The following is a 72089-nucleotide window of genomic DNA, read 5'->3' on the forward strand; positions in this document are numbered from 1 at the left end:
TGGAGCTTGAGCCTGGGCTGGAGCACTAGACACCTTAGCCTAGATGGGTACTGTAGTTGGGGCGAGGAGGACACGGCAGACCTTCCTGGATGGTAAACTGAGGTGGTAAGTAAGGTGGTGAGTCAGGTGAAGGGCTACTGGAAGGTAGGGTTTTGAGGGTAGACTTGCACTTTTAGGCTTTAAGTCTATGAAAAATCCGCGGAAGATATCGTGATGGTTGTTCTGATCCCAGTTTTGCAGTTTGCTTCTCTCTGTGATCAAAGAGATTTGGAAATATACATCCTCAGTGATTAGCCTGTCATATTAGAGATCATATAAGTGTATAATGTACTTTTACTAACAAACTTTTAGCATGTAGAGAAAAAAAAGCAATGCTATAAATTTGTGGGATAGATATCAAAGATAGATATATACATCTTGTTTCTTACGAGAGATTATCTATATCATTAAAATAAATCCTTTACATGCACATAGACACAAGCTACTCAGGACTCTTATTTCAGAGTACAAGGCAAAGCTTACCAGGGGGGTATTCCATCAACATCGCTAAAGGACAATCCAGGCTTATTTTGATAAATCCCGCAAGATTTATACAAAAATCCAGCCTTATAAGTCTTGCGAGACTTATCAAAATAAGCCTGGATTTCCCTTTAGTGACGTTGATAGAACACCCCCCAGGAACTGAATAGTGTCTCTGAAAATACATGGACAAATATTGACAATTTCTGTCCAACGTCATCCTACAGTACAAATAACACACTCATAATTAGTTTGCTTAATAAAGTAGTACGTAGTTCAACACAACATTTAAAATATACTTACAAACAGGGGATATAAATATTCCAAGTGTAGCTAAATGTAAAGTGATAGTTGTTCTAGTCCAGAGAAAGCAGTTGTTCTTCCCACTTAAGTTGTTTACATTTAAAATAGAGCCAGAGAGAGAGGGAGAGTTCCACAGCCTGGCTGCTATTAGGAGCGTCTGTGTGTTGTGAGGGCGGCTACAGGCTGTTTCTGCTCCCAGGGCTGTTTCAAGCCTAACCGGCATAACAGCTGTAGAGGCAGAGGGATGGTCAATGACAGTCTAAAGACACATGCAGTATGCACAGAGAGGGGGGGCGGGGGTTACTGTGCTCTCTGTCTCACTGGATCTAACTGGCTGTGAGCTGAATCCCTTTGTCTGGTGTCTGACAGAGGGCAGGTGGAGAGAGAGAGGGGTGGTGGAGAGAGAGAGGGGTGGTGGGTGGAGGGCAGCAAGCAGCACTGACAGTGGGGTGCAAACATTTGGGCACCCCCAGTCAACATGCCTTTTACTTTCAATTAATATCTGAAAGTGAAAAGAAGCAAACCTAACCTAAATGGTACAAAGTTAAACGTGACACATTTCATCACATTTTAAAGCAATATACATTTGTATGCACAAGTTTGGGAACCCTGTCAGCTAGTACTTTGTAACTCCTCCTCTGACAACTATAACAGCTTGCAAACGCTTCCTGTAGCCAGCTAAGAGTCTTTAAATTCTTGTTTAGTGTGCTTGCAGTATGCAAAACGCCACAGATCGGCCTCTGGGTGACGTAAAGACATGCGGTCTTTGCCGGGGGGTGCAGGGGACTTAGCTAACTAGCGCATAGCACTAGTTAGCTCGGCCCCTGGGTGAGCTAGAGAAATGCGGTCTTCGCCGGGGGTGCAGTGGAGTGGCCCAGAGCGAGCGGGGGGGGGGGGGCAAACACACACTTTACAATTTCCACAGGAATTGTACCTGTCTAGTTATAGCAAAATTTGCCCCGGCTACTCGTCCCAGTTTTGGCACTAGGTAGACATGAGAGGTGTCAAAACGTGCGGTTCATGGAAGGTTACGGCCTACGGTTTACCCACAATGCCCCGTTAAGGGGCCAAAAAAGTCCATAGACAATGAATGGGGCGATATTGAAAACGGCATAACTCGGCCTCTGGGTGACGTAAAGACACGCGGTCTTCGCTGGGGGGTGCAGGTGACTTAGCTAACTAGCGCATATCCATAACTAGCCTGCGCTAGTTAGCTCGGCCCCTGGGTGAGCTAGAGAAACATGGTCTTCACCGGGGGGTGCAGGGGACTTAGCTAACTAGCGCTAACTAGTTAGCTAGCGCTAGTTAGCTCGGCCCCTGGGTGAGCTAGAGAAACGCGGTCTTCGCCAGGGGGTGCAGGGGACTTAGCTAACTAGCACTAGTTAGTTAGTGCTAGTTAGCTCGGCCCCTGGGTGTTTTCTATGAAAAACATGTAAAAGGGAAGATTTAGGTTTTTTTGTACACATCCTACAATACCCCAACAAATGTATGTCCTTCATAAGATGTTCGGGTCATTTTGACCCAGTTACACAGAGACACACAGGAACATACACACTCACACTGACACTCACTCACACACCTTTGCTCTGGTTTTCCCGCGCCGAGAAGCCGTCTGCTCTCGCACTTTTTACCCTTTGAAGTGCAACATTGTAAACATTTTTTACATTTTCTTGCACTGTACAGAACGTATGCAGCAACTGCAAAAAGTACATTTGAGGTACACACACTGTCACATTCTGTGCTTCATGTGTTGTGTAGACAGGCATACCCATGCACACACAATTGTGCTTCTACTCATCCTGCTGTCCTTCGGCCCCACCTATTCCCAGGGGTCTGACGCTTTGTGGGTTGTTACTAAGCATCCTCTGCTCCAGCCTCTCCAAAGGCCAGCCCCTTAGATCCCCCAGAACAAAAGATATGCACTTTTGAATGTGTACACAGTACCCTGTTTGTACCCACAGGAGGCGCCCTTTAATATTATGGGCTATTTTGGGGCTTTCTTGCGCCCTGAGTATACTCCCTTGTACTCCCTTGGGACTAGGAGCACCGTGTCAGGACAAGTCCTTTTAAAACACCAATGATGCCCCGGGTCAATTTGACCCGAACAGTACCAAAGGGACCCAAAAATGAACATCACATTAAAGGGTTAAATATTACATAGAATATGTGTCTACGGTCAACATTCTGATCTCCACTGATGAATGTTGACCATTATGAATACTGTGAAAAGACATATGGTCTAAAAATGTGGGCTCGTCCGGGATTTGAACCCGGGACCTCTCGCACCCAAAGCGAGAATCATACCCCTAGACCAACGAGCCACTTCTGGAGGAGAAGAAACAGATCACAAGTTATAGTGTAATACCCAATGTGATTGCATATTATTTATAAATATTTGTATGGGTCGTTGAAATGCCACATAATATCTATCCACATTATGGACACTTCTCTGTTACTGAATTGTTAGCAGAGTAAAACAATAGATGGGCTCGTCCGGGATTTGAACCCGGGACCTCTCGCACCCGAAGCGAGAATCATACCCCTAGACCAACGAGCCACGTGCACAATGAAAGTCCTTTTCACTATATTATCTTGACACAGCATGGTGATATGTTCTGTATTCAGAATAGAAAACCCTGTCTTATTTTCATAAGTCTCACATTATAAGACTTAAATCAAAATAAGCCAGACTTCTCCTTCAGCGACGTGATGGAATACCCCCCAGGCTTCTGTGCATTGATATGTATTACTATACTATTTGTGATGTGTTCTGTATTCAGAATAAGAAGCTTATTTTCATAAGTCTCACAATGTTATAAGACATATCAAAATAAACCAGACTTCTCCTTAAGCGACGTGACGGAATACCCCCCAGGTTTCTGTGCATTGACATGTATTACTATACTATTTGTGATATGTAATGTTCTGTACTCAGAATAAAAAACTCCTGGCTTATTTTCACAAGTCTCACAATGATATAAGACTTATACGGAATACCCCCCAGGTTTCTGTGCAGTGACATTTATTACTATACTATTTGTGATATGTAATGTTCTGTACTCAGAATAAAAAACTCCTGGCTTATTTTCACAAGTCTCACAATGATATAAGACTTATATCAAAATAAGCCAGACTTTTCCTTTAGCGAAATGACGGAATACCCCCCAGGTTTCTGTGCGTTGATATGTGTTACAATACGATAGGTAACTATCGAACAGTAACACACTAGTAATAACGGTGGTTTATTACATCGCTTTTCGGCAGGAGCGTAGCGTCTCGCGGTGTCAGTCTCGTGACGGCTGATCGATCCGTGACCAATCCTAATGGAGTGTTCAAAACGTTCTAAGCACGAGAGCTCGTGACGTTAGAATGATAAGGTTCAATCTCCATTTTTGTCAACATTTTGTTTTTACTAGGCAACAGTCCAGTTGAAGTTCAGTTGCGGAACTATTCTTTGTTGGCGGAACCAAAATAAATGATTAAATAAACAAACAAATTATAATCTGTGGTCGCTGTTGTCCTATAATAACTGTCGTTATTTTCGGTGCAGCGTTTCGGTTACAGTTCAGTTTGTCTCTGTCAACACGGTACATTTATTACAACGTAACACACGTGCAAAAAGAGACAACGTGCGGGAGCCTTTTTCTACTAATCGTGAGCTCAGAATTCTAAGGTTCTAAACGGCCGTTTAGGGCAGTTCAGAGATATTGAGCGTCAAAGTTTTTACATTCCATTATGTTCTGTGAGATGGAACCTTTGTATTTTATTAATTACTAACTCAAACATGTCAACATTTAAAAAAAATAACACCACACAGGCATTAATAAACACCTAATGGATCAGATTATGTAAAAAACTCAATTTTGACAAAAATGGAGATAGAACCTTATAATTCTAACGTCACGAGTTGTCTCTGTCGCCACGTTACACTTATTAAAACGTAACACACGTGCAAGCAGAGACAATGTCAGAATACGGGAGCCTTTTTTGTCTACTAATGTTGTTGTTGTTAGCTAACGTTATCTATCTGTGTGGCGGTGGTGGTCAGCTGTCTCCAACCACGTATATTTACGTGGAAATGAATCAAGCTGGAACCCCACAAATGCCTCTAATTCGCTTTCTTTTCTGTCTGTATGGCAGTGAAATCCCTAATTTCATCACCTCAAGGATGACAACAATCTATATGGTGTCGCGAATAGGTCTAAAGTTCTATTCAAAGAGGTCTAAAAAGGTCTTACATTTGACTTGTTGAAACTTGTAGGAACTCTGTTAAATGTATTTGGCTAAGGTGGATGTAAACTTCCGACCTCGACTCTCTAAAAAGACATTGGACTTGTCGTGTCGGAGCTATTATCACCTCTCCTCTCCGAGTCTTCACGTCTTCAACCTTCATCACCTTCATTCCACCACTTGCCAACCCTTTAAAATATAAAACATTTCTGCATACAACATTTTAACATTTTAACATTTGAGGGTTAATTGCGGGGTCAGGATACGCTCATACGCATGGCGAGAAGGCCTTTGGTCTTCAACGTTCATCACCTTCCTTCCTTCTTTCCACCACTGAGATTACTTTGTAACAAAGCTTTAGCTGCGACACTTTAGAGCCAAACCCTTTAAACTATAAAACATTGTTGTTAATTGCGTTAAAAGACTCGTTAACAGGACCCGCTCATACGCATGGCACAGAGGTGCTCAGAGAATACTGACGTCGTGAACGTTCCTCACACGTGACATTCTAAACATTCTAGAACTAGACATCCCACAATGCCCTGCGCGCTGGGCGCTCGAAACTGTAAACACTGGCGACCCTGGGGGGTTATTCCATCAACGTCGCTAAAGGAAAAATCCTGGTTTATTTTTGATAACTCTCGCGAGACTTATCAGAATATGCCTGGATATTTTTAAAGAACTCTCGCGAGACTTATCAGACTAAACCTGGATTTGTCCTTTAGCGATGTTTGATGGAATACGTGAGTTAACCGCTTCTGTTGTTGTACATGTGAGTTGTTGCTTTTCTCATTGTTGCTGGTTTGTGTTTCAGCAAAGTGCGTTTGCCCTTGTCGGCCACCGTAGTAGCAAAGTGCTCAAAAGTAATGTTGACTACATTTCAAAAGGGAGGGAGACCTTCTGAGTAAGAAGCTATCATACTAGGATACTAGCTAATAGATAGTGATTGAATCCTGAAGGTTTTCAACTTGCTATTCAAGTTATTTAGCTATCTATAATCGAGCTATACACATATATCTCTCTATATATATTTAAAACAACTAACAACGTGTGTGTTAGTGTAGATGGATGCAGGGGTTAGTTAGCTTGCTCATGTTGGTGATAAACTGATAAAGTTAGTTTGTGTACAACAGAAGTTCTGCCTTCCTGACCACCACAGGTGGTTTTGACCTCTGCAGTGTTACACTCTGTCTACTGAGTGAGATGGACCTGAGGACATCACTTTATTGTATTAACTAACGACCATGTTGTCATACTGAGATATAAAGTCATTTATCTAGGATCATGGATGCATTTCTGGGATCCCTCCAAGACCATGATGTGAGGTAAGAGTCACAGTGAGATTGCAATTTAGATGGAGTGCTTATATATATATTCTCTCTCTCTCTCTCTCTCTCTCTCTCTCTCTCTGTCTCTCTCTCTCTCTCTCTCTCTCTCTCTCTCTCTGTCTCTCTCTCTGTCTCTCTCTGTCTCTCTCTCTCTCTCTCTCTCTCTCTCTGTCTCTCTCTCTCTCTCTCTCTCTCTCTCTCTCTGTCTGTCTCTCTCTCTCTCTCTCTCTCTCTCTCTCTCTCTCTCTCTCTCTCTCTCTCTCTCTATATATATATATATATATATATATATATATATATATTATTATTATTATAAGATATATTGATTCATCATAATATGGACACATTATTTGGACATTTGGACCTCAGGGTCATGTAGAAAGGCTGATGGTTTCCCTCTCCCCGGCTCTTAGCTCTGTCCTGACCTCCTGTGAGCCGGAGCTCCAGGAGCTGATGCGGCAGATCGACATCATGGTGAACCAGAAACGGACCGAGTGGGAGGCCGAGATCCAGGCCATGGACCTGCGTCTGCAGAGGGGCGAGGAGGACCTCCTGTCATCCAGAAACCTCATAGATCAGAGAAACTCAGAGGTACAGTTGAAGTGTGTTTGTGTACTTTGAGTTTGACCCTCACTTTCCATCTCTTTCCAGTGTTATGAGTGCAAACAGTCATATCTATGTGATCTATTCTAACCTGTGGTGTGTCACTCCTCCCTTGACGTCTTTGTCCTGGAAGATGTACAAAGTCAGAGAGGCTGTAGTTTCTCTGTTAGACCTCCAGGGCACTGGCTATCGGATGTTGAGGTTGGTAGTGGAGAAGAGACTGTTGCAGGTGAACCAGACGTGTGCCAGGCCTGTTTTGTGAGGCCGGCTTTTGTGCTGCTGCATGCAAGAGAGGCTTTCCATCAACATCACCTTAAAGTGTGGGGGCTTACAATATGAGCTTGAATCAACATCTTCATCTGAAGCACACTAATGCTTGTGGAATGAACTGACAGGTTGTTGACGGTGATATACATAATAGTAGAAATGAAGGTAAACAAACTAAGTAACGGCTCTCCTGTATACAGAAAAGGGAATACAGTGGGGTGCAAACATGTGGGCACCCCTGGATTAAATGTCTGTTACAATTCTCCATGTGATTGAAAGCAAACCTGAACACTAAGGGCCGGTTTCACAGACAAGGCTTAAGCCTAATCCTAGACTAAAAAGCATCTTGAGTGGAGATTTTCCATTGAAAGTGTTTTTTAGTCCAAGACTAGGCCTAAGCCTTGTCTGTGAAACCGGCCCTAAAAGTTTTTAAATGATAGAAAAGGAAAAGGGAACCCCTTTGGATTATTCGTTGTTACCTTTTGAGAAGATGATTACTAAGGCCCAGACCAAGGTGATTAACTCGTTAGGGCTTCAATGATCATGTATATATTCTGAAGTAACTCCATGCCTTCTTAAGTATCCGACTGTGGTGGCTGTTGTGTCTGGTGTTAAAAACCTCTAAACCATGGGTTCCTCTAAACCACGTGTCAAACTCAACACCTGCGGGCCGAATATAGATATAACATTTATGAAGATGCATCCTAGGAACAATTTGCGTGACTACAAAGCTCTTTTAATACACTCATTTTGCATGACAATGCTTTGTACTCTCTGTACCTTTTTTTCTTGCAGTCTGAACCCTGGCAGTAACCCCTTTACCCCTGCTTGTCTGTCCATAGGTGGGGGGGTTACGCAAACAGCTAGAAGAGGTGCAGGCTGGGAAGCAGGAACTAGTCACCAAGTATGAGGAACAACTGCAGCACGTCAGAGAGGAGGTCAGTAGTGTTTTAATGCAACACAACATGTCTTGGTCTATCAGCTTGTTGTTAACCTTTAGGGCATGACTATCGTGTGTGCAAAGCATGGAATATACAGAGAGGCTGCATTCATCCATACTTGTCCACTGTCTCTCTCTCTCTCTTTCTCTCTCTCTTTCTCTCTCTCTCTCTCTCTCTCTCTCTCTCTCTCTCTCTCTCTTCTCTCTCTCTCTCTATCTCTCTATCTCTCTCTCTTTCTCTCTCTCTCCCTCTCTCTCTCTCCCTCCCTCCCTCCCTCTCTCTCTCTCCCTCCCTCCCTCTCTCTTTCTCTCTCTCTCCCTCTCTCTCTCTCTCTCTCTCTCTCTCTCTCTCTCTCTCTCTTTCTCTCTCTCCGACTCTCCCTCCCTCCTCTCTCTCTCTCTCTCTCTCTCTCTCTCTCTCTCTCTCTCTCTCTCTCTCTCTCTCTCTCTCTCTCTCTCTCTCTCTCTCTCTCCCTACATACAGTTGTCTAAGCTGACGCGCAGCTACAAAAAGCTTCAAGGTAAACAGCTGAAGGAGGGTCGTGACGGAGCCAGGAGCAGAGAGGAGGACAGGTCAGAGGTCAGCCGCCTCAACAGCAAGATAGAGGTACGGTCCTCCTCCTCCTACCAGCCAGCTTCCTGTAGTATGGATTTCTGTTTCTGACCAGAACAGGTTTCTAGTGCTCTCTGCTGGTCGTTTGTTGCACATGATCATCCTCGACCTTTGACCTGTGCAGGAGTATGACAGGCGCTCGTCAGAGTGGGAGCAGCAGAGGGGTCAGTACCAGAGGCAGGTGGCGTCCCTGGAGGCTCAGAGGAAGAGCCTGGCGGAGCAGTTCACTAACACGAAGGTAACGAAATGAAAGTGACAGTGAAATAGTCAGTTTGTGCAAATGTAAACGCTGAATAAATACATTATACACACACACATGAGTGAATATATTCACTCACAGTGATCCGCAACGCCCCCACCCTGGACCCTGGACCCTCAAAACACATCTGTTCACCAAGGCCTTTGGCCCCTAGTCATTGTTTCAGTTTTGCTTTGTTTGTTTTCTGTTTTGTCTGTCTGATCATTCCCTTGAATTGTAAAGCGTCCTTGGGTCATTTGAATTTATTATTATTATTATTATTATTATTATTATTATTATTATTATTATTATTATTATTATTATACACATTTTGTCAGAAAGGACTGGAATTCAAAGCCCCTACAATGTGCCATGATGTGATTATAGTCACACTAGAGCAGGGGTCGGGAACCTTTTTGACTGGGAGAGCCATAAAAGCCAAATATTTCTAAATGTATTTCATTGAGAGCCATATAGTATTTTTAACATATAATACATTAAATATGTCTTACTTTTAATGCGATTTCTGGTGCTGCATGGTTTTGCTGATGTCCTTGTAGTCTGGTTCATACGTGGTGAGGTTGAGCTTCATGCAGGCGTTGAGGCTTCCATCAGTTAAACGTGAGCGTAGGTTGGTCTTAATGTTCCTCATATGCGAGAATGACTGCTCACATACATATTGTAATGTTTAGACCACCTACTGCCACCCGGTGGTAGACTCGATACACTGTCAAGAGTCAAGACCCGGTCATGCGCAGTCGGGAGTCAGAATGCATATGCTGTAATGCGTGCACATCGAATAACTAAAGAGTCCAATTGATATCCAGTGTGTGTCTCATCATTTATACATTATATTCTTGCTACACGTCAGAATATCACAATGGCGGCGAGGATTCAAAGTGGAAACGCCACCAGTGTCGATTTTTGAAGGAGGAAGAAGAAGAATCCGTCCGGAAAAGTCGAAGTGAGTAGTTAGCTAGCAAGAAGCTAAGCTAAGCTACCCAGGCTAACGCTAGTATCATGCAGTCGGCATTTTCGGGCCACATGGCCATACAGCCATTCGACACAGAAACCGATCCCAGTTCGCTTGGAACGCGATGGAACAAATGGATCAACCGATTTGAAAACTACACCGTAGCCACAAACATTACTCAAGAAATAAGGAAAAGGGCACTGCTGCTTCACTTAGCTGGAGAGAGAGTCCATGATATCTACGACACGCTGGCTGACGACAGTGATGACTATGAAAACACAAAGACGAAGCTCCACGGATATTTCTCACCGAAAAAGAACACACACTACCTTGTGTACAAGTTCAGACAAGCCATACAGCTTCCCGGTGAGTCTTTAGACACATTTCATACCAGACTGAGGATGCTAGCTAAAGATTGTGAATTTGCAGATGCAGACAGAGAAATAGTCGCGCAAATAATACAGAGCTGTACCTCATCACGGCTGCGCAGGAGAGCGCTCAGAGAGCCAAACATGACTTTGACTAATATGTTAGACCTAGGGAGAATGTTAGAGATCTCTGAACAACAGGCAGAAAGCATAGAAGAGAAGGCTGTCACCGCAATCAATGCACTGCATCTCAAGGGCGCCAAACAGCAACATGCAGCATACAGGCACAAAGAGAAGAGCTTGCAATGTAGAAACTGTGGAGGAAATTATCCACACGAGGGTGACTGTCCAGCCAGAGGGAAGGACTGCAGGGCCTGTGGAAAGCCTAACCACTATGCCAAACACTGCCGTGGTCAGAGATTTGCACATCAAAGCCAAGAGGAGGACACAGCTCACTACAAGCAGCGGAGCACTAAGAAAGTGAACCAGGTGACAGCATGCTCCGAGACCAAATCAAGAGACTCATCAAGTGGAGACGAAAGGTATGTGTATGTAATCAACAGCACAAGTATACAGCAACCCCAGACCAACATCAAGCTGAATGGTGTCAGTGTTAAAATACTGATTGATTCAGGAGCAGCTGTCAACATAATTAATGAAGATGTGTTAAACACACTTGACCCAAAGCCTATGCTCAGCACAGCCATGATCAAAATATTTCCATATGGGTCCAACAACGCTCTACCTATCATTGGTAAATTTGCATGCAAAGTACAGGCTACTAACAAGCGGACAGAGAGTGTGTTCTACGTTCTCAGAGGCGACGCCGGACAATCTCTGCTCAGCTACGCAACTGCCAGTGAACTAGGGCTGATCCAGATCATCAATATGGTGAACACGCCGCCAGTGATGCCACCCAGTGGGCGTACTGTCGCAGATGAGCTCGTGCAGAGCTACCCAGAGCTTTTCACCGGAATCGGAAAGCTGAAAGACTTCCAGGTGAAACTGCATATAGACCCCGACATCCAACCGACGTGCCAGCCGCACAGACGGGTCCCTTTCCATGTCCGTCAGAAGGTCGAGGCGGAGCTTCAGAAGCTGGAGAACGACGGTATCATTGAAACTATATCTGGACCAACACCCTGGGTTTCCCCGATCGTCACACCACCGAAGCCAAAAGACCCTGATAAAGTCCGAATCTGCGTTGATATGCGTCAGGCGAACACAGCAATTCAGCGAGAACGACATATCACCCCAACAATGGACGATGTAATACACGAGCTGAACGGTGCCAAGGTATTCTCGAAGTTGGACCTCACAGCAGGCTACCACCAGCTCGAGCTGCATCCAGAGAGTCGTTACATCACAACGTTCACAACACACCTCGGGCTAAGAAGATACAAACGCCTGAACTTCGGTATATCATCCGCCGCTGAAGTGTTCCAGAACGCCATCTGCCAGACGCTGCAAGGTATACCGGGCGTGAAGAACCTCAGCGATGACATCATCATCTATGGCGTCTCTCAGGAAGCACACGACGACACTCTGAGAGCAGTGTTTAAAAGACTGAAAGACAGTGGTTTGACACTCAATCGCAACAAATGCGAATTCAACAAGCAGCGCCTTGAATTCTTTGGGTTCATTTTTTCTGCCGACGGGATTTCTGCAGATCCAAAGAAGGTGTCAGCCATTCACGACGCCAGCGACCCCAAAGATCCAGGTGAGATCAGAAGTCTTCTGGGCATGGCCAACTACTGCGCCAGGTTCATAAAGGACTACTCAACCATCACTGCACCGCTCCGTGGGCTCACGAAGAAGGACGCTCCGTGGCAGTGGGGCAGTGATCAAGCTACGGCACTCCAGACGCTCAAGGACAGCCTGACGAGCGACACAACAATGTCATATTTCGATCCCAGGAAGGAGACGGAGCTCATTGTTGATGGAAGTCCGGTGGGGCTAGGCGCCATCCTCTGTCAGAAAGGAGGAGGGGGAGAGAAGCGCATCATAGCCTACGCCAGCCGCGCACTCAGTGATGTAGAAACGAGATACTCGCAAACAGAACGTGAGGCCCTAGCCATCATCTGGAGCTGCGAACATTTTCACCTGTATCTGTATGGACATCCATTCACCATGGTAACCGACCACAAACCATTGGAGATGATATGGAATAACCCGAGATCAAAACAACCTGCACGGATCGAGAGATGGGGCCTCAGACTACAGCCGTACAACTTCAGAGTGGAATATAGAAAAGGAGCTGACAATCCAGCTGACTACATGTCTAGACACCCTCTCCCGGTACAGTCGTCACAGAACACAAGAGCATCCAAGGTTGCAGAGGAGTACGTTAACTTCGTAGCACTTCAAGCAACACCCAAGGCGATGACACTACAAGAGATACAGCGAGAGACATTGAAAGACACACTCCTGCAACAGGTCAGTGCACACATCAGAAATAACTCATGGCGTTTAATCACAGACCGCTCACCAGGTGCTGCTGCACTGAAACCATACAAGCTCGTCAGTGATGAACTCACAGTGTCCACAGGTAACGACATCATACTGCGAGGCACCAGGATTGTCATACCTGCAGCTCTACAGCAGAGGGCGCTGCAGATTGCTCATGAAAGCCACCAGGGCGTAGCTAAGACAAAGGCCCTACTCAGAGAAAAGGTATGGTTCCCTACCATAGACCAACAGGTAGAGACCATCACCAAGACCTGCCTCCCATGTCAAGTGAACACTCCAGTTACCCGGACCGAACCACTCAAAATGTCTGAGCTGCCAGACGCACCATGGCACAGTGTTAGTGCTGACTTTTATGGCCCACTCCCATCGGGAGAATACCTGTTAGTTATAGTCGATGACTACACACGATACCCAATTGTTGAGCCAATTCGATCTACCTCAGCAAACACAGTCATACCAGTCATGGACAAAGTCTTCTCCATGTTTGGAATCCCAAGAATTGTTAAGACTGACAACGGACCTCCTTTCAACAGCAACCAGTTCGCTGAGTTTGCCAACTACCTAGGGTTCAAGCACAGGAAGATAACACCTCTATGGCCACAAGCTAATGCCACAGCTGAGAGATTCATGCGCACCGTCGGGAAAGTACTCAGAATCGTCCAGATGCAGAGGATGCCATGGAAACAACAGCTGCACGTCTTCCTGCGTGAGTACAGGTCCACTCCCCACAGCACGACGAACACGTCACCTGCCGAGTTACTATTCCAACGGAAGATGACCACCAAGCTACCCTCAGCAGACACAATCACCATCCCTGCTGACGAAGAGATACGCAGAATCGACAGAGAGGCCAAGGCAAAGATGAAAGCTCTCTCAGATGCTCGACGACACGCTACGCCTTCTGACATCAAGCCAGGAGACACCGTCCTGTGTCGTCAACCAAAACAGAACAAGCTTACTACGCCTTACAACGCAGAGCCGCTCACAGTAATCGATGTCAAAGGTTCCATGATAACAGCTGGAAGAAGTGGTTACACCACCACTAGGAACAGTTCATTCTTTAAGAAGATTGTCCGAGACAACCCAGACACTCTAATGGACTTAAGTTCAGAGGTCAGTGAGGAAGTAGGCCCAGCTACGCCTCCACCCGCACCTCCGCCGAGGTATCCAGTTAGGGAGAACAGACAACCTCCCGCATACCTGCGTGACTTCGATTAAAGAGCAGGAGTACCAAAGGACTGTTAACATGTTCTTCCGAGTTAACAATGTTCCAAGTTAATGGACTGTTTGAATGTTATGCACTTTATCATTTATTAAAAAAAAAGGAGTGATGTAATGTTTAGACCACCTACTGCCACCCGGTGGTAGACTCGATACACTGTCAAGAGTCAAGACCCGGTCATGCGCAGTCGGGAGTCAGAATGCATATGCTGTAATGCGTGCACATCGAATAACTAAAGAGTCCAATTGATATCCAGTGTGTGTCTCATCATTTATACATTATATTCTTGCTACACGTCAGAATATCACACATATGTAGAGCCAAACATGGTCAATACGGCAATACTAACACGCTGCATTGTGTGGTATGTCACAGGAAGCTCGTTCCAAGTTTTCAGAATCAGCTGGTCTTCAGGTTGAAGTTTTTTCATTTCTGTCCACTTGTGTTCCCTCGCCAGCTCTGCTCGCTGTCGCGCAAGACTTTCCAACTCTCCATTAAGTGTCTTGAACTTACTCATCCACATGTCTGATGCCTTCAGGTCAGCAACTTCCAGCTCAAAGTCTCCCATAGAGACCCCAGGGATGCATGTCAGGTCGATTTTGTCCACTGCACACTCATGTGGATGAGTGATGAACTTGAAAAGACCAGTGCGCGCACGAAATTCTCCAAAACGTGCTTTGAATGACTGCAGGAGATTGGACGTAAAGCCAGCTAGCTGCTGGAGATCCAGATGTTGAGTGGAGTCACTTGCTAAGCATGCATCTCTAAATTGTTGCAGTGTTACAAAGTGCAGAAGACGACCTGTTTCAATGTCCCTGAGAAAGACTTCCAGCTTGCTTTCAAATGCAAACACTGCTTGTTGAAGGGATGAGATTGTATTTCCAATACCTTGCATTTTCACATTGAGCTGGTTCAGATGGCCTGTTATGTCCACGAGATAGTGAAACTGCAGGAGCCAGTCAGTGTTGTCTAGCTCAGGATGCTTGACGCCTTTCATTTGAAGAAAAGTCCGGATTTCACTCAGGCAAGCTGCAAAACGGCTGAGCACCTTTCCCCTTGACAACCAACGCACGTTGCTGTGTAAAAGCAGACTGGGATAATGATTCCCAACTTCTTCTAACAGAGCTTTAAACTGGCGATCATTTAAAGCTCGGGCAACAATGAAGTTGACCACTCGAATGACCAGCGACATCACCTCACTTAGCTCCTGGCCACACGTCTGAGCGCGAAGCGCCTCCTGGTGCAGGATGCAATGAAGACTTAGGATGGCTCTCTTTTCATGTTCACGGAGAAGCGCTACAAATCCTTTGTTCTTCCCCAATATACCATCAGTAGCACCATCAGTACAGACATAAATAAGTTTATCCATCAGCAGTTTTTTTTCTTTAGCAAACTCCATGAAAGACGTGAATAAATCCTCTCCTCTGGTTGTCCCTTTCATTGGCAAAACAGCCAAGCTTTCCTCACCCAGTGTGTCACCTGCAGCATACCTGGCAAATATACTGAACTGAGATAGATGGCTAACATCTGTTGACTCATCTAACGCGAGAGAAAAGTATGTCACCGTCACCGTGACACCCACGCAGTTGCTGTTGACTCGTCTGCACTCTCCGCTGTAGCTCCTCGCATGCCTTTTTCCTTCTGTCCCCCGCTGGATATTTCGATGCAAATGAAGCATGATGCGTATCGAAGTGCCGCTTTATATTTGACCGTTTCATCGATGCAATTTTATCATTGCATATTAGACATACCGCAGATCCTGCGATCTCCACAAATGCAAATTCCTCTGTCCACGCAGCCTGGAATGCACGGTAATCATCGTCTTTTTTTCTTTTTGCCATCTTTCTCGTTACAAGGGTTGAAGCGTATAAGCTAGTTCACTATCTGATCAAATAGTTTTTTATGTATTCACCTTTACAACGACCTCTGACACTCTCGCGAGACATTGGTTCCCGACCCGACCCACGGGTCACGGGTCATGGGTCCCGTGAAGAGTCCCGTGAAATTTAACTTCAAAACTAATTTCTGTTTACTTTAAAATGACACAGTATTATTACGCAATATCACAAGTATTTTAAAATCAGTTCCAAACGGAATTTTTTTTTTCAACATTTTTTTTTTCAACTTTTCAACCCAATTGTCTGGGAGCCATATGCCGTCACCGGAAGAGCCATATATGGCTCGCGAGCCATAGGTTCCCGACCGCTGCACTAGAGGATGCTGTGGTGCAGGAGGTAGAGTCAGGAGGTAGAGTCGTCGTCTAATGATCACAAGGTTGGCAGATCAGCGGTTCGAGCCCCGGCTGGCCACATGTCGAAGTGTCCTTGGGCAAGACACTGAACCCTAAAATTGCTCCCAGTGAGCGGGCCGGCCGGCGCCTTGCATGGCAGCTTGCCGCCATTGGTGTGTGAATGGGTGAATGAGAGGCCGTTGTAAAGCGCTTTGGAGCAGCAAAAAAGGCGCTATTTAAGTGCAGTCCATTTACCATTTATGCTTTCTACCTGTCTGTCATCGTGACCTCCAGGCCGCGGGGTCTGCCTGGGTGCAGGAGCAGCAGGGGGAGCGGGCCAGCAGGGCGGAGCTGCAGCGTCTGCGGGGGCAGCTGGACCGGGCCCAGGGCACCCTGCACGCCCAGGAGCTGGAGCTGGAGAGACTACGCATCCTCCAGGAGCAGCTGGGAGAGAACCAGAGACAGGGACCGCAGGTCAGCGGCACGGCAGACACCTGCCCAGGACAGGGGAGGAGAGAGAGAGAGAGAGGGGTGGGGAAACCCGTGCTTACTGGCAGAGCAGGCAGTCGGCTCGGCAGCGACCATTGAAATACAAAGCTCCAGGTGCAGCTGTTCCAGAGATGGTGCGATTTGCCATGGTCATTTCTTAGAGTGAGTCGGGTATAGACAGCCAGGACTTGACGTGGTAACTACCATATATACAGGTAATGCAGCTGCGTTAGGGCCCAGAGTCATGTGGGGCCCACAGCTCTCAAACTATCTTATCAATCATATTCATGATAAGATCTCAAGCACTGAGTCTCTACGATATAAACTAATGTGCGGGTGGTGTATACACTTGGTTCATCGTCATAAAAGGACAAGGCATTCCATGAGTGCTGATCAGATTTCCCGAGCGAGTTTACGAACGCAGCCATAAACTACATTACACACTATGAGAGAACACTAACATTCTCAAAGAACACTCTGGACTGGTCCAGATCAGGTAAGAGATATACATTACTACGGTAACATTACTGTAGCTGAGAATCTCTCCTCATATAAATTGTTTGATTTAAAATCCAAACTCTTCGAGTAGGCTATAGCTTCCTCTTTCCACTACCTATGGAGGGCACTGATGAAATGTGAACGACGCGAGTTAGACCTCTGATTTAAAGTTGGATTGGTGTGAATAGCTGCACCGATATGTTCATGATCTGTGAACTAGTTTTCATGGTGCTTCACTGCGCAGATTATATGTGGGAAATCTCATGCTACCTACCTAGGGCCCACTCTGGCCATGTTGCGTTAGGGCCCAGTGGAGACTCATTACACCATTGATAGACAACATCATATTTTGGTGTGACAGAGTGTCTCACTCTGCTCTGTCCCCTGCCGGTGCAGACAGAGGAGAGGGAGGAGCTTCCAGCCGCCCTGGACTCCCAGGATAGGACAGGCATCCAGCAGCAACAACTCTGCAGCGAGGTGTCCAGGATGACTCAGGCGCTGCGGGCCAAAGAACAAGTTATTCGGTGGGTGGTGAGTTCACTGCTGGTTACTACACAAGTGGACAACTGACAAATGCAAAAATATTTATGAACAAAACCAAACAGAAATGTAATCTTGGTTCTTCAATGTCGGACCTGGTTCTTTTTTTAAATGGTAACTGGACTGCACTTATAAAGCGCCTTTTTTGCTGCTCCAAAGCTGCCCCAAAGCGCTTTACAACGGCCTCTCATTCACCCATTCACACACACATTCACACACCAATGGCGGCAAGCTGCCATGCAAGGCGCCGGCCGGCCCGCTCACTGGGAGCAATTTTCGGGTTCAGTGTCTTGCCCAAGGACACTTCGACATGTGGCCAGCCGGGGCTCGAACCGCCGATCTGCCAACCTTGTGATCATTAGACGGCGACTCCTCTACCTCCTGAGACACAGCCGCCCCAACATTCTTCAGTGTTGGACCTGGTTGATCAGTGTTGGACCTGGTTCTCCAGTGTTGGACCTGGTCCTTCAGTGTTGGACCTGGTTCTTCAGTGTTGGACCTGGTTCTTCAGTGTTGAGTGGAGGTTCCTGTGTGTGTGCAGGTCTCTGGAGGACTGTCTGATGTTGCTGTGTGTGTGCAGGTCTCTGGAGGACTGCCTGGGAGCCCAGGGGACGTGTGCGGGTCTGCGGACCCTCAGACAGGACCTGGAGAAGACCACCGCCAGGCTGCACGGCGCCCAGGCCTGCGAGGGTCACCTGAAGGCTGAACTGGCTCAACTCAGAGAGAGGTGAGATGGGATGTCTCTGTGTTATAGCTGTGTTATAGCTGTGTTATAGCTGTGTTGTAGCTGTCTTAAAAGACATTTTTGTAGATTTGTGGAGGAATAGACATTTATAAAAAGATGAAGAATGAATGGAATTGGGAATTATTTTCTGTACATGCTTGAGACAGACCTTTTCCAAAAACTGATGTTGTGGTGCTGGTGTAAAGCCAGTGAGAAGTACAGAAAGACTGTGTACGGTAGGGAGATGAAAGGGATATGGAAAGTTAGATTAACGAGCAGAGGTTGTACATTGTTTCCCTTTTTTAAATGTATCTTTATTGTATTTTGTCTTTACCTTTTCTTTTGACTGTTTTCCCCTGCTTTTATATTCATTCTATGCTTGTATATGTTTTTATATATGTTTGTATATTCGCTTTATGTTATTATTCCTGTTGTAAAGCACTTTGAGCTGCATTTCTTGTATGAAAGGTGCTGTATAAATAAAGCTTTACTTACTTACTGACTTACTTACATGCTGAATCAGGATACCTTCTCCTTTGGTTGATAGATGAAGCTGCTTCTCACCTGTGTGCTCACCTGTGCTGATGTCCTCAGGTTGGAGAGCATGAGCAGACTGACAGGAGACCTGAAGCATGTGGACGAGGAGCGTAGTCGCTGTGTTAGCGAGGTGAAGAAGGTGAGAGGCTTGGACCAGCGTCTTGCATCTGACGAGGGCGGCTGTGTCTCAGGAGGTAGAGGCTGTGTCTCAGGAGGTAGAGGCTGTGTCTCAGGAGGTAGAGGCTGTGTCTCAGGAGGTAGAGGCTGTGTCTCAGGAGGTAGAGGCTGTGTCTCAGGAGGTAGAGGCTGTGTCTCAGGAGGTAGAGTCGCCGTCTAATGATCGCAAGGTTGGCAGATCGGCGGTTCGAGCCCCTGCCTCATTTTAAGTACCCCTGCTCCACTCCCCCCGCTATCCCTCACCTCCTCCGTCTCTCTCCCCTCTCTCTGACTGTTAGTATTTTAATGCATCTGTATTTGCCAGTGTTTTATTGTTTTATTGTTTATTGTATTACTTAACCTTGTTTTATTTCTAGCTTCCCATCCCCCCCCCCCCAAAGAGCCACTGCTTTTTGGTCAGGCTGCATTTGTAAATAAGAATTTGTTCTTACATGTTTGCCTGGTTAAATAAAGGTTAAATAAAAATAAAAATAAAATCTAAGTGTCCTTGGGCAAGACACTGAACCCCAAATTGCTCCCAGTCAGCGGGTCCTCTTTTTTCGAGTCCTCTTTTGATACCTGATGACCTATGACCCTATGTTGGCCTCTGTTGGTTGTGTGGACCACTTGTAGCTTGTGCTGACTATCTATATATAAATCTAATATATAAATATATAAATAATATATATAAATTATTCACCAATGCTAACTGTCTTTGTTTCTTGTTGACTCCCACCCTCTAAACTCTGGTTCTAAACTCTGGTTCTAAACTCTGGTTCTAAACTCTGCTTCTGAACTCTGCTTCTAAATTCTGCTTCTAAACTCTGCTTCTAAACTCTGCTTCTAAACTCTGCTTCTAAACTCTGCTTCTAAACTCTGCTTCTAAACTCTGGTTCTAAACTCTGCTTCTAAACTCTGCTTCTACACCGTGTAGCTGCGAGAGGAGCTGCATCGGGCAGACCAGATGCGGTGTGGCGAGGTGGAGGGGATGAGGACGGAGGTGTCTCAGCTGACCACAGAGCTGCACCAGCGGGACATCACCATCGCCACCCTCGGCGGTTCTGCCTCCGGGGTGGAGAGGCAGCTGCGTGGCGAGCTGGAGCGGGCAGAGCGCCGGGCCGCTGAACTAAAGGTGAGCGGGACCGTTGCAATGTGGTAATAATAATAATAATAATACATTTTATTTGTAAAAGCACTTTACATAGGGAAAGTGCTACAATTAAAACAAGAAGATAAAACAATAAACATTTTCAATTAAAAAGCAAAAAAAAAGGCTGGGTTGGGTTTTAAGGCCTCGTTTAAAAGCATCCACAGACTGTGGTGCCCTTAGGTGGTCAGGGTGAGCATTCCACAGCCTGGGAGCAGCCGAGCAGAAGGCCCGATCTCCCATGGTGCGGAGCTTGGTCCTGGGGGTCTTGAGGAGGTTGGTGGCAGTAGAACGGAGGGTGCGTGAGGAGGTCTGAGGGGTATGGAGGAGTAGTTCCTTGAGGTAGGGGGGGGGGGGGCAGTTCCATGGATGCACTGGTGGGTGAGGAGGGAGACCTTGAATTAAATTCTGAGGGAAACGGGGAGCCAGTGAAGTGATTTGAGGATGGGGGTGATGTGATCATATCTGCGCACCCTCATCAGGATCCTAGCAGCGCTGTTGTATGGATGTATTTAGGTTTCTGGTAAAATTGATGAAAGTGGGTGCGAGTGTAATAACATCATAACGCTTCCATGCAGGTGACTCAGGTGCAGCTGGAGACCCTGAAGATTGAGAACCAGCATCTGAACGACCTTCTGGAGAAGGTGGAGTCTCGCTCACCTAAGGTCTGGACTGCTCTGTGCTTAATGGGAAATCATTGCAAATGTGTAAAGCTTAAAGCTGTCCACTAGTTCCTGCTGTGGTCACTGTTAACGGTTACAATCTATCTCTCTCTCTCCCTCTCTGTCTCTCTCTCTCTGTCTCTCTCTCTCTCTTTACCTCTCTCTCTCTCTCTCTCCCTCTCTCTCTCTCTTTACCTCTCTCCCCCCCCCCCCTCTCTCTCTCTCTCTCTCTCTCCCCCTCCCTCCCTCCCCCCCCCCCCCCCCCCCCCCTGGTCCAGAAGGCTGACGGCTCGCTGGCCTGTCTGAGGGAGAGCTACGTGTCGTCGCTGGGCAGCCTGGAGGAGGAGAACCGCCAGCTGAGACGGGAGCTGGCGGAGGCGCGGGCCCGCCTGGACGCCTCCACACAGACCTGGCAGGACAAGTACGAGAGAGTCCTGCTGCACAGCCAGGCCAGGGCCAGCCAACCTGCACCAGACAGGTACGCATACGTACAGCCAGGCCAGGCCAGGGCCAGTCAACCTGCACCAGACAGGTACGCATACATACAGCCAGGCCAGGCCAGGGCCAGCCAGCCCTCTACACAGGACAGGTACGCATACATACAGCCAGGCCAGGGCCAGCCAACCCTCTGCACCAGACAGGTACGCATACATACAGCCAGGCCAGGGCCAGCCAACCATCTGCACAGGCCAGGGCCAGCCAACCTGCACCAGACAGGTACGAGAGAGTCCTGCTGCACAGCCAGGCCAGGGCCAGCCAGCCCTCTACACTAGACAGGTACGCATACATACAGCCAGGCCAGGGCCAGCCAGCCCTCTACACTAGACAGGTACGCATACATACAGCCAGGCCAGGGCCAGCCACCCTGCACCAGACAGGTACGCATACATACAGCCAGGCCAGGGCCAGCCAACCCTCTACACAAGACAGGTACGCATACATACAGCCAGGCCAGGGCCAGCCAACCCTCTACACAAGACAGGTACGCATACATACAGCCAGGCCAGGGCCAGTCAACCCTCTACACTAGACAGGTACGCATACATACAGCCAGGCCAGGGCCAGCCAACCCTCTACACAAGACAGGTACGCATACAAGACAGGTACGCAACCACACTATACACAAGACAGGTACGCATACATACAGCCAGGCCAGGGCCAGCCAACCTGCACCAGACAGGTACGCATACATACAGCCAGGCCAGGCCAGGGCCAGCCAACCTGCACCAGACAGGTACGTAACTACACTCTGCACAGCCAGGCCAGGGCCAGCCAACCCTCTACACTAGACAGGTACGCATACATACAGCCAGGCCAGGGCCAGCCAACCATCTGCACAGGCCAGGGCCAGCCAACCTGCACCAGACAGGTACGCATACAAGACAGGTACGCAACCACACTCTACACAAGACAGGTACGCATACATACCACACTCTACACAAGACAGGTACGCATACAAGCACTCTACACAAGACAGGTACGCATACTTACATCAACCACACTCTGCACAAGACAGGTACGCATACATACCACACGCTACACAAGACAGGTACGCATACATACCACACGCTACACAAGACAGGTACGCATACATACCACACGCTACACAAGACAGGTACGCATACATACGTCAACCACACTCTACACAAGACAGGTACGCATACATACATCAACCACACTCTACACAAGACAGGTACGCATACAAGCACTCTACACAAGACAGGTACGCATACATACAGTGGGGTGCAAACATTTGGGCACCCCTAGTCAAAATGTATTTTACAATTAATATCTAAGTGAAAAGAAGCAAACCTAACCTCTACATACAGTTAGGTCTGGAAATATTTGGACAGTGACACAATTTCCATAATTTTGTCTCTGTACGCCACAACAACGGATTTGAAATGAAACAATCGAGATGCAATTGAAGTGCAGACTTTTTAGGCTTTTAGGCTTAACTGATAACAAAGGAATAGCCCAGATCTGTCCATGAAACAGCTGTTGATTCAGTTGTCCAATTACCTTTGCACCCTTGAAAAGGAGGGGGGGCCACATATTAAAGAGCTGTTATTCATAAACCCTTCCTCCAATTTGGATGTGAATACCCTCAAATTAAAGCTGGGCGTCTGCACTTTAAGCCCATATTCATATATAACTGTAACTTGAATATGTTTTGGTAAACAGCTAAAATAAAAAACAATTCTGTCAGAGTCCGAAATATATATGGACCTAACTGTACATCATACACACCCTGTTGAAAAAGGACAATGCGATGAGGACATAATATTTTCTGTTTAGGACTGAGGACCCCCAGCACAAACACAGAGAGGAGATGATAGCCATGGAGGTCAAGATGCAGGAGAACACCACCGTCTACGAGGGGAAGATCCACCGCCTCCTCAGACAGCTGGAGGCCCTCTCCCACCCCTCCAGTCAGCGGCACCACCACGGCCCCCCCCAGGACAGCAGGCTGAGCTCACCTGCAGCCTCTACTGCCTCCTCCTCCTCCTCCTCCTCTTCAGCCAGTAGAGAGAGAAGGGCGGCCCGGGGGAAGGACTCAGGAGGAGCCGTCTCTGTTCCGGATGGTTCTGTTCCTCCCGAGGCCCGCTGCTCCAGCTCAGAGGAGGCTCCGCCCCCGCTGACCAGAGACGACTTCCTGCCAATGGTGATGTTCACCACATTTACATTTACATGTTTGGCATTTAGCAGACGCCTTATTCCAAAGCAACTTACAATCGATACATTTGACTAAGCAGGTGAATCATTAATCCACCAGTCGTAGCAGGAAGAGTAATCCAGCTCAGGCCAGGGGCCGTTGGCAGTCACAGTGATAGAAGGAAACTTTTTTGTTTTTTTTGTTTTGTTTTTATATAGACATTGGAGAACAGAGAGACAGTACAAGGGGGGCAGTAGAAGTCATAGGGGACACAGTAAAGGGGAAAGCGGGTGTCTCAGGAGACGCAGTTAAGGTGTAACCTGAAGAGATGGAGGTCTTCAGTCTCCGACGGAAGATGGGTAGTGACTCTGCAGTTCTGACAGCCGTGAGAAGCTCATTCCACCAATAGTCTCATTCACCTCCAGTCGTTGCCTAGGAGAGACGGCCGCACTAATCTGTTGTGTATCGATTAATCAGATTGAGCCAAAGGTCTCCCTCTATGGGAGTCGTCTGTTGACAGGACACGGGTCTGTCCGTGTCTGTTTCACAGTCTGTTCGTTCGTTTAGCCAATCAGAAACAAGGTTGTGTACAGAGTTGCTAGGTTACTAGGAACATCACAAATCCCAAATTCCTCTGATCAAATCTCATAGTGATTTCATATTGTGAAATTGTACGTGTCCATCAGTTTTCTGTGTAGCCGGGGATGGCATAGTGAGACAGATCAGGACATGTTGTTTGTCGTAGCTACATAGTTCACTGCTATTTCTGTTACGTCCACACTCATCTCACATACGCATCCGCCTCCATACTCACAACCAAACATGTAAAGATAGGGAATTAATGATTTAGTCTGGATATAATAATAATAATAATAACTTTAATTTCTATAGCGCCTTTCAAACAACCCAAGGACGCTTTACAAATCTAAGACGGTCAGACAGACAAAACAGGAAACAAACAAAGCAAAACTGAAACATTGACTAGGGGCCAAAGGCCTTGGTGAACAGATGTGTTTTCAGGGCTAATTTGAAGTTTGGAGGACTCCTAATTTGGAGTCCAGTGTGTATATATACATTATATCCTTTTTTTTCCAGCTTGGCAACTACTTTATATTTCTGTCTCTGATTCTTCCTCCTCATCCAGGAGCACTGTGCGGCCTCACCTACGGCCTTAGTGGCGTCTCGCTTCCTGGAGGAGGAGACGGTACGCTCGGAGGAGCTGCTCCAGAGACTAGACGCCCACATCCAGGGCATGAGGCAGGAGAACACCAAGACTGTCTGCAGGTACCTGGGCAGCGGGTCAGGGTCAGGGCCCGCCTCGGACTGTCAGTAACAGTAGTGGACTCGGGCTGTTTGAAGGGTAGGGGGGGCGAAAAGACAAAATGGGCACCTACTGCACAACATGGGACCCCATCAGTGCACATGGTCAAGTTTAGACCATTGGAAGGGCAGCCAATAGGGCACGTCCTCTCTTTTTCGCCACTCAAAAGGGCACTTAAGAGGGCGGTCGCCCCCCCTGCCCCCCCCCATGAGTCCGCCAGTGGTCAGTAACTATGTAGGAGACCATGACTGCCATCCATCCTTGGCTCAGTGCACTAGGGGAGTTCAGTCTGGTCGCCTCACGGCCAGTGGATTCCCTGTGGATGTTCTTTTAAGGACCCGTTGGAGAGGAGTAAACGTCCCAGCAGACCTTGCTGCTCTGGAGCTGTGACCATAGCTGCCGTCACACCCTCCTCCCCTTGGAGTGTTTTTGTTGTTGCGTTAGTCCAGTTGAGTTGTGTAAGTGTGGTTGTTAGCTCGCTCAAACCCCAGCTGTGTAGGCTTAGGTGTGTCCGTTTGTGTTCCTTTTGTCCCTTTCTAGTATGTATATATCTGTATAGCTGTGTGAGGGGTGTGTTGTGCACAGAACTGTTTTGATTTTCAAATGAAATATACGTAGTGTGTGTGTGTGTGTGTGTGTGTGTGTGTGTGTGTGTGTGTCTGTGTGTGCGTGTGCGTGTGCGTGTGCGTGTGCGTGTGCGTGTGTGCATGTGCATGTGTGCGCGTGTCAGCCGCACTTGTTTTGCAATGGAAGTGATGATTTTTTTTACAATCCGGTTCATGTGATCATCAAATATCCGAGATGGAATGTATCTGATGTTTCTGATGTTTCTGATGATAGCTGCATCGCCTTGTGTCCCAGCTTGTTGACATCCATCGCCCAGACTCATCATAGTGGGTGGGGCCTCCTTATTCCTCCTTATTCCTCTGGGTCAGGGCTGGTGGTGTTCCTGCATGCCTTCCAGTATGACAGAGTCTGACAGAGTAGTCACTAGAGAGAGAGAGAGGGATAGTTTAGAGGGCCAGTAAACTGCAGCGATCCTCTCTGTGTGGGCTGTGACTGAGAGCATTCACCCAGTCCTATCTACATCTACACAGGGAGGGTTGCTCAATAGCCCCCCCCCCCCCCGCCCTAACCCCCCCAGCCAAAGTCCCATCCAGCATCGGTTGTCTAACAAAGTTTCTCTGTAGAAATGTGAGCGCTGTGCCAACGCTGTCATGGCCTCTCCATCCCGCCTCTCGTTCATCATGAGAAAGCGTATGGAATGTTAATATCATCCATGTGGGACGACGCGATGAACTTCAGAAATGCTAAACGTTCCAGGGGAAAAGACGTTGAGTATTTTTTTTACTGATGTCCTGAAGATACAGGACAGGAGACTGGGAGGGTGTGGGAATGTGAAATAAAGAAAGACAAAAAAATAATATTCTTAAATCCAATTTCTTGAGGAATGTGTTGTTGTGTGTTTTTTTTTTTTTCTGTCTGTCTTCCTTTTCTTCAGATTAGGGACTTCTTCTTCTTCTTCTTCTTCTTCTTCTTCTTCTTCTTTTTCTGGAAAGATGTTTTCGCTGGTCCCTCAGCAGTCCAGCGGTTTCTTAGATTGGTATTTGGTTACCAAGGTTACCGACACTGCGAGGCCCAACAAAACAGGGCCTAAGGAATTTGGCTGTTAGGCCGACGTGTCTCCGAGTCTCTGAGGAGAGAAGTGAGAAGAAGGTTTTGATTTGTGGAGATTCTTTTAGGGGGCCGTGAGGAGGGAGGGAAGGATAGCACGTCTGATTTAGGACCAGGGCAAGGAGGATGGGAGAGAGAGAGAGAGACGTAGGGAGTAGTCACATAACTCAGTCTTCTTCTACAGTTGTACAACAACACAACAACACAACAACACAACACTCGGTGAGTGATGGAGAGGTAAACAAGAATGGGATAGAAACGGACATGATGGCCTGTTTGTTTATCGATTGTTTTTGTAGTTCAGCTTCTCACTAGTGACTCTCACTCCCTCCACTCGCTCTGATCACCTAGTTAGAATCCTTTTAAGATACGGATCATGAGTCCTACTCCTGAAGATGTCCCTCCTGAGACATCTTCTGCCCCTCTGCACTGCGTCTCCTAAAGACACCCGCTTTCCCCTTTACTGTGTCCCTAAGAACGTCTATTGCCCCCTTGTAGTTTCTCTGTTCCTCCAGTATATATATATATATTTTTTAAATAAACTAGGTTTTAGAAGAAGGTGATAGGAGAAGGTTTTTCCTTCTATCAGTGGCCCCGGGCCTGAGCTGGATTACTCTTCCTGCTACGAATGGTGGACTGATGATTCACATACTTAGTATTCAAATGTATCGATTGTAAGTCGCTTTGGAATAAGGCGTCTGCTAAATGCGAAAAATGTAAATGTAAATGTAAATGTAAATGTACTCCATCTAGAGGGTCATTCCTATACTCCTATACTCCTAATATATGGAGTGGTGAAGTTATGCTTTTAGTCTTAGTTTTTGCCCCCTGCCTGAAAACCACCAGCAGAGGGTGCAGTTATATACTCAAGCAAGGCATCATACCAGAGAGATGATTATTCTACCTAGGGCTGAGACAATGGAGAACCGTTGCCAGAGGTTAGCTTGTCCTCAATTAGCTCGTTGTGTCGAGGTTAGACGTTGGGTAATTGAATCAAGGTTTCACAAGTTGTCAGTTTTCAAGTTTTCCCCTGATTTATACTCAAATAAGTATCACACAACAGCATCAAAGCTCAAGACTCTGCTTTTCATTGGTTTGTTTAGTTGACATTTGAGAAATGACTAGTGGTCCCGACACTCATCGTAAGGAATGTTAAATAGTCTTGTACACTCATAAATCAACGAACATACCGTAGCCGTGTCTGAACTCTGCCTCATTGCTAAACTCCGCGGAGCTGCTAGTTTACTGACGTCATTTAGTCTTCGGAACATATTTTGCATTCTGTTGAGTACAGGGCGATTTGGACCAGGGAATAACACTATCTTCTGAACCGCCTGGTTTGGACACAGTGAGTTCTGAACCACCTGGTTTGGACACAGTGAGTTCTGAAGCAGCTCGTAGAGCAGCAGTCTGACCCGTAGTACCGCCAGACCAGAATGAGTGGAAGGCCTCCCTGCATTGGTGTGTGTGTGACTCTAACAGAGACATTGGTGTGTGTGTGACTCTAACAGAGACGCAGGCCTGTCTGCCAACAACAACACTGTGCTGCTATCTGTGTTCCAAGCAAACGCTCCGCCAACAACGCGTGTGGTGTTTCAACTGTGGAACACAGATGGAGATCGTGTGCAAACGGGTATGCCTCTTTTTAGTGGATCCAATCCCAGATAGACAGATGCATAGTGGGCACACACACACACATACAGCTACTCTGACTGGTCATCAGACAGATGCATAGTGGCACACACACTCACACGTACAGCTACTCTGTCTGGTCATCATGTACAGTGCTGATATTTAAGATGTTGAGGATGAGTTCAGTTTACTGAACACTGGATGAGGAACTATGGAATGATCATTTGTAGAATATAAATAGTCTGCTCGTCTTGAGAGAGGGGAGAAAGTGGATCTGAGGTATTTGGTGGAAGAAGAGCTGTGTGCTAATCTTCAACATCACAACAAGTCATGTGGAGAGAGTGAAGATAGATTATTTACATAAACGTGGAATTATCTCCCTGTTCCAAAACGTTCCACTCTAAAGGTCTTCTGATGACTCTGAACTATAGCAGAGTATAGCCTGGCTGAGAGGAGAGCATAGCAGAGTATAGGAGAGTATAGCCTGGCTGAGTATAGCAGAGTATAGGAGAGTATAGCCTGGCTGAGTATAGCAGAGTATAGGAGAGTATAGCCTGGCTGAGTATAGCAGAGTATAGTAGAGTATAGCCTGGCTGAGAGGAGAGTATAGCAGAGTATAGCAGAGTATAGCAGAGTATAGCCTGGCTGAGTATAGAAGAGTATAGCAGAGTATAGCCTGGCTGAGTATAGAAGAGTATAGCAGAGTATAGCAGAGTATAGCCTGGCTGAGAGGGTTAATGGTTGAGACGGGGTCTGGCTGAGAGGGTTAATGGTTGAGACGGGGTCTGGCTGAGAGGGTTAATGGTTGAGACGGGGTCTGGCCACAGAACCGCTGCAGACTGCCAGGGGAGTCCAGACCACGGGAAGGAATGACATCTCTGATGCTCCGAGGGATATCGGAATGTTTTAGCCCAAACATATAAACCATATGGTGGGTTTATATCCTAAACCAGGTGCTAGAGCTGCAATACACAATACTTTTTTTTCTTTTTCTGGCAAATATTTTTCACAGACCATATTTTTCTCGTTGACATTAATGGCCGTTGGTTTTATAGCAATTGTCATCTGTTTTTTACATATTTTATGATGCCAATCAATTGCATCCCATGTGTGCCTATGGCAGAGGGATATTTCTTTTAACCCAAATCCTAAATAAAAGCAGCTGTCTCTTTGTACAGTAGATTAGAGATTACAGTTATCAGCACTTATTTATGTTTTCACTGAGAGATGAGCCCCTACACACACATTTATTTTCGCCGTCATGGAATATGATTGCATGCCTTTTTTCGTCAAATGGCTGAAATTCCTTAAAACAAGATAAGAAGTGAAAGCGACTTTCCCACGATTGTTGCTTTGCTGGCCGGCCTGCGTGCGTGCGTGCGTGCGTGCGTGCAGCAGCATTCTTTATCTCACATTCCGTGGCGGGGCCCTCGGCGAGCATGCCTGTCGTGCCTCTTGTCTGTCCCTGTCCCACTTCCAGCTCCGACCCGGTCCGTCCCCTTGTTTGACGGGAATGTCTCATTGTTCACGAGTCTGAGAGGGCGTGGGGGGGTGGGGGGGGGGGGGTGAGGAGGGGAGCAGGCGGGGGTGGGGGTGGGGGGGGGGGGGTGCAAGTTGGCCGGACCGGCCTTGGAGCTTTGGAACTCCAGACACCCGCCACAGGATGCTTGGAATGCTGCAGAGACAGAGAGGGGCGCGGTCTTGTCAGCCTGTGCGTGTGCAGCGGGGGTCTCTCTGTGCACGGGTGGAACGCTGCCAGAGAGACAGAGAGAGAGGGGGGGGGAAAAGGACTCACTCCTCTAACACACGATGACCCATCGTGACCATACAGACGTGCTGATTGGTCACCACGGTTATAGTCAACCTGGTGTTTTAATAGGATGAGGGAAGAGGTCTGGTTGTCAGCTCCCATACTCTCTGTCTTGGTCGTCTGAGTCAGATTGGTGGTTGGGTTACACGGGCGTTAGATGAGATCATAGCCTAAGTAGGCTCTTATGCTGACCCCTGGTCCACTAATAGCAGACGTGAGGGTTAATAGTGGTATCTGGTTCTACACAGTGGGAACAGCCTAGGGTATACTTTAGTATGATGTGTAAAGGCCTATATGGGGACAGTTATATTGGCCCTTCTAAGTAATGTGAGACTAATGCGCAGTTGCATTGCATGCAAAAGTTATTAATGTATTTGGGTAGGGTAATCCATCTATAGATACTCTTCAAATAATCAACAGATTATCAATAAATGTTTCTGTTATTAATCGTCTGAACTTCGATACTGAAGGATGTTTTTATGCAACATTATACAACAGTTAGTTCCGACCAAGTAATTTGATTGGACAAGAGGCATTCCATGAGTGCTGATATACAGTATAACAGCACTGGGACTTTTAACTATATGTATCACTCCGAAATGACCGTTAATACAAAGTAGCTAGCCTGCAGATGTTTGTGTTCAGGTTACTAGGCAACAGTCCAGTTGCGGAACAAATTTTTCTTGACGGAGCCAAAATAACTGATTAAATAAACAAACAAATCATAATTTGGCCTGCGGCCTCGTACCTACGACCCAATCACAGCCGTGCTGATATTCAGTATAACAGCACTCTCTCTCGTGTGATATTGCATATAATTCAGCCCTAGAAAGTAGAGGATTTATTTCTCAGTTGAACTCTGATGTGTCCATTCGGAAAACGAGCCTTTGATGTTGTTGGGTACGACCTCTGCTATGTAAAAGCTCTCTACGTTGCCTTCCTCGTTCCCAGCTAATGAGGGCAGCCATGGAACCTTAATTAGTTCTGAGTTGCTGTGTCACCACAAGCATCCCAGGCTCACCACGCTCTCCATGCCTGGGTATTATCACCTCTTACGTAACAGAGAGCTGCAGTTGATAGTGACCTTTGTGCAGTGTTGTGTTTGGTGTTTCACGACTGCGGAGGGAGAGACAGGGTAATCCCTCCCTCTGCACCACTGTGGTCCTGTTTACGTTTCCTATTGTGAATTCTGAATAGAATGTTAGGTGGCAGATATGGTAACAATGACAAAGATGGTTGATGGTTGGTTGAATGTTTATTTTTGTAATCAGTCCATATTCATCCATATTTGCAAAACATGAAATTCGATTGGAAAAGTAGATAAGTCACGGAGACCAAACACAGATAACACATAACCCTAACCCTAACACATATTCTCATCATTGGAAGTAGGAGAGCTTGTCCAAAGCCCATCACTTGTCCACAGAGATCAGTGCAGTTGGTAAGAGGTCCTGACCCTACTGTACATGAGGCCAGTGGTACAGTAGTAAGTGGAGGAGCTCTCAGATCAGTTAAGGCTCCATTCACATGTGTATGAGAGGTGGGATGATACGGTTGTTGGGTGGCTGTGGCTCAGGAGGTAGAGCCGGCGTCTAATGATCGCAAGGTTGGCAGATCGGCGGTTCGAGTCGAGCCCCGGCTGGCCACATGTCGAAGTGTCCTTGGGCAAGACACTGAACCCCAAAATTGCTCCCAGTGAGCGGGCCGGCACCTTGCATGGTGTGTGAATGGGTGAATGAGAGGCCGTTGTAAAGCGCTTTGGATAAAGGCGCTATATAAGTGCAGTCCATTTACCATTTACCATATGGCCTGCCAATATACTGATGTACAACATGGGATACCTGCAGCTTTTGGTACTTAAACAATTGAGATAGTTGAGAAAACACAGTTATTCTAATCAGAAAGTTGGCAAGAGAGGTGGGTGTGCCGTATCTGAAAGAGCGATATAGAAGAACAATGTAAACATGTCAGTGGGATCTACTTTCCGCAGACATCCTGGGATTCAGTGAGGGATTGAGGGGGGGAGGAGTCAGTCCCCCGGTTTACATTCTTTCAGGGCCGTTGACGTAAACAGCTGTTCATTTTTTTGATTATTGAGTTCTTTCACCAGAAATATGTCTAAATAGACGCCCTTCCTCATTTACAGTTTAGGAAGAGGTGACATGTCACGCAGCTCTCACTGAAATATGGTGAATGTAGAGTATGATGTACTATGTAGCCTCAGAGAGAAGGAAAAACACATGACAAATGATTCACATCCAACCATGATTATATGATGTTGAAAACCAAAAGCATCAGATCTGAAATGATCTTTATTCATGATTGTCATAAGTTACACTGATGATTTTCAGATATTTACTGTCTTAAACGGCTGCCATTGTTCATCTCTGTTCCCCTCATGTCCATGGAGAAGTGAAAGGGCAGGATACGGTTAGGAAGGGGGACTTATTGTCCAGGGGAAACATGGTGGGAACCTGGTCGACTGTGTCTGTGTCATTATTCTTATTTGTCTGACTAATTTCCTACGATTTCCTAACTGGAATCTCGTTCCTCTGAGAGTACCTCTGCCCTCTAACCCTCTGACCAGTCACAAACACTCATACCCTCTGCCCAGTCACAAACAAAGCATCTCAGTGATTTCCCTTGTCCACTTTGGTCCTACTACTAACTGCCTTTCAAGAATGTTAATTATCCAGGTCATAAAATAGTCAGTGTTTGAGAAGATCAGAGGGAGAAGCGTCGTCACCTGTGGTGATCACTCTCCTGGGGTACTTACCGTGTGTCATAAATCAGCTGGATCTCGTGGTTGACTTTCAGACTATTTCATACGGCCAACTCGAAATTTCAAGTTGTTTCAAGTTACAGACTTCTATTGAAGTTGATAGTAAGCAGTTATAGTGTAACTTACTTTACTAAAGATATAGGTATTCATCGACTGTAGAATTAGCTTAGGGCGATGTCTGCAGCCTCACGTACATAGGTACATACTGTACCTGTCTCATCAATCTGAGTGAGGAAGTATCGGTAACCGAGATTAACCAACCGCAGTCCACAGGGAGAGACGGAGGAATGTTCGGCATCCGTTATGCAAGCATGATTGAAGGCCGAGGGTGTGAGTGACGTTTTATGATGGTTACTGGGCCGTTTACAAGCACTTTGCTAAATTTATGATGTATAGACGCAAAACTGTGTCTGCTAAGGGTACAGAACATTCTGGAGTGGCTCTTCTGTCTATAATAAACTCTCTCTCTCCAAAAAGCAATGAAGGTAATATCATAATAATAATAACTTTAATTACTATAGCGCCTTTCAAAAAACCCAAGGACGCTTTACAATTCTAAGGGAAATGATCAGACAGACAAAACAGAAAACAAACCAAGCAAAACTGAAACATTGACTAGGGGCCAAAGGCCTTGGCGATGTATTTCACATTCTCATTGTGCCTCATTGTGCTTTATCTTTCATAGGAAAACAATTAAATGAATGTGTTATTTGTGTGTGTGTTTGTTGCCATCGCTCTGCTTCAAGGAGCGAATGATGTATTTAACACATTCACGGTTTGTTTTGAATTGATAAACCTCACCTGTTGTTGTTTTTCTCCCAGCCTCCTATCAGAGCCGGGCCGAGCCGTGACTGACGGACGTGAGCGTGAGTGTCACTGTTAGGATTTAGGATTTCTTTATCTCCCCTTCTCCTCTGTCTCGGGAACCTGGGCTGTTGATGTCATCAGCCGCTTCATCGGCTGCCTTACGACGCGTTATCAGTGGCCTGCAGGTCCCCCCCCAACACACACACACATGCTGCTTTTCCATGGGAGAGGGGAGGGAGGGAGGGAGGCTGGGTTTGTATCACAACATTAGTGTTTCCTGACCTTTATCTGCCGTGGCCAGGGGGGGATTTCCTCATGACCCCTTCTCCTGCTCCCTATTCTCTCTACCCCCAGTCTGTCCTCTGGTGGGGGGGTAAATCTGTCCTCTAGTGTGTGTGTGTGTGGGGGGGGGGTCACCCCAGCATTCCCAGGGCTTGTCATGAGGTGTTTGTTCAGTCAGTCCGAGCTCTCTGCCGTGGTTGAGACGGAGGCCTGTCCTGTTTAATGACTTTAAACAGATCTTCTTGGTGATGAACACAGATAAAATAATGATTTTTCATGCCCCTTACAAAAATAAACATAGAGGGTTTTCCATATCTTGACATCTTGCCTCTGTTTGTGGACAATGACACTTCTCTATCTGGGTGTAAGAGGTTTGACGTCTTGCCTTTCGTTCTGGTTTTAAAAGCTGGTTTGTAACTTGCTCTGTATGATTCCCACGTTGATATAAATGGAACGGTTGGATGTCAGACTTAAGACCTAGCGGAACCTGGCCTCTCTTGTCACGTCTGCCTCCCTGCCTCATGGTGGTGGTATGGAATGCTGGTCATGTAAAGACTCTGTTGATGACAAACATACACCGCCTTCCCTGGAGCTGCTCCCAGTCTCACTCAGTAAACAACACGGATGGCTGTCCCCAGTCACGTGTCTGTCTGTCTGTCTGTGTCTGTCTGTCTGTCCCCAGTCACGTTGAGGTCTGTCTGTCTGTCTGTCTGTCTGTCCCCAGTCACGTTGAGGTCTGTCTGTCTGTCTGTCTGTCTGTCTGTCCTCAGTCACGTTGAGGTCTGTCTGTCTGTCCCCAGTCACGTTGAGGTCTGTCTGTCTGTCTGTCTGTGTCTGTCCCCAGTCACGTTGAGCTCTGTCTGTCTGTCTGGCTGTCCCCAGTCACGTTGAGGTCTGTCTGTGTCTGTCTGTCTGTGTCTGTGTCTGTGTCTGTGTCTGTGTCTGTGTCTGTCTGTCTGTGTCTGTCTGTCTGTCTGTGTCTGTCTCTGTCTGTGTCTATCTGTGTGTCTGTCTGTGTCTGTCTGTGTGTCTGTCTGTGTCTGTCAGTCAGTCAGTCTGTGTCTGTCTGTCTGTCTGTCTCTCTGTCTGTCTGTCTGTCTGTCTGTCTATCTATCTGTGTCTGTCTGTGTCTGTCTGTCTGTGTGTCTGTGATCCTTTGATCGTTGCGTATAAGGTTAAGCTACGGTAATTTGTATTTGTTTCGCTTGTCATTGTTGTTGAGACCACAAAGGACTTTATAGACTCCACTGACATGTGTCTATGAAGTCATGGCAGCCAAACAATTTGCACATTGAAAACAGTTGTTCAGTGATAAGGCTTTCGTGGGAGAGTATCTCAGATATTTGTGTGGAAAGGAATGAAGATATTCTGGTTTTTGCCAAGGGGAAGTCATGGGGAGGGGGGGAGGGGGAGGGGGGTGGGGAGTTTCAGTGTCTGTCTGATGTGCATGCAGACTGCCGAAAACGTGTAAGCACATTATGTCTCAGCGTACATCGGCTCACAGTTGGAGAACTAATGGGGTTAGACTAGACTAGTTCCCCTTTTTGATCTCTGTCACGAGAGTTTAGTACATGGTTCTTGGGGACCAGGTATGTCTGGTGAAACTGTGGAGGAAATACCAGCCTCAGGTGACTGGAGGAGATGTTGTCAAAGCCAACACCCCCACCCCCCACACCCCTCCTCAGATTTCTTTGTAGTATCAGCTTCAGCGGTTTAGGATAGCCCGTGGGTACAACAGCCAACTTCCCCCTGCCTTTGCCTTGTCAGGTGGTAATTACTATCTATGATGTTGGTATGACTTGTGTCTGTGTAGATTAGGAAATAATAACACTGTTGTTGTGTCTTTTTACCATCACAATTCAATCTTAGTGTTTGTTTGTTTGTGTTGTCTTATGGGTTAATTTCAGTGGTTGTTGAATTTGTATTTTATTTATATACATATATACTGTAGTTCTAATTATAATCCATTGTGCTTGTGTTGAGTATTTGTATAGTAATGCATATTTGCATTACCTTACAAATACCCAACATATAGATAGATAGATAGATACATACATAGATAGATAGATAGATAGATACATACATACATAGATAGATAGATAGATACATAGTTAGATAGATAGATAGATCTAGGTTGTGCTCTTTATGTATGTGTGGCCTGCACAGCTCGCTCCATACACCTCTCTATGTATGTATGGTCTCCACACACCTCTCTATGTATGTATGGTCTCCCTACACCTCTCTGGAAAATGGCAGGAATTGGCCTCAGAAATCCAAAGGAACATCCGTAATTTCAGAAAGGCCCGTCGTCCGCATTCCTTTGCAGTTGACTGAGCCCAGTCTCCCCAGAGCACCTCCTATCAGGAAGTGCCGCACAATGGGAGCAAATTGCCAGAAACACGTAGTCAGACAATCAGGGGACAGAGGTGGGGGGCAGACAGGAGGGGAAACTGTGTCAATCCCAAAGCTTTTCACAAACCGCTCGGTCTAACGACATACCGCTCCACAGCAGCGGATGGGGGTGTCAGGGGGGGTTACACGAATGGCTAAAAAGCTTTTCAACTGACTGACTCCACGGTCATAACCAACCACAGATGATCCTGTATCAAACAAATCACCTGGGTGGGTTTTTTATTATTATTTCAACCAGGAAGGATATAGACCTATCTAATGCTTTACACTTGGTACATCACAATCATCACTTTTGGCTCTTTTGGGGAATGTCGTACAGGCTTGGGGACATCGTGGGAAAGGGTGTTAACAGCACATTGGTTATATAAATCCTGGCTGATGTTTATGATCACTCCAAAGTTTGTCCTTCTCTGAGTCATTTCAGTCGACATATTTGTGTCCATGCCAGGGATCCCCTGTCCAGAACACACAGCAACATTCGTTTGTCAGGGAGATCTTGTTGGACTCCAAGAGCTCAACGCCACAGAAACAGCCCGCTTTCATTAGTTTGGTTTCACAGTCATTGTTCATAGAGTCTTGTCTTGTTACTATCAGAAATAATCTCCTCGTTCCATCTCACATGATTTGATTGTTAATGATTTTGATTGTTGTAGTAATCAGTTTAATGTTTCTGGCTCTTATACAGTGAGATGAGGGGGAGTTATAATTGTGGTTCTGGAGAATTGGGTTTTCTGCTTTGTGACTGCGTCTAATTAAATCAAATCAAAACCCAGTGGTTGAACAGTATCTAGTATCTAATCTTGATCCTGTTAGAAAAATTACTTGAAATTACAATATCATGTTCAACCCGGTGCCGTGGGCTTTGCTCTTTGCTCTTTATCTTGGTTTTAATTGTGACTTTCTGGACAGAACGTTGAACTGCTAATAGTTCTTATGACCTCCAAGTAGAGATCCTGCAAGGAAGTCAGTCCGACCACACCTAGTATTTACACGGAAATAAATCAAGCTGGAACCCCAAAAATGCCAATTCGCTTCCTTTTTTTGTCTGTATGGCAGTGAAATCCCTTATTTTATCACCTCGAGGATGACAAAAAGCTATCATATGGTGCCGCGAATAGGTCTAAAATGCTATTCAAGGTCTAAAAAAAGGTCTTAAATTTGACTTGTTGAAACTTGTAGGAACCCTGTGTATTCATCTTGCCACCCCACCATTGTTGTTATGTTCCTGCTGCTTACTACTATTGCTACCATATGTTATTGTTTTATTATTACCATATTGCACCATCTACGGTTGTGTTCTGTGTATATGACAAATAAACCTTTATCGGATATCAAGAAAGCCATTTATTGTGCCATGAAGCACAGCAGGCTATTCAGACACAGCTGCTAGCCTAGTGACTGTATGCCAGAGAGAGCTACCACCACTACCATGAACACACTGTCTCAGCCTCAGTAACGTCCACAGACGAAGCGCTTCCTAGCAGGTGTTAGATGTGTTGTGGCTTTTGGAAGTGATTTTTCTTTTCTCCAAAATGTATCGCTGCTATTCCATTATTCCTTCTAGCAGAAATATATAGTTTCCGCCGCCGCTGTCTCCCAAGAACACTGTTGTTGTATGTCCACGTTGCTGGTGGTTTGGGCGGTTTTACAGTTCACCCACTGTAACAGCAACATTTTGCTCTGTAAACTTGGAAATGTTATTGCTCTCTAAAAATCCACAGACGATGTATGTGATTTGCTCACTCTGTGTTCTTTAAAACTCAACAGAATAAATGTTTAAATGTATTTTTCGGTCGCCGTCCCCTCTCCCCCCTTATGAATTTAACCCCCAGAGTCCCAGTAACTTGGGAGGGAGGTATTTGCGCCCCCCCCCCACGCCAGCGCTCCACCACCTGCCTTCTGTGTAAGGCTGTGTCTGCGTTGTCACTAGGCTGCGAGCAGAGAGGCATCCATCTCATTTCAATGGCTGATGAGCCGATCTGGAGCACCAGTCAGCAGGGCCCGGGGAGACGTCTCTATCAGCCCTGGAAGTGATGGCTTATCCACCCAGCCATCTGCTGCGGGTGCACAGTGCCGGGTCTGTGCATAGAAGGTGCTAGAAGAAGGGTTTTCCTTCTATCAATGGTCCCGGGCCTGATATGAGCTGCATTACTCTTCCTGCTACGACTGGTGGATTGATGATTCACTTGCTTAGTCAAATGTATCGATTGTTTGTAAGTCGCTTTGGAATAAGGCGTCTGCTAAACGCCAAACATGTCAATGTAAATGGGTCAGGATAGAGGCAGACAGGAGAGTTTCTATATGCATGTGTAACATGCAGTTGTGTGTCACATAAATCGTATCCTCATTCAATACAGAACACATTTGAGAACATGTAAAAATGGTAAGCTGAATTATCCTGATCAAAAATGCCGGCAACTTCTTTCTCATAAAACTCGCCTGTACAGCCAAAGTTTGTCCAGAAAACTGTATATTGACTGCAGCTGATAGTGGTAGGGTCTGTCGTTAGCATAATGACTTTTGTTTGGAATGCAGACTGGAGAGAGAGAGAGAGAGAGAGAGAGAGAGAGAGAGAGAGAGAGAGAGAGAGAGAGAGAGAGAGAGAGAGAGAGAGAGAGAGAGAGAGAGAGAGAGAGAGAGAGAGAGAGAGAGAGAGAGAGAGAGAGAGAGAGAGAGAGAGAGAGAGAGAGAGAGAGAGAGAGAGAGAGAGAGAGAGAGAGAGAGAGAGAGAGAGAGAGAGAGAGAGAGAGAGAGAGAGAGAGAGAGAGAGAGAGAGAGAGAGAGAGAGAGAGAGAGAGAGAGAGAGAGAGAGAGAGAGAGAGAGAGAGAGAGAAAAGAAACGTTCAGCTGCACTGGCCCCTCTTGTAGAACAGGTGGTGAGACACAATGAGTGCACAGAGCAGAAGCGGGGGTTACATACTTCTCTATCTCACCACAGTAGAAAAACATTTAAACTGTAACAACCCTACTTTTAAATGGCGTGCGTGTGTGTATGTACTTGTGTTGTTGGTCTATTTGTTAAGGGTGTGTGGTGGAGCAGTTGTAAAGCTTTCTCTGCAGATGAACCATGGTGAGGACTGACAGGTGCATCTGCCACTGAAGCCCAAGGGCAGCAGATATGCCTTTGTTTACCCAAAACACTGCCCTCCTGGCCCGCAGCACTCAATCTGATACTGAATAGAAAGAATGTAGTATTTGTTTTACCAAAAACCTTCCAGATAATAAATCGTTCACATCATAAATTGATTTTTATACTGTTGCTTTAAATCCACAGTACTTGGCTGAAGGTGGAATAGAAGTATTCTTTAGTTCTCAGGGAAGCTGACCTATTTTAGAGATGTAGATGTCTATGTATGTAAATGTCCCTAAACTACTTAAATGGAAAAGCTTACACTGACACTGAGATCTCTGACGAATGCTAAACAAAAGCAAATTCCTCTAAATGTTGCATTTGGAAATATTTTTGTGCCACTTACGTTTCCACAACATTGTTTCAGATTAGGTTAAACAAAACAGACCAAGTGGCTAAAACAAAGGGTTGGAATCTAGCTCGATCACAAAAGAAGAATGATGTTTTAGGTACAAACAAAAACTGTTTATTTTCCTGAAATGGCGAAATTGGGCTTGGTACCTTTAAATAGTTTTCTGCAACACTGACATCAAGGAATGTTTGACCCTCAGCTGCCAGTGAAAGGGTAAGCACTGACTCAACCAACTTTCCCCGTCCAAACTTTCACATTATTCCATTGTTGATATGATAACAAAATAACATAGAGGTAGATTCAGTTTCTAACTGTATATGTTTTAGCTATTTCTACTGAATGAATGAATGAATGGTCTTTATTGTCATTAATACAGTACAGGTACCATACAACGAAATTTAGGAGGGGGGGCTCCCCTGGTGCTTGGAAAAAAGACTTAAAACAAGAAGGGAAAAGAGCTGGTTTACATAAATAAAGGCTATGTACACTATCCACTATACTATACTACTATACTATACAATAAAACACTGTGCTGTACTCTATGCTATGCTATAAATATCCTAACTTTTCCTATATCTGAACCTTGTGTACACAAGGGTTGTCATATTGCACATAGTGTTATTGCACATTCATTTAAAGTGTCGCAGTTTGCAGGTTTGAAATGTTCACAGTTGTATTTCAATATTGCACTTATGTTTACAATCTAGTAGCTGCCATCAAATTGTCTAGATTGTCCAGGGCCTAGAACCTAGGTCTTTGCTGTGTTCAGGGCCTGAATGGCCCTGGGGTAGAAGCTGAGCTTCAGTCTATTTTGTCCGTGCGAACATGGTCCTGAACCGCCTGTCCGAGGGCAGCCGAGCAAAGTGTTCGTTCCCACTAACGTTCGTACTCTAAACACTTTTAACAACATATATCCCGTTTGTGTAGTTATGATATGCCACATTCAAATGAATCATGGTTTCATTGGTTTTGATGGTCTTAGACTAAAGCGTATTGACGTATTTTTCCAGTGAGATGCCATTGATCAGCAGCATCAAGGGGCTCCAGTGTCTCATCCTCACCTCTGAAACACAGAGCAGCTCTTTGTTCTCTCTGGACGCGGATGCTCTCTCTCTCTCTCTCTCTCTCTCTCTCTCTCTCTCTCTCTCTCTCTCTCTCTCTGTCTCTCTGCTCTCTGAGGCTGCTATTGTTTTTTGTGCGACAGAAGAGAAAATTGTAACCTGCCTTTGAAGGCCGCTGCTGTCAGAGAGACATGTGGAGCTCAATTAAAATTCAAAGAGCACGTCAATGGAGAGTCAGAGGATGGTCGGGTTTTTAAGTCTCTTTAGAACACCTGACTCATACCTGGCTGTCTGGAACTATTTTTATCTGCTAATATGCTTTGTTTAACCACGCCCCCAAGCCATACCATCACCATTCATCGGATGCAATAGAATTTCTCCATAAGCACGATTTTTCAATGACAAAAATTGTATGTTATTATACTTAGAGTGAATATAGCCATCTATACAGTTATTACAGTAATGTTGATTATGTTAACATTATTATGTTAATGCCAGCAATATATTTTGGAATACATAATGACCCAATGCATCTTTACCTCCAGGTGACAACTTGATTACACTAGCCCCCCTAAAACACTGGTTTTAGGAATGCTATGTCATAGCGTGACGTTAGAATGATAAGGTTCTATCTCCATTTTTGGTCCAAATTGAGTTTTTTACATAATCTGATCCATTAGGTGTTTATTAATGCCTGTGTGGTGTTATTTTTTTTAAATGTTGACATTTTCTAGTTAGTAATTAATCAAATACAAAGGTTCCATCTCACAAAACATAATGGAATGTAAAAACTTTGACGCTCAATATCTCTGAACTGCCCTAAACGGAGATAGAACCTTCTCATTCTAAACGGAGATAGAACCTTATCATTCTAAACGGGGATAGAACCTTATCATTCTAAACGGAGATAGAACCTTATCATTCTAAGCTCACGTTGTCATAGTTTGATAGCCATAGCTGTGTCTGCTAACTCACCTGCTAGGCTAAGTGATGCACGGTCCAGATGACCAGGATGTGACATATGGCCGTAGGAAGGACGGAGGGTCACAGACAATCATACAGTCTGAATGGAAACCTAAGAGGCCGCAGCTGCTGTAGACGGGGGACCGTTCTGGCCATCAACACAAAGCATCTTCACTTACTGGCCGGGGATGGATTTGGTTAGTCAAATGAGAGGCCAGGAGGGCAGCAATAAACGCTGCAGAGATGTAATCACCTCAGCTGCTGCCCTCCGACCCCTGGCAGGGCCAACCCACAACCCACCAGCCGCCTCTGGCCCTCCACGACTGACTGACAGCACTACTGGACGTCCACAAACACCATGTTGTTGTATGTCGGGTGAAATGTTAGGTGGCTAAATAGAAATACAGTTGTTGTCCTGGTTGGCAGTTGGAACAGTTGAAGTCAAGACAGGACGAAACATTTACATTTTTAAACGTTTGGCATTTAGCAGACGCCTTATTCCAAAGCGACTTACAATCGATACATTTGAATACTAAGCAAGTGAATCATCAGTCCACCAGTCGTAGCAGGAAGAGTAATCCAGCTCAGGCCCGGGGCCACTGATAGAAGGTAGTGGTAGTGGTGTTCTAGTGGATAGTGAGTTGGACTTGTGATCGGAAGGTTGTGAGTTCAAATCCCGCCTGAAACCACACCACTACTAGTGTGCCCTTGGGTAAGGCACTTAGCCCTCAGTTACTCCAGGGGGAATGTCCCTGTAATTCGTAATTGTAAGTCGCTTTGGATTAAAAGCGTCTGCTAAATGGCAAAATTAATTAATTAGAAGGAAAAACCTTCTTCTATCACCTTCTTCTAAACCTAGGTTGTTTTTGTTTGTTTGTTTGTTTTATATTTAGACACTGGAGAAACAGAGAAGCAGTACAAGGGGGGCAATAGACGTTTTTAGGGGACACAGTAGAGGGGAAAAGCGGGTGTCTTCAGGAGACGCAGTGCTGAGGGGCAGTAGATGTCTCAGGAGGAACAGTTAAGACAAGCTGAAAGCAACATTGAGGTGTTCTCATGAGGAGAACGACCCATTGTGCAGATAGGTAAAGGTAATATGGACAGGAGAATACCTGGAGAAAAGTAATTTCTGCCCATTAGGCTTGGCCTGTGTCTGGCTTGTTTGCTGTTCCCTGTTTCAGCAGCTGGCGTAGGCCTCTGTTCAGTTGGGCTTCAACGACATTATTACTTGTGTAAATGTTGTTGAGACGCAGTTGTTTGACAGGCCTCATGGCAGGCTGATATTTGCTCTGAGCCGTTTCTGAGTGCTCGGCTAACAGATGTCTAATGGTTCTCTGACATGTCACAATGAGGTGTTTAGCGTGCGGTGGATCTCCATGTGCCAGACGTTACCAGACTCTGTGGGGTTCCTCTAGCAGGGAATGTTTTAGACGGAACACATCACAGTCTGTCAACAAGTATTATAGGAGAAAATATAGCAATGCATCCTGTATTTCATTAAGTATTAGAACTATTGTTTTTCTGTTTTGTGAGTAACAGGCGATACATGTATTATAGTAAGTAAGTATGTAAAGCGTTATTTATATAGCGCCTTTCGTACATGAAATGCAACTCAAAGCACATTATGGTGTGAAGTGTTATATTGTATATGGTGTGAAATGTTATATTTGTCCAAATTGATTTGATTTTGAAACCTTTTCTTTTGAAATGTTGAATAAACTGTTCTATTTTCACTATTTAAAACATGATAAATCACCTAAAAGCCTTTGTTTGTTTGGACGTACCATCTTCCATAATGTTGAGTTGGGTATCAGGTGCTGTATCTATTTAAGCATACACACATCCCCTCTGTTGTCTCTATAGAACAAATGTTTATGTTTATGGATTACAACACAACAGGCATGCAGCAGTATTGTATTATAAGTGTATTGTTTATAAGGAAAAGCCCCATTAAATAGAAAATGTTGGCGTCCGCCTGTGGCCCTCCCCTCCCCTCCCCTCCCCCCCTCTCCCCCCCTCTCCCCCGATAGCAGCAGCAGACACAGAGACTCAATCAGCCCCATGGACATGGTAATGTGAGGAATGCGCCCATTTCCTCCTATGCAGGAAGACAAAAGGAGTGGAGGCTGCAGCGCCTGGCGTGGCCCACCTCCCATCACAAGGCCCCTCCCTCCCTCCCCTCCTTCCCCCCTCCCCTCCCTCCCCTCTCCCCCCTCCCCCCCCTCCCTCTCTCTCTCTCTCTCCCTCTCTGTCTCTCTCTCTCTCTCTGTCTCTCTCTCCCTCTCTCTCTGTCTCCCTCTCTCTCTGTCTCTCTGTCTCTCTCTCTCTCTGTCTCCCTCTCTCTCTGTCTCCCTCTCTCTCTCTGTCTCTCTCTCTGTCTCCCTCTCTCTCTCTCTGTCATTCTCTCTGTCTCCCTCTCTCTCTCCCTCTCTCTCTCTCTGTCTCTCTCTCCCTCTCTCTCTCTCTCTCTCTCTCTCCCTCTCTCTCCCTCTCTCTCTCTGTCTCTCTCTCTCTCTCTTGCTCTCTCTCTCTCTCCCTCCCCCCCCCCCCTCCCTCCCCTCCCTCCCTCCCGGTGCTCCCAGCTCACAGGGAGACACATTGTGTCGTCCCAGTGAAGCCCGGCCAACAACAGGTTCTGATGACTTGCCCAGTTCACAGGTCCTTAATGGCTCTAATCTCCCACAACACTGGTTGTAGATGTTCTACATCTGTGTGTGTTTCACACCACCATAGGGAATGTTTGGATTGTTTCACACCTTTTCATGGCGTAACCCAAACCGTGAGCTTAGAATGACATGGTTCCTGTAGGCATACACAATAGGCCAACCAAGGCATGCATGTCTTGCTGATCATTTAGATGTTTCAACATAAACCACCATTTCAGCTTGTTGAAGTGACCACAGCTCAGGGCATAACTCGATAAGGTTCTATCTTCGTTTAGGGCAGTTCAGAGATATTGAGCGTCAAGGTTTTTACATTCCATTATGTTTTGTGAGATGGAACCTTTGTATTTTATTAATTACTAACTCAAAAATGTCAACATTTAAAAAAATAACACCACACAGGCATTAATAAACACCTAATGGATCAGATTATGTCAAAAAAACTCAATTTTGACCAAAAATGGAGATAGAACCTTATCATTCTAACGTCACGAAATCACTCAATTTAGTCAATTAAACTCCTAAACTCCTTTAAAGTGAACAGAACCGAGACCATCTTGGGAGGTGGTCTGAGGTGGGCTCAGTTCAGGTCTGCAGTGCTGTTCAGTGTATAATTACCCAGGGTGCAATGCAGTAATCAATAGCTTGAGTTCCAATGAAATATAGTGCTGTGAAAGCAAAGTGGACTGAAACCTCATTAATGCTTAAATAGAACAGCAAGAAAAACGAATGAAGTCCTTCATTCAAACATAAAGGCATGTGAATACAAGAAGAACTGTGTTATTTTAATGTTCTCCACCTCTTTAAAGAGGACTGATTGGTTCTTTTAACCTAAGATATGATACAGTATGTGTAAATCCCCTGAGTAATCATCTAGCTGAGCCAGCAGAGGAGTCCTGGCACGTCAGCAGACTAACTGACAGTTTACCGGCAACCACTGAGAAAGATGTGGCAACAACAGTTGGACCACAAACTGCCATGCAAATAACCAGGATGTCATTTGACTGAGGTATGTACGGCTGTTTGTCTGACATAAAGCATTTATGTATCTGAAAGAGTTTGGTGGCAGGTAGAGGCTTGTTACAACAACACATAAGCTTCACAAACCACTTGCTGTAACCCAAATTGGCCCAAAGAAAACTAGTAGATGCTTCCAGGTGGCTCTACTAATACTATACACATAATCCATAAAGCCCCTCTCACCTATTTCAACATGCAGCCAACCCCCTCAATCCCCTCACCCCCCCTCAACCCCCCAACGCCAGCTGATCTCAGCGTCCCCCAACATGCATCTGTGTGAAGAATGCGGGTCGGGCCAGGCCAGGAGGCTGGGGTTGGTTGTGATGGTGGTGGCGGAGGGGGGTTGAGGAGGGAGGCTGGGGCTGGTTGTGATGGTGGTGGAGGGGGGTTGAGGAGGGAGGCTGGGGCTGGTTGTGATGGTGGAGGGGGGGGAGGCCAGGAGGCTGGTATTGGTTGTGATGGTGGCGGAGGGGAGAGAGAGCAGCAGATGGCAGGGCTGTCCCCGTCATGTCTGCCGCGGGGAGAACAATGCCTCTCTCAGAGCCGTGATTAAGGAGGGGAAGGGGGATTTCACTCCGTGGACAGCTGGCAGGCAGCATGCCTCGCACCCGCCCCTCTCCCTCTCCGTGTCCACACACACACACACACACACACACACACACACACACAGACACACACTCTGCAATTAACTGGCACGGGCCGTGGCTTAAATATTTACCAGGCACATGCAAACAAAAGGCCCTTAAAGGCTTCTAACAATCAATGCTTCAGTTTAATGAGCATTGTACATATTATCTGGATGTATAGCCTGCTGTTTGAAACTCAATTCATCTTAGTTGGGATTTGTGGTTGGGATTTATTTACAGATTTGTTGTTTTTATGTGTAAATGTTTCTTATCAAGCATACTATAAGAGATTCTAGAGAGATTATTTAATTGTGTGTGTGTGTGTGTCTTTGTGCGTGTGTCTGTGTGTGAAACAGTATCAAGCATACTAGAGATTCTAGAGAGATTATAAATTGTGTGTGTGTGTGTGTGTGTGTGTGAGTGTGTGTGTGCGTGCGTGTGAAACAGTATTATTCACTGGGAGTAGTACAACACTTTTCCTTTCCACGTCTAAGATTACTACACAAGGAATGAAGATAGAAGATCATAACATTGGCCCATAAAAAACTAAAGCTCTGCTTCTTCACAACAATAGTAGTGATCCAATTGTCTCTCTCTTCTATGCACAGCATGCTCCAGCTAATTACGCCCATCTTCCCCAACTGCTAAACAAAACACACCGCTTTACATTACACAGGGCAGGCGACAACCAGCTGGCTGAGGAGGGTGGTGCAGTCAGCTCCTCTCCTCTCTGCTCTGCCCCCTCTCTGCTCTGCTCTGCCCCCTTGCCTCTCTGCCCTGCCCCCTCTCCTCTCTGCTCTGCTCTGCCCCCTCTCCTCTCTGCCCTGCCCCCCTCTCCTCTCTGCTCTGCTCTGCCCCCTCTCCTCTCTGCTCTGCCCCCTTTCCTCTCTGCCCTGCCCCCTTTCCTCTCTGCCCTGCCCCCCTCTCCTCTCTGCTCTGCTCTGCCCCCTCTCCTCTCTGCTCTGCCCCCTCTCCTCTCTGCCCTGCCCCCTCTCCTCTCTGCTCTGCCCCCTTTCCTCTCCTCTCTGCCCTGCCCCCTTTCCTCTCTGCTCTGCTCTGCCCCCTCTCCTCTCTGCTCTGCCCCCTTTCCTTCCCTCTCTGCTCTGCCCCCTTTCCTTTCCTCTCTGCCCTGCCCCCTCTCCTCTCTGCTCTGCTCTGCCCCCTCTCCTCTCTGCTCTGCTCTGCCCCCTCTCCTCTCTGCCCTGCTCTGCCCCCTTTCCTCTCCTCTCTGCCCTGCCCCCTTTCCTCTCTGCCCTGCCCCCTCTCCTCTCTGCTCTGCTCTGCCCCCTTTCCTCTCTGCCCTGCCCTGCCCCCTTTCCTCTCTGCTCTGCCCTGCCCCCTCTCCTCTCTGCTCTGCTCTGCCCCCTTTCCTCTCTGCTCTGCCCTGCCCCCTCTCCTCTCTGCTCTGCTCTGCCCCCTCTCCTCTCTGCCCTGCTCTGCCCCCTTTCCTCTCCTCTCTGCCCTGCCCCCTTTCCTCTCTGCCCTGCCCCCTCTCCTCTCTGCTCTGCTCTGCCCCCTTTCCTCTCTGCTCTGCCCTGCCCCCTCTCCTCTCTGCCCTGCCCCCTTGCCTCTCCTCTCTGCTCTGCCCCCTCTCCTCTCTGCCCTGCCCTGCCCCCTTTCCTCTCTGCTCTGCTCTGCCCCCTTGCCTCTCTGCTCTGCCCCCTCTCCTCTCTGCCCTGCCCCCTCTCCTCTCTGCCCTGCCCCCTTTCCTCTCTGCTCTGCCCCCTTTCCTCTCTGCCCTGCCCCCTTTCCTCTCCTCTCTGCCCCCTTTCCTCTCTGCTCTGCTCTGCCCCCTTTCCTCTCTGCTCTGCTCTGCCCCCTCTCTGCTCTGCTCTGCCCCCTTTCCTCTCTGCTCTGCTCTGCCCCCTCTCCTCTCTGCTCTGCCCCCTTTCCTCTCTGCTCTGCCCTGCCCCCTCTCCTCTCTGCTCTGCCCCCTTTCCTCTCTGCCCTTCCCCCTCTCCTCTCTGCTCTGCCCCCTTTCCTCTCTGCTCTGCCCCCTTTCCTCTCTGCTCTGCCCCCTCTCCTCTCTGCTCTGCCCCCTCTCCTCTCTGCCCTGCCCCCTTTCCTCTCTGCTCTGCTCTGCCCCTTTCCTCTCTGCCCTGCCCCCTCTCCTCTCTGCTCTGCCCCCTTTCCTCTCTGCTCTGCCCTGCCCTGCCCCCTCTCCTCTCTGCTCTGCCCCCTCTCCTCTCTGCCCTGCCCCCTCTCCTCTCTGCTCTGCCCCCTCTCCTCTCTGCCCTGCCCCCCTTCCTCTCTGCTCTGCCCCCTTTCCTCTCTGCTCTGCTCTGCCCCCTTGCCTCTCTGCCCTGCCCCCTTTCCTCTCTGCTCTGCCCTGCCCCCTCTCCTCTCTGCTCTGCCCCCTCTCCTCTCTGCCCTGCCCCCTTTCCTCTCTGCTCTGCCCCCTCTCCTCTCTGCCCTGCCCCCTTTCCTCTCTGCTCTGCCCTGCCCCCTCTCCTCTCTGCTCTGCCCCCTCTCCTCTCTGCTCTGCCCCCTCTCCTCTCTGCCCTGCCCCCTTTCCTCTCTGCTCTGCCCTGCCCCCTCTCCTCTCTGCTCTGCCCCCTCTCCTCTCTGCTCTGCCCTGCCCCCTCTCCTCTCTGCTCTGCCCCCTTTCCTCTCTGCTCTGCTCTGCCCCCTTTCCTCTCTGCTCTGCCCCCTCTCCTCTCTGCTCTGCCCCCTTTCCTCTCTGCTCTGCTCTGCCCCCTCTCCTCTCTGCTCTGCCCCCTCTCCTCTCTGCTCTGCTCTGCCCCCTTTCCTCTCTGCTCTGCCCTGCCCCCTTTCCTCTCTGCCCTGCCCCCTCTCCTCTCTGCTCTGCCCCCTTTCCTCTCTGCTCTGCTCTGCCCCCTCTCCTCTCTGCCCTGCCCCCTTTCCTCTCTGCTCTGCCCCCTTTCCTCTCTGCTCTGCCCCCTCTCCTCTCTGCTCTGCCCCCTTTCCTCTCTGCTCTGCCCTGCCCCCTCTCCTCTCTGCCCTGCCCCCTTTCCTCTCTGCCCTGCCCTGCCCCCTCTCCTCTCTGCTCTGCCCCGCCCCCTTTCCTCTCTGCTCTGCCCCCTCTCCTCTCTGCCCTGCCCCCCTTTCCTCTCCTCTCTGCCCCCTTTCCTCTCTGCTCTGCCCCCTTTCCTCTCCTCTCTGCCCTGCCCCCTTTCCTCTCTGCCCTGCCCCCTTTCCTCTCTCTGCTCTGCTCTGACCCCTTTCCTCTCTGAGGGCCCTGCCCCCTTTCCTCTCTGCCCTGCCCCCCTCTCCTCTCTGCCCTGCCCCCTTTCCTCTCTCTGCGGTTCTGCTTTTGATCCCAGAGGGACTTGGAGGGCCCCGCATTCCGCACATTCCAGGCGCAGTGAACAATCAGCTCTCAGTTATTTATTAGTCCAGCGCTGCCTGGCTGAAGCTCAGTCTGGTGGAAGAACCTCTCAGTGGAAGAGCTTCTCAGTAGAGCTTCTCAGGCGCACACGGCAGCGCAGATCCACAGAGGAACACACAAGGATAAGAGAGAATACTTTTCTTACACGTTTAGGATTATTTTTCCGTGAACACACTATACCCCCGTCCACAATTTATACCCGTGATGAGACTGTGAATCGGTAAGATTTTAGTACTGTTTCAGGAGTACGTTTTTACCTTCTGATTAATGTTGGATTCATTTCAGATGTGCCCGAAAGAAAGTGGATTAGAATTTAGAAAGGCGCATGTTGGGTTTTTATTGTGCGCATGTTAATATTTGAGCATCATCTCCTCGATCTGACGATTAATTCTATATGAGTGTGATTTTAATCGTTTTGAAATTGTCTTTATATTAATATAAAATGTTGTGAAGTCGGTCGTGGTATTTATCTGGTGTTCCTTCTATAAACCGGGACATATTGCACCCAATACTTTATTTATTTGTATTATTTCAGGCAGATTGAGACATTAATGCTGTTATCAGACCTCTAACCCTGACTGTTGTATCTGCAACGGGAAGCTTATGAAAGTTGTCAGACCGATTAGGCAACGGATTGGAATCTGCCATCATTTGCAGCAGGAAATTACTGATTAACCGTTCTGCAATTAGTGATTACCGCTATAATTATCTAAGAGTACTTAATGTTTATCACTGTATCTCACGAATCAGGACAGTTTGTTTCAAAATACTGCTACATGTCTGAGGGGAATGTTAGATGTGTGCAAGGCATGCTGGCTTTTACATGACAAAGTCTCACAATAAGATCTAATGACTTAATAAGCTAATCTGAATTTATAGTATGTGTAGTAGGCCTACTAACAAGCCTAGGCTATATCATGTAGTGGACATCCCAAGCTATCGCTTTTTTTTTTTGTTAGAAGCTCCAAATAGCAGTTTCAGCGGTATTAAAAGCTAACGTGGTGTTACTATGGGAATAGACTCTGAGGCATGAGGCACGCTGAAAACACACTCCTGGTATGTGCTGTCTGTCTGTCTTTGGACCAGAGGGGGAAAAACAAAACAGCCTCTTTCTTTCTGCCAATAATACAGTTACGTAGTACTACTTCAGTTTGCTGCTGTGGTCTGTCAATGTCAATGAATTCTAAACGTTCATGTGTCGATCTCTCTCCTTAGATCTGTGTCTGGAACTGTCTTTTCATCCCAACCCCAAACCCCGCCACCACTTCTACACACAACGGTTTCCCTTCGTTTTCCGGTCGACTGCGATGAGAACTGCAGAGGAGTCGTCTGGAACGGTCCTGCACCGACTTATCGCCGAGCAGCTGCGCTACGGGAACCCCACCGACACACGCACGCTCCTCGCCATCCAGCAGCAGGCCCTGCGAGGCGGGGGAGGAGGAGGAGGAGGCAGCAGCAGCAGCGGAGGAGGAGGCGCAGGTAGCCCCCGCTCCTCGCTGGAGAGCCTCACCCAGGAAGAGAGCCAGTTCCTCCAGATGTCCACGCGTCAAGAGCCCCAAGGCCAGGAGCACCAGGGGGACTACCAGCACTCCGAGAGCCCCGTGTGCCATCTGTACCAGCTCCACGGAGAGGAGCTACCCACCTATGAGGAGGCCAAGGCCCACTCTCAGTACCTTGCCTCTCAGAGGAGTCACTCTGGCCTAACGGGGCCTGTTATGGAGGTCATGGGTAACCACGGCGAGGGCCAATGGGAGATGAAACGGGAACACGCGCGCTCCCTCAGCGAGCGTCTCATGCAGCTCTCTCTGGAGAGGAGCGACTTACCGATGAGCTCCTCTCACAGCTACCCACAGCTGTCTCACAGCTACCCAGAGCTGGCCAATCACCTGGCTGGGCCCATCACACACAAGGGACCCTCAGGGGTTCCTCAGTACCCCGACCAGCGCGGGCCACCCCCAGACTATCCCTTCCTGGTGCGACCGCCAGGATATATGCTCAGCCACTCTCAGGAGCACGGGCAGTACTACAAAGAGCCGCCTCCCCCCTTCCACTCGGAGCATCACAGGTAATTCCCTTTCAGACCCGACTTAAACGGCACTAAACTAAAGTGGATCATTGCTGCTATAGTCTGATATGGGATACCTCACATCGACAGCCATACCTGTTTAGAATCAGCAGCATGCTTCTCGACAAGAATCTGAGCGACATTTTGAAATCTCAAACCTTTCATCTTCTCACTGAGTTGTTACTTAACGACTTAACGAACGTCTCCCCCCCCCCCCCGTCTCCTCAGGTATGTGGCCGCCCAGCCCCAGGTGGTACGTCACCACAGCATCCACACCGCCGTGATGAGCCCTGCCGGTCCAGAGGCTTACATGGCCGCCAACAGCAACAACTCCAGCAACAACAACACGGCGCAGGCGGACATGCTGATGAGGGAGAACGAGAGGCTGAGGAGGGAGCTGGAGGGATACAACGAGAAGGCCGCCAGGCTTCAGAAGGTGAGAGGAACCGTCTGTTTCTTTCTGTCTGTTTCTGTATGAAGAACCAAACTGTGCTGGTTGATAACAGGCGGTAGTGGAGGTAAGACAGTATAGAGCGGTAGTGTTCGCCAACGCTGCATATCTGAGAGATTAACTGTCTAGGGGCGCAGGAATGCCAGCGATGGCAGGATGACAGAGATAGTTGTACTTCCTCATGTTCAGTGATACAGATAGACACACGTATACGTTGTTTTGTCTTTTAAAAGCACATTGAGTCACACTTTTATCTCCAAACACTTCCCCCCTACAGTCTGGCAATTCAGAATTCAGACCGTGGGCGTTCGTTAAACTAACTGGAGTCACACACACACAACTCTTTATATATACACGGATGCTTTAGTTTCTACTGGTGTGGGAATTTTCACAGATTTTCTTGTTACCTGTTGTTATGTGTCTTAACACATACAGTTGGAAAGCAACGTTCCCACTTCAGTAACAGGAATGCCTTTGACACGTCACGCTCCTTTGTGCTCCTCAGCACCATGGCAGTTTGCCACGGAGGGGGAGGTGAACGCGCCGACACCTGGAACTCATAACGTTCATTCAGGAATGTTGATTCCTTGGGTGTTAAGAGAATAATTTGCCTGTAGGCATACACAATAGACCAACCGAGCCATTTTATGTTGTTGCTGATACATTTAGATGTTTCAACGTCTTCGACATAAACCACCATTTCAGATTTTTTAAGTGACCACAGCTCAGTGCATAACTCGTGAGCTTTTTATTATGAATGACAAGGTTCTATCTCCGTTTAGGGCAGTTCAGAGATATTGAGCGTCAACGTTTTTACATTCCATTATGTTTTGTGAGATGGAACCTTTGTATTTTATGAATTACTAACTCAAAAATGTCAACATTTAAAAAAATAACACCACACAGGCATTAATAAACACCTAATGAATCAGATTATGTAAAAAAAAACTCAATTTTGACAAAAATGGAGATAGAACCTTATAATTCTAACTGTCTTCTTCTGTGTTTCTCTCAGCTGGAGGTGGAGATCCAGAGGATATCAGAAGCCTACGAGACGCTGATGAAAGGCTCTGCCAAGAGAGAAACCCTGGAGAAAACCATGAGGAACAAACTAGAAGGGGAGATCAAGAGGCTTCACGACTTCAACAGAGATCTCAGAGGTAAGGTCACAGCAACGTGACGACAGACGACACCGCTGGTTGTAATGGATTGATTTCAGTAAGTCTTTTGAGTTACACCCTAAGTGTGGCTCGATATAAAAAACAGAGAAATCATTGATTTTACTCTTTTTGACTTGCAGACCGTTTGGACACAGCTACTAAACAACGAGTGGCTAAGGAAGTTGAATCCGCCGACCAGAAGCAGCACGTCTTTGCCAAACTCCTCGAGCAAAGTAAGTTGGACGCTTCTTGAAATCTTGACTTCGGGGTGATGATTTACATGTCATCATAACCTCTCGAATAGTATTTGATAAGATGAAGTAAGAGAGGCGGGGAGAGCATTAGCGAGGGCTATTCACACTGCCAGGCACCACTTCTACTCTGACAATTTAGTATGTCACAACAAGTTGGTGTGATGTGAGTCTGAGGCCTGGAGAGAGAGAGAGAGAGAGAGAGAGAGAACACACTCCTCTGCTCCACCTCCTTATGCTCAGAGTTGCTCTTGGCAGTGGAGCGGCAGGCAGCCATTATTCACCGCGGCAGTAAATGTGGCTCGGATTCTTGGAATTTTTTCAGGTATTTCAGGCTGTTCCGTGTACTGGGAATGCCCCCCCCCGCCCCCCCCCCCTCCTCCCCTAACTGAGCTGCATAGCTAGCTACTGAGCTCCCTTCTCAAGGGGAACTAATAGGACTGAGCCTCGGGGGCATCCATTCCCCACTCAAGATGACCCCTGGCTAGCTGCTCGCTATCTCTCCATGTTTGGGCATTTCTCTACCTCAGTATTTGAAGTCATGATTGGTCATGTAGTTTTGCCTCTTTTTTTTCCTTTCCAAGAAAATATGACCCTCTCCCCATTATGAAGACATTCCTTTCTAGCAGCAGCAAGCAATTGGGAAACTTTTAATCTGCTTAAAGTGATCCTTATTTTGTTCTTGCATAACAGCATAACACAATGTTCAGTTTCACACTACCCCCTGTAGACCTCATGGAGTGATGGATGCACTTTTAAAAAGGGATCTCTTCATACCAATGTTTAATCTCAAGTGGAGGCTGAAGAGACAGAATGTGGTTTTACATAGTGTGTCTCAACAAAACCAGATCCAGCCACAGCGGAAACAGAACTGCATATGAAATAACCGTAACTTCTAAACCGTGATGATAATGGTAAATAATCAGAATGATAACATACAGAATTATAAATTATGTCTTTTAAGAAAAATAAAATAATGCATAATCTGTTTTACTGCAGTAAGGCCTTAGAGGCATTCCAGAGCTGCGCCGAGCACAAAGGACATGCCTGTGTGTGTAAGTGGATAAGAGGAAGTCTGCATTCCCTCCACTCTCAGGCATGCTGCTCTCCTGTTGTGTAACCAACCACTGGCGCTTTTATAGGTCAGAACTTTACTACTAAAATTCCAAGTGGGTAGAGAGAGAGACAAGACAATAGCTTTCTAGTTGTTCACACTTCATGGGAGATGTACCCTTTGTGTGTTACACTGCACTTACACAACTGTGTAATTGGTTAGAAGATGATTCCCCTGAAAGATGTCGTGTAGCAGTGTGGAAGCTTGGTTGAGCTGCTTTAGAGAAACGGCCAACTGCATTCCTGAGTCCTTAACTTCAGAATCCCCAAAGAAATTGAGAAAATATCAACCCTCTTGTTTCCTCTAGAGGTCACAGTCCTTAAGTTGAACTTTCCTTAGATGCTAGAAACCCATATTCAATTCAATTCAATTCAATTCAACTTTATTGGCCATGTGGAGTGCACTAGGCACATGACTTGGTATTCTACCATGCTGAACAAGCTACAGTACATACAACAGCAAGACGACAATACAACAAAACTCAAGACAGAATATACAGTACCAATATGAGTGAATATTATGAATAAATATACTGTACAACTAAGTGCAAAAACATGTAAAGTGCAAGGTGCAATGATCAGAGTTATTGAGAAGGGCTTATGGCTTTGGGGAAGAAACTGACATGTGACATGAGACTCCCCCACTGATTGGTCCATAGTATTCAGAGGCCAATAGGAAGCCTGTATAAAAGTGGTGATGTCTCAAACCGACGCTTTTCTAACCGTCGTTCCTCTGGTTCTTTTCCCCTCAGACGAGGAGCAGCAGCGGGAGCGCGAGCGTCTAGAGCGGGAGCTGCAGCGGCTGCGTGGCTCCGGCGAGGAGTGGCTGCGCAGACGGGAGGTTCTAGAACAGGCCCTGGGCTCGGCGCAGTCCCGCAACCTGCAGCTGGAGGAAGAGCTGCGCAGGAAGAGGGCGTACGTGGAGAAGGTGGAGCGTCTGCAGAGCGCGCTGGCCCAGCTGCAGGCCGCCTGCGAGAAGAGAGAGAGCCTGGAGTCGCGGCTGCGCACGCGGCTAGAGCAGGAGCTGAAGAACCTGAGAGCACAGCAGGTGATTTAGGAGAGAGACCCTCGACACACCGTGACGTTAGAATGATCAGGTTCTATCTCCGTTTAGAATGATAAGGTTCTATCTCCGTTTAGAATGATAAGGTTCTATCTCCGTTTAGGGCAGTTCAGAGATATTGAGCGTCAAAGTTTTTACATTCCATTATGTTTTGTGAGATGGAACCTTTGTATTTTATTAATTACTAACTCAAAAAATGTCAACATTTAAAAAATAACACCACACGGGCATTAATAAACACCTAATGGATCAGATTATGTAAAAAAAAATTGAGATAGAACCTTATAATTCTAACGTCACGACTCGTTGTTTTCCTCCTATAGTGGCAGTCCCAGTCCCAGGCTCCCTCCCCCCACGCCTCCGAGCTGAGCTCCTCCTCCGTGCAGCAGCACCTGCGGGAGCGAGAGGAGCGCATCCTGGCCCTGGAGGCCGACATCACCAGGTGGGAGCAGAAGTACCTGGAGGAGAGCACCATGAGACAGTTTGCTATGGACGCAGCTGCCACCGCCGCGGCGCAACGGTGAGTGTGGAGACCTGTGTGACCTATGACCTCTGGTCACAGAGAGGATCTGTCTGTCCCAGTCTGTCGAGGTTAAGTCGGCATGTCTATCAAATGTCTTAATGTATCTTAATGGAATCTTCTTTTTTCTTGTTTTTACAGTGATACAACCATCATTAACCACTCCCCCCGCCACTCACCTAACAACAGCTTCAACGAAGACCTGCCGCCATCTGGTTTCAGACACCAGGAGATGGAGAATAGGTACATAGAAGTCTTGTCTTTGCCACATTATTGGAAACTACAATTACATTTCGTGACGTTAGAATTATAAGGTTCTATCTCCGTTTAGGGCAGTTCAGAGATATTGAGCGTCAAAGTTTTTACCTTCCATTATGTTTTGTGAGATGGAACCTTTGTATTTTATTAATTACTAACTCAAAAATGTCAACATTTTAAAAATAACACCACACAGGCATTAATGAACACCTAATGGATCAGATTATGTAAAAAACTCAATTGACAAAAATGGAGATAGAACCTTATAATTCTAACGTCACGAATTGTGTCATTCTCTCTTGTGCTTAAGCATATGTACTTAATCTGTGGTTTGTGTGTGTGTCTGTAGGATACGAGCCCTCCACGCCCAGCTCCTAGAGAAGGACGCGGTGATCAAGGTTCTCCAGCAGAGGTCGAGGCGCGAGCAGGGCAGGCTAGAGCTACAGCAGGGTCTGCTACGGCCCGCCAGGTCGGTCCCCTCCATCAGCACCGTGGCCTCCAGCAGCCCAGCAGACCGCGACCGCACAGCACGGGGCAAAGGTGAGCGCACAAGGATGTACCGTAGGGTCACGAGGATGTACCGTAGGGTCACAAGGATGTACTGTACTGTAGGGTCACAAGGATGTACCGTAGGGTCACAAGGATGTACCGTAGGGTCACAAGGATGTACCGTAGGGTCACAGGTTCCTCCAGCGACCAGCGGCCTCAAGAAATGTGTCTAAATGAATGACACATGCTTATTAGGCGACAACTGGCAACCAATCTGTGTCGCCAGGCAGAATGTGCACTTCCTAAAAAAACTACGGGCAGACAACCGATGGCGTCCCTCAAATAGACAAACATCTTTTGAAACAGAATGTAGAATCTTGTCTCCCGCTCCAGAATAGCAGATCCAGAATAGCAGACATGGGAGCCAGCTCCCGGAGCAGATGTTTGTGTGTCGGGCGGTGCTGCGTACATGCGTGTGTGTAACTGTGTATGAGTGTATGCGTTCTGGTAATTAACCAGCTTCCTCTTTTTGTCCGCGCGCTTGTAGGGAAGAGCCTCTCAGATGACCAGACGGCTGCTGCACCCCTGCCCCCCCACCCCCGCGCCCTGACTAAGCCCCAGAGCCGGGACTCCAGCACCCAGTGTGACGTGACATCACAGGAGGGGGCGGAGCTTACAGGGGAGCCCAGCAGCACGCTATCAGCCCCAGAGACGACCTCAGCACATGTGTCTGGTGTGTAGCCTCTCTTATCCTGGATGGCTAGATATGAAGGAGATATGAATGAAGTGTCGGTCCCAAAATATCACACCAAGCTTTAGATTTTAATCCGTAGCTGCACATGGTGGTAGATGTTGGCGATGTTGAGGTTAGGTCATGAAATATGTATATAGAGAAAGTATATGATGGAGGTAATGTTGAGAACAGGGTTTATATGGATTTATGGAGGTTTGTCCTTTTGATCTCAGGTGGTTGAGGGTTGGTTAAAGTGTAACCAGATCTCAGGGTTGTGGCAGAGGCAGGAAGTGGACCCATTCATACAGAGCTTTGTTTGTGAAACCTTGACTGTGTGTGTGTGAGATTCAAGGTTGCGAGTAGCGATCCAAGTAGCAAACATTACAGTTGGTTTGCTTACGTCTAGTGGCCTACTGAGCTCGTATCAGTCACGTTGGAGTTGAAATCCTGCATTTTGTCTGACGTGCACATTTTCTTTTTTTATTACAGATCGCTCTGAGCACGGGCCCAAGGCACAACTCAGCAACACGTTCAAGAACATGAGCAGCTCAGATGCAGAAGTGGTAGAGATCCTTATTTAAAGACACTGAACAATGACTACAGTTCAGTCTACTGGACCATGGGATTCATTGTGGACAGAGAGGTTGATGACCGCGAGGCCCTCCTATGTGGACATCCCTCCTGTGTGGACATGTGTGGACATCCCACCTGTGTGGACATCCCACCCCTGCAAGGACAAGACTGTCTGTCCCCATGTTGGTCTGAGCTCTGGAAGGACATTGGAGACAGTCCCACTGAAAGGGACGAGTGTTATCGGAGAAAAGAATCCAGGAGTGTGTAGCGGAGAGGAGAGCTGAGCTCTTCTCGACCGTCTGCACACCTAAAACGTTACTCACAACTTTGTTGGCCGTGTTCTCTCACCAACCTGCCAGGTTGCAACGACAGTCTGAATCCTACAAGGTACTTGGAACGGATTCTGCATTGTTGCTGCAACCGGAGGACGGCCGGATGTCAGACTGTGTAACTGCGTATATTGCATATGTACGGTGGTGTTATGTATTTATATTTATAAGTGCTGCTCATAGTGTGACGTGACGTGTGTGTAGTGTTGTCGTTGTTTGGCCCCTTTTTAAGAAAGAAAAAAGATGTCTGAATGTCCGTCTCTCTCCAACCCTCTTTTATTTTGACTTCTGCAATACTGTATTTATTTGTTTCACTTTTATTCTTTTCTTTACAGTATACCGAGTCTAATAACAACCCACATTCCTTGGACAGTGTACGTTAACTGTCCATGGCTGCTTTGGTTGTGACTTGTTTAATGATGACAAACAGCCTCCCTATTATGTCGTGAGACTAAATGGGGTCGGCTTAGGAAAGCCAGTGGAAGTCTCTCACTCTCCTTCTCTCTCTCTCTCTCTCTCTCTCTCTCTCCTCTCTCTCTCTCTCTCTCTCTCTCCCTCTCTCTCTCTCTCTCTCTCTCCCTCTCTCTCTCCCTCCCTCTCCCTCTCTCTCTCTCTCCTTCTCTCCTCCTCTCCTCCTCTCCTTCTCTCCTTCTCTCCTCCTCTCCTCCTCTCCTTCTCTCTCCCTCCCTCTCTCTCTCCCTCTCTCTCTCTCCCTCTCTCTCTCTCTCTCTCTCTCCCTCTCTCTCTCTCTCTCTCTCTCTCTCCCTCTCTCTCTCTCTCTCCCTCTCTCTCTCCCTCTCTCTCCCTCCCTCTCTCTCCCTCTCTCTCCCTCCCTCTCTCCTTCTCTTACGCACTCTGTCCTCGGGATTAGTCCCGTACCGCAGTGTGCTTGAGTAAATACTAATTAACCCGACTTCAGCATTCCCCGCCCTAAATTAACTATGCAGTTGGTGCTCACTCAGGGTTTAATAGGCTGTTTGGGGGCCCTAGCTGCTCACAGCTCAGCCGGAGAATGGAAACACTTGTATTCAGGGGTGAAGGCGAGGAGGGGGGCATGTCGACTCATTATCTTAAGGAAACGTACGGGGAGGAGGGAGGAGGGAGGAGTGACTGCCCCCCGCCGCCGCCACAGAGGCCTAATGTTTAGGATGCCAGTTATCATTTTGGGCCCCAGACGACCACTACCCAGAATGCCGCTCCCCGCCGCTGACAAGCCGAAGCTAATCTTCTCACATTCCTCTCTGAAGGAATGCTCCCTCTTTGAGTGAAAAGGCTATCTCCAGTCTGACCCCCTGCCCCGTGACATGGTATGCATTCTGAGGGACTATTCTCTTTCTTGGTCTATTTATTTCTCCGGAGCCCTTGGTAGCTGGTTCTACCAGGAGCATCTAAATCGATGAGTAGTTATATACAGTAACATGGCAACAGCAGCTCACCATATTTGGCCTCCATTTGTCCATTCTATTTGTTGACGCTAAACCCAGTGTTCAAGTTCGTTCAAGTATGCTATTTTCCTCTCATTGCTCGAGTATCTCACATTTCTGAGGTCAGAATGTCTTTTCTCACGGGCTCCTAAATTAAACTTCAGCTTGTGTTGGGGTGGGAGCAGGGAAGTACTTGCTGAATGTAGTTCCCTCTTTGTGTCAATGCAAAAGTGTATGATTGTGTTCAAACTGGAATGTGGGAGGATTCATAATTGTACTTTACAAACTCGACAGTTCCTCACTTTTCTTCAAATGCTTTTTTATTTTCCTATGTCTCCCACAATGCATCTGCAGGTCAATGCTCTGTGTGCAGAACTATTCGATTTTTAGACGCCCGTTTCACTATTTGGACTTTGTTTACATTTAATGGTTGTTTTTGAACTGAGAGAAGTTAATATATTTTGTATATTTTTTTCTTTTTTTTTTGTATTTAGTGATGTGAACATAATGCCAAAGATTTGCATTACTTTTTAAGTTATGACTACGTATATACAACATGCAGGGTTTGTGTAGGTGCCTTGCTCTAGCTGGTTGACCCATATGTTGATGTTGCTGTGAACTTCTAAAATGGGAAATTTTTGTTTTTGTGCCATTAACATTTCATTAATAGAATAAAAACGTTAATATATATCATTAAAATATGTCGTGTTTCTCTTGGTAACATGCACACATTGAAGCCCTGTGTATGTGATTTTCCCTTGTGTCAACACAAAGCCTGCAGGGTGGGGGTGTAGTCAAATCGTGGAGAAAACAAATTCTTATCTGGGTCCCTAGACAAGCAGGAATGGTGTCTCTGTTCATCAGGGAAGAATGCCGCTTTATTCAGGGAAGAAAAACAAACTGCCACCTGCTTGACTGTTGGCAAGCAACCTGCATCAGAAACACCACTGGCACATTCCTCCCGGCCCCAATCAAGCCTCACGCTCAGGGTGAATGCTGAGGATTTTCTTCAGCACAAATGGCGAAACAAAGAGGTCCTTTACTCTCCTCGCTGCTGTCCCTCTGTCCCTCTGGATGCTTTTAGGTATCAATAGACAAGGCTGGTACATGTAGCCACTTTTTTAAAGAGGTTTCTCAAAGGACGTAGCGCTAAGCTATCCCTCGGTTGACAGACAATGTGGTTAATTGACCGTGGCTGGAGTAAGATACAAATCAGACAGTTGATTTATGTCGTCCCTTCAGTTAAACAGCGACTCATTGCTGTTTTACAGTGGGTTTAATCACTAATGAAGGGTTTGATGTCGATAACAGAATTCCCCCAAAACATAGAAAGTACGAGAAGGAGCTGTTCTTTCCTTTTAAACACCTCATCTCATTATAGGCTGAAACGGATGCGTTGAAATAAATGTTTTGTGACCAGAGTAGTTGGGGAAAGTTACTTACTTACTTCTTACTTCAGTTAGGAATTCTACAGCACAAAGCGGTTTTAATGTTTTTAAGTATTCATCTGATTCAGTGTTTTAGTACTTTCTGAAAAGATACAGAATATGTAATTGAATGTCATCATGGTATGTTGAAACAGAAATTAAGGATGTAATTTTAGTATTAAAAACTAACTTAGCAGCTATCACTCACTACTAGGCCTTATCCAGCAGGGTTCTCACAGCATTCGTAGGCCTACAGCGGTCGTACCTTCGCTTACATTCCCAACTGGTCTGCTTCCAATTAGTGTTAATCAAACAAACCTCTCACCTCAGAGGAATGTCTGTGGCATTCGGCACAGCTGAAAAAGTGACGCATAGTCAAGCAACTCAGCAACTGAGGAGGAATATTTGGAATTGACCCTCCTAGTCCAGTAAAACTCATTCCATATGGTGGGGAACTGTGGAACTGAACATTCTAGCATGTTTAGTTTAGTTTACACAGTACTCAATTAAAGCTCCTATGCAAGGATCCACCGTTGCTAGCCTGTACAGGTAACACTGAAGATGTTTTACCTGATGTTTTTTTACACATTTTCTGTAATGAAAAACTCCTCTGATTTAAGAAAGAGTCTGGCAACATGTCATGTTTTCCTCCTTCCTCTTACTGTTCATCATGTACATCCTTCTCACTCTATGGAGCACATTTGTTTTTATATCCTTGACATGATTTCAGACATTTCAGACAGTTGATATTAACAGTCCTGCTAACAATCTACCACAACCAAAGGGCATTTGGCAGAACTTTAGAGGCCTAAAGAGGGACTTTATCTGGTGTAACATAACAGCGTTAGTAATCAACTGATGGTTGAACAGCAGTCCTGCAGGCAAGAGGATCTCTTGTATAACCGTGTGCAGCTCTCCCATGTGAGATATGCCTGCTGTTGTTGTAATGAGTGCTTTTGAGCTAGCTGCTCTGGCATTCAATGTAAATATTTTTGCCTCACTCTCTTCCCCTTGGGTAGGAGGCGTAAGATGGCATTCCTTAAATGTTTCACAAGTCTCCCTCCTGCTGGGTTTACTTGTGGCAGATTAGTGCAACTTTTCTCAGCTCAGGCAAGGAGAGCTAAGTATATTGGCATCTCGTGAATGTCTCACCTTGTCTCTGTCAGGCAGGACAAGGGTTAGGGTTAGCCTGCCAGCGTGGTCGTTTATGGTCTATAGTCAGATGCAGGTGCTGAGGAATCACATGCCAATCATTTGTATCAGCTGCCTGTAAAACCCATTCTATATGAGACCAGGGCTATAGGCTACCTACCTTGTTCTATTTTCAGAACTGTGAAGGTGTTTCCTAAAGTCGTACCCCAATGTGTTAGTGGTTTTCCTTACACACATACCTCTGGTGCTTCTATTGGTGAAAGAAAGGTTGTGATTATGTGACTGAGTGGCTGAGCCAAGTTTGAACATCTGCTCCTCCTGAGATGCAGAGGAGAGGGAGGTCCATTCCTCCATTCCTGACTCCGGCGTTCCATTTCAGTGAGATTGTCCCTGACTCCACCTCCATGCTGCCCCATCTTGTAGGCACGGTGGTCAGGGACAGTGGGAGCATTCCTGAGACATCTGGAGTTTTCCAGGAATGATCACGTTAGTTTGCTCTCACGAGGTAGTTACAGTAGCCTCTGTCATGGGCTATCAGGGGTTTTTACATAATCTGATCCATTAGGTGTTTATTAATGCCTGTGTGGTGTTATTTTTTAAATGTTGACATTTTTTAGTTAGTAATCAATAAAATACAAAGGTTCCATCTCACAAAACATAATGGAATGTAAAAACTTTGACGCTCAATATCTCTGAACTGCCCTAAACAGAGATAGAACCTTATCATTCTAAGCTCACGATTAGTTAAACAACCTCAGTAAATCAAGATTGCAAAGAAGAAGTACATTTGTTTGTACAAAGCGATTGATTGGACATCGCTGTATGAATGTGTTGTTGATTAGTTAAACAAAGGACACACAGGAAGGGAACTAGTGTAGTATTGTACATCCAATAAATGTGTGCGTTTTTACCCGTTCTAGTAACACGCTTTTAGAGTATACGTATATGTTCTTGTGTGTTAATGTCAATAAACTATGTCAGGAAGCTGTTGAGAGGACGCCCAGTAAGCAAAGCGTGGGCCTCTCACTGTTGGCGTTTGGACGCATTTTTGCCCCTCAAACTCTGTGAGAAATACTTGGAAAAATAACTCAGTGCAGTTCTGCTGTGTTTTGCCTTAATTTCCATGGAGATTCAGAAACTTCCTGCCTACAGCAGTCATGGAATGTGTTTTCCCCCGTTTCACTTTTCCACATAAATCAGGTCAATGTCCAATTTTAGGTTCTGCCATTGTGGCGGAGCAAACTTCATACAGCCCTTCTCCTTCTCTGTTTTCATATTTGGGGGGGGGGGGGTTTGGGAGTTTGGGGGCTGGCTGACCTTTACCTTACTAATATGATTATGATACGTCATGCCGTTATAGTAGCCCCAAAGAAATGTGGCTTGAAGTTAGAAGGATTTGAAATGATGATTTCATGTTTTTTGCCTTTGTGGCAGGCAGACACACAGCTAGTGTTTCCACTGAGTCAATGGCGCTATGTAGACGTAGGCTAGACCATCTAGTAGGGTTCCTAGACTGAGGTTCATCTTGCCAGACTACAGTACAAGCACAGACGGAGTAGGCACAGGAAGTGGTAAGGTACGCTGATGAATCTGATGAATCAATGTGTGTCTGTGTCTGGAATGGAAGAGGGAGTTGTCTCATGTGAGTTGTGACGTTGGAGGAATTCAGGGCCAATGGAAGACAATGGCCCCATGAGTCAGCAATGCAACGGAGTGTACGGTGAAGCGTTAAAACGCAGGTGTAGTTGTTGGGAATCACACATCAGGGTTTATAATGCACCAATAAAATATATAATCTTGTTAAAAGCAATAAAGTGCTGCACAGTTGTGCCTGAATCTGCAACGGTATAGCTCAGAAGTCAAATAAATTAAAACGAACTAATTCAGGGTTAGGACTAGGAGTCGTGAACGAGTTCCACTGACAAGACTTCCCCCCATAGTGATCCGCAACGCCCCCCCCCCCCACCCTGGACTCCTTCAAATCAGCCCTTAAAACCCACCTGTTCTCCAAGGCCTTTGGCCCCTAGTCACTTTCTGTTTTGCTTTGTTTGTTTTCTGTTTTGTCTGTCTGACCATTTCCCCTTTAGAATTGTAAAGCGTCCTTGGGCTTTTGAAAGGCGCTATAGAAATCAGAGTTATTATTATTATTATTATTATTATTATTATTATCTCATTATTTACGTTAGCTGGTCTGAGGTCAGGCAGCTCTGAAAAGGCAATCGAAAGAGTGGGAGCCAATTTATGACCCAGTTTGAGACATTCCCCAGGTGTACCTGTGAATAATCTCTTTTCTTCCTCGTAACAAAAGAGAAGCATATTGTTTTAAAGACCTGGGACGTTCTCTGTGAGCACTATGAACACAACATGGAGTGCGGTCGGGCTCAGGAGAAAGACTATGAATAGTTTGTGAGTGAGGTGATGTTTTCTCAGCGAATTCTGTGGCAACAGACACTTGTAAAATGGTGAGTGTCTGTTTATACAATTAAGCCTTTGAATCATTCTTCGAGTGAAAAGTCACCACTTGATTTGACTCAACTATGACTCACCGAAATAGTTTCAGAGCAATGTGTTACTTGTAATTATGGTTAATTAATGGTATTAACGAGAGTATCGACTACTTTGTATTGATTCATTCTACATTGTGACATTTACAGCTTTATACAAGATACAAGAGTGGAAACCTTCAGACATATCGTTGTACAGATTAATTCCCAATCACCATATCTGTGAATCATAACTCCACTGAAACAACACTTCCTGACAACTCAGATTGGTTCCAGTGCTATGCACCGTGTGGTATCCAGAGAATGTTTGCTATGTCGGTTTCACAACCACAACTTACCAGGTGTAAGGTGGGCAGGACACACACGCCTGGAGAATTCCGTTTTCACACCTCAACATGTAAGAGCCTGAAGTCTTTTATATAACCTCTGTCCTGTTCATCAGGATGAAAACATCTCTCACCGCCAACGGCAATCTGTGGGATTTGAGGACCAAGTTGTGAGCTTAGAATGAGAAGGTTCTATCTCCGTTTAGAATGATAAGGTTCTATCTCCGTTTAGAATGATAAGGTTCTATCTCCGTTTAGGGCAGTTCAGAGATATTGAGTGTCAAAGTTTTTACATTCCATTATGTTTTATGAGATGGAACCTTTGTATTTTATGAATTACTAACTCAAAAATGTCAACATTTTTAAAAATAACATCACACAGGCATTAATAAACACCTAATGGATCAGATTATGTCAAAAACTCAATTTTGACAAAAAATTGAGATAGTGTAGTGCCGGAGGAAAAAGGAAAGACGTAGGCAACGTAATGATAACTGTTTAATCAAAATAACAACTTGTACTCTCAGTACAGGACCAGAAAATAGATCACCAAAACTGTTGTTTCTAAACAGGAAGTTGCAACGTTAATAATCCTCCCCTCTGCCCCTAGTGCCAGAACTGGTTCCCTCCCACTACACAACCAACAGTAAGAGGAGAACATGAACCCATAATGTAGTCACTACACCAGCCCCCCCAGTGTTCACCTCAATATTGGAAATCCTCACGGCGAGGAGGGCGTATGGCCCGGCCCCTACGATCGTAGGTAAAGTCAGGAGGTGCGGGAGGAGGTGTGACATCGCCCATCACGTCCTCCTGCAGGGAAGGACGGGGGGCAGTGACGACCGGGGGCTCGCGAGCTGCGGGGGGTTGTCGGGGTCGGAGGGGGGAATGGCCAGGGCGCGGCAGGGGAGGTAGGACTGGAGGCCGGCCTCTGCGCGGTGGCAGGGCCAAGTCCAGGGGCAGTTCAAGGTCCAAGTGGGCCGGTTTGAGGCGATCAACGGACACACACTCAGGCCTACCCCCCATGTCAACCATGAAGTTCTTGGCTCCGGCCTCGATGACACGGAAAGGCCCGTCATAAGGAGGACGTAGTGGAGTCCTGTGGCCATCATGACGAATGAAAACGAACCTCGCTGAGTGCAGCTCCGGGGGCACCCTCGAAGTAGGGACACCATGCTGCGTAGTCGGGACCGGGACGAAGGTCCTGGCGCTGTCCAGCAGGGAGGCGCGCTGAGCGGCGGCGGACCAGGGCTCCGTTGACTTGGGAATGAAGTCACCGGGGACCCGCAGCGGCTGTCCAAACACCAGCTCAGCGGACGACGACTGGAGGTCCTCCTTAGGCGCTGTCCTGAGCCCCAGCATGACCCACGGCAGCTTGTCAAGCCAGTCGCTGTCCGTGAGGCTGGCTCGAAGGGCGGCCTTCATGGATCGATGGAAACGCTCACAGAGCCCGTTCGCCTGCGGGTGATAGGCGGTTGTGCGGTGGAGCTTGACCCCCAGATTCTCCGCCACCGCTGCCCACAGCTCTGAAGTAAACTGTGAGCCACGGTCAGAGGAGAGATCAGCAGGGGTGCCGTAGCGGGAGACCCACACCGCGATGAACGCCCGGGCCAGGTCGGGGGCTGTCGTTGAGGAGAGCGGAACTGCCTCCGGCCAGCGAGTCGTCCTGTCCACCATGGTAAAGAGATAGGTGTATCCGTGCGAGGGGGGCAGCGGCCCTACCAGGTCCACGTTTACATGATCGAACCTCCGCTCAGGCACAGAGAACTGCTCCAGGGGGGCCTTGACGTGTCGATGCACCTTGGCGCGCTGGCAGGCGATGCACGTGTCTACCCAGGCCCTCACATCCCTCTTGAGCCCATGCCAGACGAATTTCTCTGACACCAGCCGTGAGGACGGTTTCCTACCAGGGTGAGACAAGCCGTGTATCGCCTCGAAGGCGGGGCGCCTCCAGTTGGCGGGGACCACCGGTCGTGGCTGACCCATGGAGACGTCGCACAGGAGCGTGGCCCCTGCGTCACCGAAAACCACCTCTTCTAGGCGCAGTCCTGTGTCCGACAACTTGAGAGCCTGGACGGCGGGGTCGGCGGCCTGGTCTGCAGCCATGCGCGCGTAGTCCAAACCCAGTTGGACCGCACCAACCACCGCCCTGGAGAGACAATCCGCGACCTGGTTGGACTTCCCAGCAACGTGCTGGATGTCTGTGGTGAACTCGGATATGTAGGCGAGCTGGCGCTGTTGGCGGTCGGACCACGGCTCCGCCACCTTGGACATGGCGTGCGTGAGTGGCTTGTGGTCCACGTAGGCCGTAAACTCGCGGCCCTCCAGTAAAAAACGGAAGTGTCTGACAGCAAGCCACAGCCCGAGGAGCTCCCTGTCGAATGTGCTGTACCTTTGCTCTCTGGGAGACAGCTGGCGGCTGAAGAATGCAAGAGGCTGCCAGGCGTCCCCAACCCACTGTTCGTACACCGCTCCCACAGCAAAGTCAGAGGCGTCCGTGGTGAGAGCAGTGGGTGCCGAGGGCGAGGGGTGGGCCAACATGGCAGCGCGGGCCAGGGCCGCCTTGGTGTCCTGAAAGGCTTTGACACGCTCCGCCGTCCAGTCCACCGGCTGCTTCAGAGTCTTGCCCTTCTGGGCATCGTACAGAGGCCGCAGGATGTGAGCGATGTGGTGGAGGAAGCGATAGTAGAAGGTTACCATCCCGATGAACCCCTTGAGCTCGCTGATTGTGCTGGGGCGCGGGAAAGCAGCGACAGCTTCCACCTTCGAGGGGAGGGGGGTCACCCCCTCTGCGGAGACCCGGTGCCCGAGAAAGTCGATGGTGTTCCGTCCGAACTCACACTTCGCCGGATTGACAATCAGCCCATGTTGGCTGAGCCGTGTGAAAAGGGCCCGGAGGTGGGACAGGTGCTCCTCCTCCGTGGTGCTTGCGACGAGGATGTCATCCAAGTAGACGAAGAGGAATGGTAGGTCCCGGAGCACCGAGTGCATGAGGCGTTGGAAGGTCTGCGCCGCGTTCTTCAGGCCGAACGGCATCCGCAGAAACTCGAAGAGTCCAAATGGCGTGATTACGGCCGTCTTAGGGACGTCCTCGGGGTGCACCGGCACCTGATGGTACCCCCGTACCAGGTCCACTTTGGAGAAGAAGCGTTTGCCTGCCAGGTTCGCTGAAAAGTCCTGGACATGTGGGACCGGGTAGCGGTCAGGCTTGGACGCGTCGTTGAGGCGGCGGTAGTCCCCACATGGGCGCCACCCGCCGTCTGACTTAGGGACGATGTGCAGGGGAGACGCCCAGGGGCTGCTCGAGCGCCGAACGATGCCCACCTGCTCCATATGCGCAAACTCCGCCCTGGCGATGGCCAGCTTCTCCGGGTTGAGGCGCCTGGCCCTGGCGTGGAGGGGAGGCCCCTCGGTCTCGATGTGGTGCTCCACTCCGTGTTTCACCGTGGGCGCGGAGAAGGTGGGCTTGGTAAGGTCGGGGAATTCGGCGAGCAGCCGAAGGTACTGGTCACTTTCGGCGAGCGTATTGGACCACCCGCTGTAGACCGCCTCCCCCTGCGTACAGGCGAAGGAAGCGAAAGTCTGTGAGTTGACCAGGCGCCTGTTCCCCACGTCCACCAACAGGTTGTGGGCGCACAGAAAATCCGCACCAAGGAGGGGAAATGTGACAGCCGCTATGACAAAATCCCACGAAAAGCATTGCCCTCCGAAGCACACGTCCACCGCCCTAGTGCCATAAGAGCAGATAGGTGTGCCGTCCGCGCCTGCCAACTGCGGACCACGCTCCTCCTTCGCCACATCCGATCTCTCTGCCGGAATGATGCTCCACTGGGCACCTGTGTCACAAAGGAAACTGCGACCAGAGGCGGTGTCTTGTATGAAGAGCAGCCTGTTGGTGACGCCAGCGCTCAGGGCCACTACTGAGTGCCGGCCCCGCCGTTTCCCGTCGGTCCGAAGGTGCAGGGTGAGCGGCACCGTTTGGCCTTGGCGCCAAAAGTGGCGTGGTAGAAACAATGGCCCGCAGCGTTACCCTGCTGGCCAGAAGGTCTGGCGTCATCCTTCGCTCTCCTGCGACGGTCGGGTGGCGGGGCGGCCGCGGGAGCGAGCAGGTCGGGGGACCGTTGAGGCATGGCCAAGACGAACCGGTCCGCCTCCCTGGCCAGGGCGCGGGGCTCCATGATGGCGGTGTTGGCCAGCGCCATCCTAACTTGAGCTGGCAATGTGCGCATGAACAGCTCTGTGAAGAGGATCATGGGGTCTTCTGTACCGAGCAGGTTTAGCATCCTCTCCATGCGCGCAGAAGGCCTCTCGTCACCCAAGTCCGACATGGCAAATAGGCGACGCACCCTCTCCGCAGTGGACAGTTCAAATGTCTCTAGAAGCAGGGCCTTGAGGCGCTCATATTTGTTCGTCGTCGGGGGAGCAGACAAAAAACCTACCACTCGAGCTGCGGTGGAGCTGCCCAACATTGCCACAGCATGGTTGTACCGGTCGTCGTCGTCATCGATGTCACTTTTGTTGAAATGTGCCTCTACAATAGCAAACCATGCAGCAGGCGTTGAGTCCCAGAACTCTGGTAGCTTGAGAGTGGGAGTGTGCGCACCACGCGTTACCCTGACAGGGGATGGTGATGGCTGCCGCTGGTTTGAACGTCTTCCTCGCCCGGACATTTTGCAGGATTGTAATGTTCGTTCGCTGGTTTTTGTACACAATTACGTTAACAAAAATCCACGTCGGGGTCACCAGTGTAGTGCCGGAGGAAAAAGGAAAGACGTAGGCAACGTAATGATAACTGTTTAATCAAAATAACAACTTGTACTCTCAGTACAGGACCAGAAAATAGATCACCAAAACTGTTGTTTCTAAACAGGAAGTTGCAACGTTAATAATCCTCCCCTCTGCCCCTAGTGCCAGAACTGGTTCCCTCCCACTACACAACCAACAGTAAGAGGAGAACATGAACCCATAATGTAGTCACTACACCAGAACCTTATAATTCTAACGTCACGAAGTGGCATGCCCTCAGAAGGGCAGCGTGCTGCATTAAGAATCCGTCTGAGAGGTGACAGTTATTTATGTGTTTTGTCGCAAACAAGGACTGCGACTGTTCTAGTGTATATTTTTCTTTTAACTGCAGGGACCCGTGCAAGCTTTAACCCCAAACCTCCCTGAGAATGTTCACTATGTAGGAGGATGGAGCATGTTTAATGGAGCGAGTTGAAAGGTTAAATTCCACACAACAGCAGCATACCATTCTGAGAATGTTATTTTCTCTTTCTGAAGACCATCCCGTATGTCTACGAGACTGTACTTTCTGACCCTAAGTGAGCGCTCAATACAGCAAGGCACTGATTCTAGGACATTCTATCTGTCAGTTGACTATGGCTCTGGGTGGTATAGGCTTTGTGTACAAGAGTTTGTGAATCAACTGGAATATTTATATGGTTCTTCTTTTTTATTCGATTTGATTTAGAGTGTTATAGACGTTGGGTAAAACCACCTGCAAACTGTTGTGATGAAGGGCAAAAACTGTGGCGCCAATCACTCCACAGAGGGCACGAAGCCATTCTATCACATGCTGTGGGCAAACAGAGACCTTCCATAAGGGTTAGTGACAGAAATAACACATGGAAAAAAATAGCCATGGCCCGCAGGATCACACACAGAGCCGGGCCAAACATCCAGGGTATCTGGGTGATGTAATGGCCATGTGAATGTGGCGGTAACACGATGCTGGAGGCCTGGGATTGTCGTCTCCGCTAGCCGGCTTTTCATGTCCAAAATGATCATCACCCCTTTCCCTCAGGGCAGCGTTCATATCGCCCCGTGGTTCAGTTGGCTTACAGGTTTCCATCTATGCTTCAAGTTGCGTTCACAGCCTGGTGGTCCGTTCTGTATTATAAATGGTAAACAGACTGACTTATATAGCGCCTTTATCCAAAGCGCTTTACAACAGCCTCTCATTCACCAATTCACACACACATTCACACACCAATGGCGGCAAGCTACCATATGCAAGGCGCCGGCCCTTGGGGTTCAGTGTCTTGCCCAAGGACACTTCGACATGTGGCCAGCTGGGGCTCGAACCGCCGATCTGCCAACCTTGCGATCATTAGACGGCGGCTCTGCCTCCTGAGACACAGCCTCCCCAGGTATTATGACCCTGGTCCCATCGCTGATATGTTTATGATTAATGATCCTGCTCAGTTATAAACATATATATATATTTCTCCAACTTACCACAAGTTGCTTACATGGACGAACAACTCCGAAACCTGCAAAAATGTCCATTCTATCCTTCATTATAGACATGCATAATGGACATTTAACCCTTTCACTTTGCATATTGCAAAATATGAATCTAGTCAGGTCAGAGGTCAACATGTGGTATGTGAGCTTTGACAAGTGGCTCAGCTGAAGTGGATATCCCCTTCTTAGTTTCTGAATTAAAATCCCTGGAATGGAATGAAATCTGGAATGGAACCAAACAGGAAATTTGAAAAATATGTGGGCCTATTGTTGAGGTACAGTAGGCTATGTCCGGAGACAATCAGACTGGCTTATTTTGGGAGTCAAAACCCTTTTACCCTACAACACCTTCTCAGACTACTCCCAGGTGATCCCATATTAGACAATAGGCTGCATTTCCAAGACA

The 72089-nt window shown here is 47.4% G+C and overlaps 2 protein-coding genes across 2 annotated transcripts; both read left to right on the forward strand.

Annotated features, from left to right (window-relative positions):
- Positions 1 to 6336: 6336 nt before the first annotated feature.
- On the forward strand, positions 6337 to 45968 carry cep63 (centrosomal protein 63; the record flags this gene model as incomplete). Its single annotated transcript, XM_080535963.1, has 17 exons — positions 6337 to 6377; positions 6794 to 6971; positions 7117 to 7212; positions 8093 to 8188; positions 8675 to 8797; positions 8928 to 9041; positions 16598 to 16777; positions 17687 to 17814; positions 18411 to 18557; positions 19149 to 19230; positions 20182 to 20379; positions 20973 to 21059; positions 21335 to 21534; positions 23355 to 23721; positions 24857 to 25041; positions 43969 to 44008; positions 45867 to 45968. 17 exons carry the CDS (start codon positions 6337 to 6339, stop codon positions 45966 to 45968), a joined length of 2364 nt encoding a protein of 787 aa, XP_080392089.1.
- Positions 45969 to 50903: 4935 nt separating this feature from the next.
- On the forward strand, positions 50904 to 58280 carry amotl2a (angiomotin like 2a; the record flags this gene model as incomplete). The annotated part of the gene is made up of 10 exons (XM_080535964.1): positions 50904 to 51661; positions 51890 to 52097; positions 53128 to 53272; positions 53413 to 53505; positions 55389 to 55684; positions 56023 to 56219; positions 56361 to 56462; positions 56827 to 57017; positions 57514 to 57699; positions 58189 to 58280. The coding sequence occupies 10 exons, from the start codon at positions 50904 to 50906 to the stop codon at positions 58278 to 58280; spliced, it is 2268 nt and encodes a 755-aa protein (XP_080392090.1).
- Between the last annotated feature and the right edge of the window lie 13809 nt (positions 58281 to 72089).

This window comes from Nansenia antarctica (genome assembly GCF_963989245.1).
Source record: "Nansenia antarctica genome assembly, chromosome: 7".
Classification (NCBI taxonomy): Eukaryota; Metazoa; Chordata; class Actinopteri; order Argentiniformes; family Microstomatidae; genus Nansenia; species Nansenia antarctica.